Consider the following 72089-nt stretch of genomic DNA (forward strand, 5'->3'; position numbering starts at 1 on the left):
GTTTACCATGTTAAAGTTTGATACATTTGCCATGTTGAAGAAACCATAATTGCCATGTGGACTACACTTTGTTTGCCATGTTGGGTTTACTGTAATTTCCATGTTTGACATACTATAAATATGCAATGTACGCTTGCTAGTTTGACATGTGCAAAAAATGTAAGATAGCAGAATGGTTGCCATTTGAGTCAAACTTTAACTGCCCCAAAAAATAAAAATGAACTACATTTACCATGCGGAAACAACCATGTTTTCCATGTGGATACAACCATAATCGCCAAATTGGAGAATAAACCATAGTTACCATGTAGAATGTACTATGGTTGCCATGTAGAATGTACTAAACTTGCCATATAGAATGTAGGTAGTTGCCATGTGGTTTAAGTTATGTTTGCCATGTGAAAGTTGGATACAGTTGCCATGTTGAAAAAAAACCATAATTGCCCTGTAGTCTATATTTTGTTTGCCATGTTGGGTTTACTGTAATTGCCATGTTTGACATACTGCAATATGCAACGTGCACCTGCTAGTTTGACATGTGCAAAAAATGTAAGATAGCACAATGGTTGCCATGTGGAAACAACCATATTTACCATGTGTTTGACGCTTTGTTTGCTGTGTTGAATTTACTATGGTTTCCATTTGTCGCCTACTGTAGAAAACCAAAAACTGATTATCAAAAAAGAAAGGAAAAGTAATGACCACAAAACATGCAGGTTTCAGGAAGAAATAACAGTATCCTCCTTATATGATGCTTATCAGATTGATCAATGGACATACAAGGTGTGTACTCTGAGCGACATGTTTGATTCGGAACCGGATGATCCAGACAAAGGAAGAAACTACTTTGCGAGGGCCAACATAAGGGATGACGAGTACTACTGCGAATGCTGCAAGTATGAACAGGACGGGATCATGTGCTGCCACATACTCAGAGTTATGGATGTGCACCGGGTAAAACACTTTGTGACGCCCCGAGACCGATGCGCCAGGTGTCTTCCAGTTATTCGCCGTCGTTGCCATGTCATTCGCTTGTGTGTTGCATCCTGTCATGTCATCATGTGCATTGCATCATCATGTTTTCAAAACATGCATTCGTCCCAATCTCCTCGTTCTCTCCGTTATCGTTCTGAGCCCGGACACACTTGCACGCGCCCGCGGCATGTCCGAAATATTATTTTTTTAAGTGGCCGGAAAATGTTCTCAGAATGGGATGAGATTTGGCGTGCGGTCTTATTATAGTGTAGATAGGCCGCCTGCCAAGTTTCATCACATTCGGAGTCCGTTTGATGCCCCAATGGGTAACTTTAGTGGCATTATAGTCGGTCAAATCGTCGGACGTTTTCGGTCTCCGAAAACTGCTGTCGGGCCTCTCCCTCTCTTCTCTTCCGCAGCCCACGACGTTCTACACTACCCATACATTTCGAACCATCCGATCGAGATCAAATGGTCCGAAAACGGACTAGTTCCCCTAACCCTAGACCCCTCCCCCCTACCCTATTTAAGCACCACTCCCTTCCAAATTTGTGCATCCCTAGTCTTCCCCTACCCCCTAGACCCCTTCTCCTTGGATCCGCCGCCTCCAGCCATAGCCAACCCTCCTCCTCCTCAATTTTCGGCGACCTCCACCTCCATCGTGCCACTTGGCAAGCTGCCATTGGCCTGCGCCACCTGAGCAATGCCCTCCACCACTCCAAAGCCTCCACGTCGCGTCCCAGCCAGCCATCCCACCATCGTGGCCCACGGAGCTCACACCAGGCCCGCCCGGACCCTGATCTGGGCCCGGAGGACCGGATCTGTGCCGCCGCTCGCCCAAGCAGGGGCCTCGTTCTCCTCCCATTCCACCCCAAGAAGCGACAGCGCCCGAGCGCTCCTCTACCTCGCCCCAACCCCGCGGACGCCAGATCCTCGCCGCCGTCGTGCTCCGCCTTGTCACCAGTGCCCCGCAGGTTGCCATCCCATCTCCTTCCTCGTTTCTATCCTCTCTCTCTCAACGGACACCCCTTCCTCCATTGTTGACTGCAGGAACCACCACCGCCCGTGGAGCTCTCCGCCGGTCGCGTTCTTCGCCCGATCCGGTGGGGATCCGCCGGATCCGGAGCACCTCGGTCTGTTCCCGGCCTTCCTGCTTTGACCGCCGTCTGCATCGCCTCGCCTTCGTGCCCTGCTTCTCGTCCTGTCCAAGAGCGAGCGCGTTGACCGCGGCCCCCGCACCCCCTCGTTCGATCCAGCAAGGCCCAGCTGCGACCGGCCCAGCCACGCCCTTCGGCGACCCCAGTACACCACCAAGCCGGCCCAAGTGCCGTGGTGAGAAGCCCAGTCCACCTTAGATTTGGCCCGCGTAGGTTTTTTCCCGTTTGGTGTTTTTTCCTTTTTCCAGAGACCAGTTTTGCAGATTAGTCCCTAGGATCATGCATATAATAACTTTTCACCCATGCATCGGAACCCAATAAACTTTATATGTAAAATGTTTAGAATTTTGTCTAGTTTCATAATATGTCACTTTCATCCATGTTTAAAATGTTTAAAATCCTGTTTGTTTAAATTTGCTTAAATAACTTACTAAAATGCTTTATTTTCATAACTAAATAACCGTAGCTCCAAATTTAATAAACTTTATATGTAAATGGGGTAGAAAAATGCCTAGTTTAACATGGTGTACTTTTTTTGCATATTTAATAACTCTAAAATTGTGTTTAGGGCAGAACAGTACCAAACCTAAAAATATGCACATGAGGATTTTTCGGACTTGTTGTTTGTTGTTTCGGCCTCATTTAAATTTGCCTAGATAGGTAGTTTTATTATGATTCATCTCTTGCCATGTGTTAACCAACATTTAATATTGTTGAGTACCTAACCGGGAGTGAACTAAATAATTGATGTGGTGTCTTGTCAATATGCATCCCGATGCATATTGAGCTCCACTTAACTTGTAGTGTTGTTTGTGCACTTTGCCATGCCATGCATATTTAAACCGGACATGCATCATACTTGGTTGTGCATCATGCCTTGTTTATGTGATGGTTGTTTACCATGTTGTTTGCTTCTTTCCAGTGTTGCTTCTTCAGTTGGTTCCGATAACGTCGCGTTTGTGAGGATTCGTTCGACTTAGTCCGTTTGTCTTCTTCACGGACTCGTTCTTCTTTCTTGTGGGATCTCAGGCAAGATGACCATACCCTCGAAATCACTTCTATCTTTGCTTGCTAGTTGTTCGCTCTTTTGCTATGCCGCGATACCTACCACTTGCCATGTCAAGCCTCTAACCCACCTTGCCTAGCAAACCGTTGTTTGGCTATGTTACCGCTTTGCTCAGCCCCTCTTATAGCGTTGATAGTTGCAGGTGAAGATGAGAGTTTGTTCCATGTTGGAACATGGTTATTGTTTGGGATATCACAATATATCTTATTTAATTAACGCACCTATATACTTGGTAAAGGGTGGAAGGCTCGACCTTATGCCTAGTGTTTTGTTCCACTCTTGCCGCCCTAGTTTCCATCACACCGGTGTTACGTTCCTTGATTTTGCGTTCCTTACGCGGTTGGGTTATAATGGGAACCCCTTGATAGTTCGCCTTAAATAAAACTCCTCCAGCAAGGCCTAACCTTGGTTTTACCATCTGCCACCTAGCCTTTTTTTTCCTTGGGTTTCCGGAGCCCGAGGGTCATCTTTATATTAACCCCCCGTGCTAGTGCTCCTCCGAGTGTTGGTCCAAACTAGAGTCCTTTGCAGCGCCCCCTCGAGGAAACTCGAGGTTTGGTTTTAGCTGTATGGAGCACTCATCCTGTGTGCCCTGAGAACGAGATATGTGCAGCTCCTATCGGGATTTGTCGGCACAGCGGGTGGTCTCGCTGGTCTTGTTTTACCACTGTCGAAATGTCTTGTAACCGGGATTCCAAGTCTGATCGGGTCTTCCTGGGAGAAGGAATATCCTTCGTTGACCGTGAGAGCTTGTGATGGGCTAAGTTGGGACACCCCTGCAAGGTTTTGAACTTTCGAAAGTCGTGCCCGCGGTTATGGGCAGATGGGAATTTGTTAATGTCCGGTTGTAGAGAACTTGACACTTAACTTAATTAAAATGCATCAACCGCGTGTGTAGCCGTGATGGTCTCTTTCCGGCGGGGTCCGGGAAGTGAACACGGCTTTGGAGTTATGTTTGAATGTAAGTAGTTTCAGGATCACTTCTTGATCACTTCTAGTTCATGACCGTGCTTTTCTTCTCTTCTCGCTCTCATTTGCGTAAGTTAGCCACCATAAATGCTAGTGCTTGCTGCAGCTCCACCTCACTACCTTTTCCTACCCATAAGCTTAAATAGTCTTGATCGCGAGGGTGTGAGATTGCTGAGTCCCCGTGGCTCACAGTTTACTTCCAAAACCAGTTGCAGGTGCCGACGATGCCCGTGCAGATGATGCAACTGAGCTCAAGTGGGAGCTCGATGAAGATCGTGTTCGTTGTGTTGTTTCGTTTCCAGTTGATCAGTAGTGGAGCCTAGTCGGGGCGATCGGGGATCTATCATTAGGGGTGATCTTCTTTTATTTTAGTTCCGTAGTCGGACCTTGTTTGTATTCTGGATGGTGTAATGCTAAATTTATGTATTGTGTGAAGTGGCGATTGTAAGCCAACTCATTATCCCTTCTTATTCAGTACATGGGACGTGTAAAGATTACCCCTCTTGCGACATGCCTACTATGCGGTTATGCCTCTAAGTCGTGCTCCGACACGTGGGAGATATAGTCGCATCGTGGGTGTTACACATTTGCCATGCCATTTCATACAACGATGATGGACTTGGGACGCTGATGAGGCATTAGGGCCACACACATCAAACACAGTCTTGGCCATGCATGAGGACAAACCAGAGCAACCATGGAATCTGTGAGGCACACGGTCTTGATAAAGAACTATGTTGAACTAATAGACGACACATGCAAGAGCAATGAGATGGCCAGCGTAGCAGACAAACATAGGAAAGCCCTAAAAAGAGAGCTCGATGCAATCGAACAAAGGATGGCCGAGGAGGCCTTACACAGATTCCCAGGCAGTTCTAGTGCGCCTACATCCACAGGGTCTTCCTCTGAAAACTCAAAAGTAGGGTCTGGAGCATCAGACACACAAACACAAGTCAGGAACCAGCCATGCTCCATAACAAAAGGGTGTCCAAAGCAGGTCAGATACAAGTTAGGGTTAAAAATTCAAGCAAAGCACAAGAAGGCAAAGAAAGGAGGTGGGGACCCATAGAAATCAGTGGAAGCTGCTGGATTTGTGGTTAATGATAATTTTGCAAGGCAGATGGTGATGTGGTAGGCATGCCATCATTATTGGTAAAGTCTCATAGAAAATGAAAAGAAAATGTCATATATCCACTACTACAGTTGCCACAGGAGAGGTACTCTGTTTGCATTGTATGCATTCTCGGGAAAAAAATTGCCATCTAAGTACTAATGTTGTTACCATGTGAGATGTGTTGTGATCGCCATGAAAAAAAGTTGCCATCTATGAAGTACTGAAATTGCCGTGCAAAAGGTAATGCATTTGCCATGTATGAATTAATATACTTCATATGTGAAGTATGTTCGCATGTATAAAAATGCCATGTGGTCTCTATTATATTTTCCCAAGTTGGAAAACATTTTACAGTTTCCATGTGCACATTATTTATAAACTTCAACATACATAATGTTGTATCTGCCGAATGGAAGCAGTAATAGTTGTCATCTGTGTTCAACTACATTTGCCATGTGGAATGCATTGCAAATGCCATCTGAAAATGAACTACAGCTGCCATAAGGAAAAACTCTCATAATAAACTGCTAATTTTATTAGTGGAAAAGAGGACACAACTTGTCGATGAACAGAAATGAAAGCACATTTCATACCTTCAAAACAAACAATATGAGCATCCACACACTTTCAAACATTAGTACGAGCACTACATAAAAGAAACATAAGTAGCCATTGTGATCCCTAACAGATTCAGTTGCAAACATATATTACATCATCACAAAAGGCATGCAAGCCATCACTAAAAAGGTACAGTTACGTCGAACCGACATAACGTAGCACACGACATGGTTTCAAAAAAGAACAGAAAGATACCTTGCATTCATCCGGCAAGAATGTAAGGTAGACACGGGGCATCGACCACCACGTGATCAGCGATACTTCTTGTTGGCCGTTTTCACAGCTCCCTCCATGAAATCCCGTGCTCCAGGCCGCTTGTTGAATTCTAGGTTCGTCACCCGGTTCCATGTCAAGATTTTATGAAGCTCAGCGACACTTGCGTCTGTGATAACAGGAACCATTCGACCTTCCCACTTTGTAAGGTATTCCATCATGCAGTAGCCGCAGTCACACCTACAAACAAAGAAAAGCGACGCACATGGCAACAAGCAAACCTTTCAGGCAAACTAAAAAACAAATGAAGCAGAAAACCATATACGTTGGGGGACAAAGAAATGGAAATAGTCCAGTCAAGGGGGAAAAATCCTTACCCATTGCTTTGCTTGGTCGTCATGATGTACTCGGTTGGATACTGATTGATCTGGACCTTTGAGCTACCATAATGAAGCCTCCAGGTTTCTTTGAGGTTCTGGATGAAGAACTTAGCATGGGTCATGAATCTGGCATCTCCTGATTGCATAGAATCGATGACCTCAAAATGTTGGTGATTTAGGTCAATGCATATGGTGTGGTGGTGACCACACTTGTCAACTGGGTTTTCTGGTGTGAGCTCTTGGAACATGGGGAACATGATCTACACAAAAAAAGGAAGAAGTGTCATGAAAAAGCAGTTGATTAAAGTTGCCATGTAGTGTGCAGTGAACTTGCCATATGTGAGTTGCTACCATGATTTTTAACAAAAAATTGACATGGTAATGGCAGTAAAGATTGCATGTGGGAAACCATAGTTTCCATTACTGTTTCAATAAAGTTTCCATGCGTATTTCAAATGAGTTGCCATTTGTGGTTCAATGAAGTTGCCATCTACGTTTCAGTATAGTTTTCATATGTGTTTCAATGAACTTGCCATTTGTGATTCAATAAAGTTACCAATTGTGTTCAAGAGCAATTGCCATGAAAAGGGTAGTCAATGGAAAAAACATATTGGAAGAGACACTCACAAATTTTTTCAAGATCAGCTTGAAATCACCATGCATAGTAAAATATTTCCTGATGATAGAATGGTGGAAGCCACCATCAAAGATTTTTTGGGTCACGTTGTAGCTCATCATGGTCTTGTCGTCATAAATGTACACAAGCTTGTTGAAGTCGATCCCACATGCGACTACATTCTATGACATTTTATGTGTGGGCCTCACGGACTTGGCGAGATCACCAAGGTCTACATACGTCGCTTCGCACTGAATGATTTTAGTTCTGTCCACACATGAGCGGTATGAAAATGATATAACATGAAAGGAGCATATCTCTGATACGTCCATTTTGCATCATGTTTACCTACTGTTATTTATAATGTTTTTATGTATAATAATGCTTTTTGGAGTAATTGTAATGCCTTTTTTCTCATAATATGCAAGGTTCACACAAAGAGAGAGAATTCCGGCAGCTGGAAATCTGGACCTGAAAAAGCTACGTCGGGCTACCTATTCTCCACAACTCCAAATGAGCTAAAACTTCACGAGGAATTTTTATGGAATATATGAAAAATACTGGAGCAAATAACTACCGGAGGGGGGCCACTAAGGGAGTCCTGGATTAGGGGGTCCCCGGGTGTCTGGGACATGTGACGTGGGCCGAACTGCTGGGCCGTGAAGATACAAGATAGAAGACTTCCCCCATGTCCAGACAGGACTCTCCTTTGCGTGTGTGGCAATATTGATGTCCGGATGTATGGTTTCCTTCCCCTATAAACAGACCTTGTACAACTCTAGCCCCCTCCGGTGTCTATATAAACCAGAGGGTTTTAGTCCATAGGGGCAATCATAATCATACAGGCTAGACATCTAGGGTTTAGCCATTACGATCTCGTGGTAGATCAACTCTTGTAACCCCTATACTCATCAAAGTCAATCAAGCAGGACATAGGGTTTTACCTCCATCAAGAGGGACTGAACCCGGGTAAACATCGTGTCCCCTGCCTCCTGTTACCTTCGATCGTTAGACGCACAGTTTGGGACCCCCTACTCGAGATCTGCCAGTTTTTACACTGACATTGGTTCTTTCATTGAGAGTTCCTCCATGTTGTCGATACAAGGATCGATGGATCGTCTTGTCGTCAACGACAAGATCACCTCTGGAAGAGCCCTAGTTCCTAGGAAGATCCTCCAGATCAGCAATTTCACCATAGGCACCCGTCCGGCCATTAAGCCCAAGGCGGTCCCCGGGATTGCCAAAAATTATCTCCGCATCAACCTCGAAGGCATCGATAAGATGGATCCGACAGATGTTTCGTCTTTAAAAGAACTGCTAGATCGCATCGCCGCCCTTGGGGTCGCAACAGATTACGATCTAGTCGGGCTTAAACCCGATTAGAGGGAAATCAGTTCTCCACCTGTCACCCACATGGTGACTGTTGTGGAAGAACAAGTTGAGGATACCGCTCCTCCTATGCTAAAAACAAACTATGTTCAGATCTCCGAGCCCTATGAGCCGGACACTCATCTTCGAGAAGGTACTATCTATCTCCCGAACATAGAATCCGGCACTGACTCTAAAACCCCACGGGCACTCCAGACCCTGGGCCAATGATCTCGGAAAATTTTCAAAATCCGGATTTCACAATGTGTCAAGGTTCGGATTCAAGCCCACCCACCCACCACAATCAATACTCTCCAAGCAATTCCGGTCCCCCAGACATATGCGATTTAATGTATATATGACGGCAACCTCTGGAAACAATCCATCACTTTTGGACTAGATTCCTACTTGTTAAAAACAAGAACAAAGATTGCTGCGACGACGATGCGGTATCAGTCTTTTGCCGCAACTGCACGGACAAGGCCATCCTCAACGCCCTCAATCGGCGCCGCATTCTGCACTTTGCAGATTTGGCACACATAGTACAGAAGTACTACGCAATGGAAAGCGCCTGGAAAGCCCAGACAGCTCAGTGGGAGCCACCGGCCTTTAAGCCACCCATCGGCCGAACAAAAAGGATGCACCCTTACAGGGCACCTGGTCATTCTTCCACGGAAAGAACAATTCAGCCCTTACTGGGACACAGAACCGTCCTTGATGGATGGCTCGACAAGCCCTGTCAGATACACGCGATGCCAAATTCTGAGCCAACTCATAACCTTCGGGCATGTTGGATACTCCGGCAAGTGGCTAAAAGCGGGGAGGCTATCCTCACCAACACTACTCCGACAAGGCATTCCCCCGAGGATAACAACCTTGGCGTGTTTACGGTCTTTGAGACCTTTTCTTCAAACAACCGGTGCAAAAGGGTGCTCCACGACCTCGCCGAAGTCAATCACGTAGCCGCAATAAATCCTTGGAATGATATGGCGATAACCTTCAACGCCAATGACGGGCTAAGGGCCCGATCAGACCGAGCACTAGCCGCTTTGGTTCCCTAATTGTAGACGGCTTTCACCTCACTAAAGTGCTCATGGACGGTGGCAGCGGACTGGACCTCATCTATGAAGACATGCTCAATAAAATGCAGATGGACAGGAATTGCATTGAGCAAAGCAATACATCCTTTCGAGGAATCATCCCCACTCGGGAAGCAAGATGCTCAGGAAAAATTAAACTAGATGTGGTATTCGGCACGCTAGAGAATTATAGGTCCGAAGAGATAATCTTCCGGGTGGCCCCTTTCAACAGCGGATATCATGCCCTATTTGGGCGAGATGCATTCACACGCTTTCAAGCCATACCCCATTACGGGTACATGAATCTCAAAATGCACGGGCCCAACGGTGTTATCACTATCTCCGGTGATCTGGACATAGCACTCCGTGCCGAAAACAAAACCGCATCCCTGGCCCTTGAGGCACTGGGTGAAGCCCTGGCGGGCGAGGAACTCACCGCTCTGTGTTCCACGGTGGATAGAGACGATGTAATTCTTGATAAAAGGCTTAAATCCACTAATTTCAAGCCAGCAGACGAGATAGTCAAATTTCAAATTCACCCGACGGACCCCAAGAAGATAGCTTCCATTGAGGCACAGCTAGATCCGTCGGTCGACGCCGCATTGCGTGCGTTCTTGCGCGAGAACTGGGACATCTTCGCCTGGCACCCCTCAGATATGCCGGGAATCCCACGTGCGCTGGTCGAACATAGTCTCAACATACTAAAGGGATACAAGCCAGTCAAGCAAACGCTACAGTGATTTTCCGAACCCAAGCGTCAGGCTATGGGGGAGGAGCTAGCCAAGCTACTCGAAGCCGGGTTTATAAGAGAGATCAAACATCCGGATTGGCTAGCAAATCTGGTCATGGTGCTGAAGAAGGATAAATCCTGGCGCTTGTGTGTCGACTTCAAGGACCTCAATAAAGCATGCCCTAAGGATCCCTTCCCACTACCTCGCATCGACCAGATTATTGATGCCACCGCAGGTCATGAATCACTGTGCTTCCTCGACGCATACTCCAGATACCATCAAATCAAGATGAAGGAATCCGACCAAGCCGCGATGGCATTATCACCCTGGGCCCTTCTTCTTCAACACCATGCCCTTCGGGCTTAAAAACGCCAGCACCACATACCAACGCATGATTCAAACATGCCTGGAAAAGCAAATCGGCAAGACAGTCGAGGCATATGTAGATGATGTAGTCATCAAAACTAAGCATGTCGAATCATTGGTAGATGATTTATGCCTTACATTCAACAACCTCCAAAGATATGGCATACAGCTCAATCCGGAAAAGTGCGTTTTCGGCGTTCCCGCCAGAAAATTGCTTGGGTTCATCGTTTCCAATAGGGGAATCGAAGCAAACCCAGCCAAAATCTAAGCCTTGTCATAGTTGGCTACACCAACAGACCTCAAACAGGTCCAAAAACTAGCCGGATGCATAGCAGCTTTGAGCCGCTTTATCTCTAGATTAGGAGAAAAGGCGCTGCCATTGTATCGCCTGCTCCGACGCATCGACCACTTCGCGTTGACGGATGCTGCAACAGCCGAACAAGAAGAAATAAAAGCTTTGTTAGCAAGCAACCCAATCCTGGCCGCGCCAAACATTGGTGAACCCATGTTATTGTACACATCTGCAACACATCAGGTAGTGAGTGCGGTGCTCATCATCAAACGAGAGGAAGAGGGACATAAATTCCCACTTCAAAAACCCATATACTATGTGTTGACGGTACTCACACCATGCAAATCCCAATACCCGCATTATCAAAACATAGTGTATGCGGTCTTCATGGCATCCTGGAAGCTGCGGCACTACTTTCAAGAGTGTTCGATCACGGTGGCATCCAAGGTACCACTTAATGATATCATAAACAACAGAGACGCCACCGGCCGGATTGCCAAATGGGCTATTGAGCTCCTACCGTTTGAAATAACATATAAGCCACGCCGAGCCATTAAATCTCATGTGTTGGCTGACTTCGTCGCCGAATGGATGGAAGTCAAACTCCCTAAAGAGTATGGCACATACTCCAATTGGGTGATGCACTTCGACGGCTCTAAAATGCTAGCTGGACTTGGGGCTGGTGTCTTCCTGACCTCCCCCATAGGAGATACAGTCTGTTATGTTCTCCAAATATTGTATACAGACTCTAATAATGCAGCCGAATATGAGGCCTTATTGCATGGTCTTCGGATGGCTGTCTCTATAGGAATACAATGCCTCGAGATGCGGGATTCAAACCTCGCAATATCCCAAATAAATGGAGAATTTGATGCCAAAGATCCGAAGATGGCGGCTTACCGCAACACCGTACTTAAAATATCAGCTCGGTTTGAGGGGCTTGAGTTTCATCACATGGCCCAAAAGAGTAATCAAGTAGCAGATACCCTCGCTCGCATGGGCACTAAACGCGACCCCGTCCCACCCAATACTTTTGTGGAAAGGATCTTCAAGCCATCCATGGTGTGGCAAGACGAGAGCAGCAATACCAGTCCAGATCCGGTCATACCCCCTGATTCCGAACACAATTCTGATATCATCGGGGGCTTGGCCATCGAAATAACACCATCGGCCCATGTAATTGATACGTCTCCGTCGTATCTACTTTTCCAAACACTTTTGCCCTTGTTTTGGACTCTAACTTGTATGATTTGAATGGAACTAACCCGGACTGACGCTGTTTTCAGCAGAATTGCCATGGTGTTGTTTTATGTGCAGAAAACAAATATTCTCGGAATGACCTGAAACTCCACGGAACATCTTAGAAAAAAAATAAAAAATCCTTGCCAAAGATGAAGACCAGGGGGCCCACACCCTTCTCATGAGGGTGGGGGCGCCCCCCCCCCCTAGGGCGCGCCCCCTACCTCGTGGGCCCCCTGGAAACCCTCCGACGCCAACTCCAACTCTATATATTTGCTTTCGGAGAGAAAAAAATTAGAGAGAAGAAATTGTCGCGTTCTACAATACGAAGCCGCCGCCAAGCCCTAAAACCTCTCGGGAGGGCTGATCTGGAGTCCATTCAGGGCTTTGGAGAGGGGGATTCGTCGCCGTCGTCATCATCAACCATCCTCCATCACCAATTTCATGATGCTCACCGCCGTGCGTGATTAATTCCATTGTAGGCTTGCTGGACGGTGATGGGTTGGATGAGATTTATCATGTAATCGAGTTAGTTTTGTTAGGGTTTGATCCCTAGTATCCACTATGTTCTGAGATTGATGTTGCTATGACTTTGCTATGCTTAATGCTTGTCACTAAGGCCCGAGTGCCATGATTTCAGATCTGAACCTATTATGTTTTCATGAATATATGTGAGTTCTTGATCCTATCTTGCAAGTCTATAGTCACCTACTATGTGTTATGATACGACAACCCCGAAGTGACAATAATCGGGACCACTCCCGGTGATGACCATAGTTTGAGGAGTTCATGTATTCACTATGTGCTAATGCTTTGTTCCGGTTCTCTATTAAAAGGAGGCCTTAATATCCCTAAGTTTCCAATAGGACCCCGCTGCCATGGGAGGGTAGGACAAAAGATGTCATGCAAGTTCTTTTCCATAAGCACGTATGACTATATACGGAATACATGCCTACATTACATTGATGAATTGGAGCTAGTTCTGTGTCACCCTATGTTATGACTGTTACATGATGAACCACATCCGGCATAATTATCCATCACTGATCCGGTGCCTACGAGTTTTCCATATACTAGTTTACGCTTATTTGCTTTTCCGCTACTACTGTTACAATCACTACAAAATACCAAAAACATTACTTTTGTTGTCTTTACTTTTGTTGCCGCTACCACCACTATCATATTACTTTGCTACTAAACACTTTGCTGCAGATACTAAGTTTCCAGGTGTGGTTGAATTGACAACTCAGCTGCTAATACTTGAGAATATTGTTTGGCTCCCCTTGTGTCGAATCAATAAATTTGGGTTGAATACTCTACCCTCGTAAGCTGTTGTGATCCCCTATACTTGTGGGTTATCAAGACTAATTTCTGGCGCCGTTGCCGGGGAGCATAGCTCTATTCTTTGAGTCACTTGGGATTTATATCTGCTTATCATTATGAATAACTTGAGAGATCCAAAAACTAAGATCTATCCCTCAACTACGAGGGGAGGTAAGGAACTGCCATCTAGCTCTGCACTTGATTCACCTTCTATTATGAGTAAGCTAGCGACACCTACACCTGCTTCTGCTATTCGTTTTGATATGTCGCATGTTATTGATGATGCCACTTCTGCTATGCATGATACTTATGATGAAACTGCTTCTATGCCTGATACTACTGTTCCCCTTGGTGAATTTCTTGATGAACAAATTGCTAGGGCTAGAGAAAAAGAAATTATTGAATCTGAATACGATGATGAAAGTGATGATGAAAATATGCCTGTTATTCCTGAGGGTTATCTTTTTGATATGGAATCTTCTGCCGCTATTTTAGCTTGCAAAGATAGATATGAGCTTAAGAGGTTATTAATTAAATGGAACAAAGAATCACTTAGAGATAAAATGAAACCCGACCCTGCTTTTGCTACTTCACCTATTTGTGTTCCTGATAAGGATTATGAATTCTCTGTTGATCCTGATATAATTACCTTGGTTGAATCTGATCCGTTTTATGGCTATGAATCTGAAACTGTTGTGGCACATCTTACTAAGTTAAATGATATAGCTTCCCTGTTCACTAATGATGAGAGATCGCGTTACTTTTATATACTCAAAATATTTCCGTTCTCATTAAAGGGTGATGCTAAGATATGGTTTAATTCTCTTGATCCTGGTTGTGTGCGTAGTCCCCAGGATATGATTTATTACTTCTCTGCTAAATATTTCCATGCCCATAAGAAACAAGCTGCTTTGAGGGAAATATACAACTTTGTGCAAATTAAAGAAGAGAGTCTCCCACAAGCTTGGGGGAGGCTTCTCAAGTTACTTAATGCTTTGCCTGATCATCCTCTTAAGAAACCTGAAATACTTGATATCTTTTATAATGGACTAACTGATGCTTCCAGAGATTACTTGGATAGTTGTGTTGGCTCTCTTTTCAGGAAAAGAACACCGGATGAAGCTGAAATTCTATTGAATAATATGTTGACAAATGAAAATAATTGGGCACCTCCTGAGCCAACTCCTGAGCCAACTCCTGCTCCAATTACTGAGCCTATTCTTAAACCAACCCCAAAGATATGCAAGAGGCAAAGAAATCTATGAAAGAAAAAGGTATTAAAGCTGAAGACGTTAAGAATTTACCTCCTATTGAAGAAATACATGGTCTTAATATACCGCCTGTTGAAGAAACATATGATCTCAATTCTTTATTTACTGAAGAACCTCCTGACCCCGATATCCCAACATAGGTAGTAAAGGTAAATTCTCTCTATAGATATGATAAAGCTGAAGTCCGTCCTACTAAAATTGCTAGTCAGTGCTTGGATGAGTTTGATAACTTTATGTTTAAGCAAGATGACTTCAATGCTTATTTTGGTAGACAATTAAAAGAAAATGCTTACATGATTAGACGCTTGGGTGATTATATGGCTGATATTAAAGGTGAACTTAAACTTGATAGCAAGCATGCTTCTATGGTTACCACTCAAGTAGAACAAGTACTTAAGGCTCAAAAAGAAGTGCTTGATGAAATGAATAGTAAGAAAAATGATTATGCTGTTAGAGTGGCTACTAGAACTGGTAGAATGACTCGGGAACCTTTGTATCCTGAAGGCCACCCTAAGAGAATCGAGCAAGATTCTCAAAGAAATAATATTGATGTTCCTAGTTCTTCTAAAAAGAAGAAGAAAAATGATAGAACTATGCAAACTTCTAGTGAACCTATTGTTGAACCACCTGATAATCCAAATGATATATCTATGTCTGATGCTGAAACACAATCTGGTAATGAACATGAACCTAGTAAAAATATTAATGATGATGTTCATGATAATGCTCAAACTAGTAATGACAATGATGTAGAAATTGAACCTGCTGTTGATCTTTATAACCCACAATCAAAGAATCAACGTTATGATAAAAGAGACTTTGTTGCTAGGAAGCATGGTAAAGAAAGGGAACCTTGGGTTCAGAAACCCATGCCTTTTCCTTCAAAACCATCCAAGAAAAAGGATGATGAGGATTTTGAGCGCTTTGCTGAAATGATTAGGCCTATCTTTTTGCGTATGCGATTAACTGATGTGCTTAAAACAAATCCTTATGCTAAATATATGAAGGATATCATTACTAATAAAAGAAAGATACCGGAAGCTAAGATTTCCACCATGCTTGCTAATTATACTTTTAAGGGTGGAATACCAAAGAAACTTGGAGATCCTGGAGTACCTACTATACCTTTCTCCATTAAAAGAAATTATATTAAAACTGCTTTATGTGATCTTGGAGCCGGTGTTAGTGTTATGCCTCTCTCTTTATATCGTAGACTTGACTTGAATAAGCTGACACCTACTGAAATATCTTTGCAAATGGCTGATAAATCAACTGCTATACTGTCGGTATTTGTGAGGATGTGCCTGTTGTGGTTGCAAACGTTACTATCTGTAACGCCCTCGATGCGGCTATAGCTCCCACGTGTCGAGGCACGACTTAGAGACATAACCGCATTGAAAGCAATGTCACAAGTCAGGCAATCATTACAACATCCCATGTAATATATGATAAAAAGGGGGAGATACATAGTTGGCTTACACTCGCCACGTCACATCAAAGTACATAAATAACATCCATCATACAAACACTCATGGCCCGACTACGGCGCCAAAATAGAAGAAAACCCAACATGCGACAAGGCCCTAAATCAAACCCCAACTAGGCACCACTATTGATCATCGGGAAAGGAAACATAATAACGCTGAGAGTCCTCGTCGAACTCCCACTTGAGCTCGTACTCGTCACCTGGAGCGGAATCACTTGGACCTGCATCTGGAATTATAGTATCTGTGAGCCACAGGGACTCAGCAATCTCGCACCCTCGCGATCAAGACTATTTAAGCTTATAGGAATGGATAAGGCAAATATATGTGGAGCTGCAGCAAGCGACTAGCATATATGGTGGCTATCTTATTCGCAAAAGAGAGCGAGAAGAGGAGGCAAAGCATGAGAGAGAATTCTAGAAGGACAACCTGCGCAAGCATTACTCCAACACCGTGTCCACTTCCCGAACTCCGCCGAGAAGAGGCCATCACGGTAACACACTCAGTTGATTCATTTTAATTAATTAAGGTTCAAGTTATCTACAACCGGACATTAACAAATTCCCATCTGCCCATAACCGCAGGCGCGGCTTTCGAAAGTTCAATCTCTGCAGGGGGGTCCCAACTTAGCTCATGACAAGCTCTCACGGCCAACGAAGGAATAGACCTCCACCCGAGACACACCGATCAGACTCGGTATCCCGGTACAACAAGACAATTCGACAGGTTAAAACAAGACCAGCAACACCGCCCGAATGTGTCGACAAATCCCGATAGGAGCTGCACATATCTCTTTCTCAGGGCACACTCAGATAGGTCAAGCTACGAGTAAAACCAACCCTCAAGTTTCCCTGAGGTGGCCCCGCAGGCTGCCCAGTTCGGACCAACACTCAGAGGGAGCACTGGCCCGGGGGGGTAAAATAAGATGACCCTTGAGTCTGCAGAACCCAAGGGAAAGAAAAGGCTAGGTGGCGAATGGTAAAACCAAGGTTGGGCATTGCTAGACAAGCTTTAATCAACGCGAAATATCAAGGGGTTCCCATTATAACCCAACCGCGTAAGGAACGCAAAATCCGGGAACATAACACCGATATGACGGAAACTAGGACGGCAAGAGTGGAACAGAACACTAGGCGAGAGGCCGAGCCTTCCACCCTTTACCAAGTATATAGGTGCATTAAGATAACATAGCAATATAATGATATCCCAACAAGTAAATAAATGATGTTCCAACAAGGAACGGCCTCCAATCTTCACCTGCAACTAGCAACGCTATAAGAGGGGCTGAGCAAAGCGGTAACATAGCCAATCAATGGTTTGCTAGGACAAGGTGGGTTAGAGGTTGACATGGCAATTAGGAGGCTGACAAGCAAAAGGTAGGCATCGTAGCATTGGCAAAGCAAGAGCGAGCAAACTAGCATAGCAAAGATAGTAGTGATTTCGAGGGTATGATCATCTTGCCTGCACAGTTGTCAGAGTTGACTGGATCCTCACAAGCAAACTCAACGGGCTCCTCGGTAGTGAACTTGTCTCCTGGCTCTACCCAAACAAGACAAACAAGCAACAAGGATACAATCAACCACGTGCAAGACCAAGCAATATGATGAAATGAAGATATGCTATGCGGGATGCGATGCGGGATGCAAAAATGCAAGATATGACAGGAAATGCATGAACCTGGACCCAACTTGGAAAACCAAGTGTGCCACTGGATAGAGGGGATGAAATCGCTTGAAAACGATATAAAGATCATTGGAATCGGAGTTACGGTTTGGAAATGGCAAGCGTTTTAAGATATGACACCGGTCTGCGATTTACAGCAAGTAGGCATCTAAATGCAATGAAATGAACATGCTACAGCCACCAAACATGACAACAAAATACATGGAAGGGATGCACAAAAGATGCTTAACAAAATACTAGCACTGAGCCACGGCCAATTCATCCATTAAAAGGTTCAAACAAGCATGGCAAAAACGCAAATGCAAAACAGATTCCAGACTTAGTGAAATTAACACTTGTCTGAAATTTCAGATCACGAAGCCCTCTTCGGAGCAGCAAAACAACATGATACATGACCTGAACATGACAAGTAAGAACATGGCATGGAGCTGCTCAACAAGATTAACAAAAGACCCAAAGTGACCTGGGGCCAAAATGGTTCACAAAATATATTAACGGGCACACGAACATAGCTAAAACACAATCAGTTTTCAGACTTAGTGAAAACTGAGACATGCTGAAATATAACTCACGAAGGCATGTAAACGAGCTCGATGCACTCACCATGGTGCAAGTCACAGCAAGGCAAGCATATATACATTAAGAAGGCACAAAATACAAGTTAGAAATGGCAAGAACAATGGCATATCATGCACGGATCAACTACAACAACGCCGGCAAAATCGCAAACGAGTTGACGATCTGCCCAGATTCACCACGAAGCAAAAGTAGAGCTCGATTGACTCAAGCTATGGTGCTCCATAATTGCAAACAAAGACATGGATGGATATACCATAACATGATTAACAAAACTCCTTTACTGATAATCCTCAAAAGGGGCACGGATCACTAGGAAACAAGCTGAACATATGGCATCATGAACTAAAATATCCCAGACTTAGTGAAAACAACTAAGTCCCTGAAAACAGATTTACCGGGTGCCTCTCTTTGCAAGCTTGCACAAGTCATCACACACATCCTAAAAATGCATGGGTTGCACCTCTGGAAGAAGACAAAATGCTTAACAAAACATATGAAGGACTCACAGGCATAGCATGCACACAATAATCATGGCAAAAATGACAAAAGTCTAAGATGGACTAGCAGATCTGACAATTAACTCACGAAGCCTCCTTCTAACAGTATTTTGGGCATCAAGATGAACTCAAATGACAATAATGCAATGGAATGAAATGATGCACTCGTCGAGACGAACATTTTGATATACTATATGTCCAAAACAGAGCTACGGATCAGGAGATAACATCAGTCAAAGATTGCATAAAAAACTAGGGTTAGGAGGGGAAAAGTCAACCCTGAGGATTTCAGATCCAGATTTGTACGGGAACCGAGGTCGGCCGGAGAAGCTCGCCGGAGTTGTCGGGGAAGACGCCGGAGGTCGCCGGAGAGGTAGATCCGGCCAGCCCCGGCTGGATCCGGCGGCGGAGGTGGCAGCAGCGGCCGGCGGGGTTCTCGGGGCGCGGGCGCGCGGGCGAGGGACACGCGGGGCGGCGGTGGCCGGTGCGGCGGCGGGGCGCCGGCGACGCAGGCGGCGGCGAGCAGCCGGGGACGGGCGGCGGCAGCTGCGGGCGTGAGGCGGCGGGGCGATGACGCGGGCCGAGAGGGCCCCGCGTGGGCCTGCGGGCCGGCGGCCGCGGCGATGTGGTCCTGCCACGTGGCGGCTGGCGAGTGGGCGGGCTGCGGCGGCGGACGCTGTCCGGCCGGGGGCGGACATGTCCGTCGGTGGAGATCTTTTTTTTTGGAGTAGGGTTTGGACGGGGAAGACGAGATCCGAAAATGGAGGGGGCATTTATAGGCATAAGTGGAGCTAGGAGAGTCCAAATGAGGTGCGGTTTTCGGCCACGCGATCGTGATCGAACGCTCTAGGACATGGAGTAGAGTTTGGTGGGTTTTGGGCCAAATTGGAGGGGTGTTGGGCTGCAACACACACGAGGCCTTTTCGGTCCCTCGGTTAACCGTTGGAGTATCAAACGAAGTTCAAATGACACGAAACTTGACAGGCGGTCTACCGGTAGTAAACCAAGGCCGCATGGCAAGTCTCGGTCCAATCCGGAAATGTTTAATCCCCACACACGAAAGAAAGGTAGAAATGACCACCGGAGGAGAACGAAGCGCCGGAATGCAAAACGGACAACGGGGAAAATGCTCGAATGCATGAGATGAACACGTATGCAAATGCAATGCACATGATGACATGATATGAGATGCATGAAAACGAAAAACAACACACGGAGACAGAGACCCGAACCCAAGAAATAAATATAACTTAACGCCGGAAATGGCAAGAGTTGGAGTACAAATAGGGAAAGTTACATCCGGGGTGTTACACTATCTTAACGGACTTTGTTATACTTGATATTCTCGAGGATGATAGTATGTCTATTATTCCTTGAAGACCTTTTCTTAATACTGCAGGGACTGTTGTTGATTGCAACAAAGGCAATGTCACTTTTCATGTTAATGGTAATGAGCATATGGTACACTTTCCGAGGAAACAACCTCAAGTTCATAGTATCAACTCTATTGGAAAAAATCCATCGATTATATTTGGAGGTTTTGAATTTCCTCTTCCTACTGCTAAGAAGAAATATGATATACTTATTGTAGGGGATGTGCATATCCCCGTTGAGGTAACTTAGTGTTATTCAAAATTTCTCCGGTTTCATGATTATCGGAATGAGTTTGTTAACAAGACTTGATCAACCTTGTTAGTGGATTCTTTTTGATGAGCATGAGATGGATGAAACTAGAAGCACAAACTTCTGTACCCCACTTCTACTTTCTGTAATTATTATTAAATAAAGTAAAAATAGTATTTTCAGTCTGTTTCCTGGTTTATCCATGTAATATAAAAATATCCCGAAAATAAAAGTCCTTAGAATGCCATGCCAATTTAATATGATTTTTTCGGGAATATTTGAGGATTTACTGTGCAAAAATTACCGCGGGAGGAGCTGCCACCTGGCCACGAGGGTGGTGGGCGCCCCCCCCTCCCCCCCCCCCTATAGGGCGCGCCCCTGCCTCGTGGGCCCACGATGGCCCTCCTCCACTTATCCCAGCACCCATCTTCTTCCTCTGTCTCACACAAACCCAAAAAACCAACTCAAGCACGAGTTCCAACCACTTTTGCTGTGATTTTCGATCTCCTTGCTCAAAGCACCTCTCGCAAAACTGCTTGGGGAGATTGTTCCTTGGTATGTGACTCCTCCATTGGTCCAATTAGTTTTTGTTCTAGTGCTTTATTCTTTGCAAATTTGTGCTGCATAGGTGTCCATGTTCTTGAGTTTGCATGTCAAATTTATATGGTTCCAAGTAGTTCTAATGCTTGATATAGGCTCTAGGCACTTGTAGGAGTAGTTGCTATCAGTTTCATTGAGTTTGGTTTGCTTTTATTTTGAAGTTACTAAAAATTTCAGATTATTTCAGAAAAATAATGAGGAGATTTTTGAGGGGCTCATCGAGCCAAAGCTCGAAGGAAAAGGCACCGAAGCCTAAGTATAATTTTCCGCGCACCGCGGAGATTCGGGCGTGTGAATGGCCTTCTGAAGATTTCTTGAGAGCAGCTGGTATCTATGAAGATTTTCATGAATTGGCTCACAATGCATGCCTCACCGCTTTCCTCCACGACCAATGCGATCAGTATCTCTTACTCACAAATACCTTTGTGCAAAACTTTCATTTTCATTCTAGGAACTCACCACCTACGGTGGAGTTTCATTTATATGATGAGCATAAGGAGATGTCACTTTATGATTTTTGTCGGATTTGTTTAGTCCCTTTTGAGGGCAAGACAGAAGAACCACATCATGATGATGTGGCTGGGTTTATTGATACTATCACTGTAGGAGAAACTAGGAAGGTTTCCGATGCACGAATCACTAGCATACATTTTCCTGTTTTACGTTACTTTGCATTATTTGCTAGTCGTTGTTTAATTGGATGCAGAAACAGTGGAAACCTTAGCATCCCTGATATAATTATTCTGCACCACGGTTTATACAGTGATAACACTTTTAGTATGGGTGGTATTATTGCTAGATGGTTAAGTATGAACCATACTAAGGGTCCCATCTTTGGAGGCGTCTATGCCACACGCCTAGCTGCACATTTTAACATACCTATTAGGCATGCTGAGAAGGAAGAAAAGGTGCTGCCATGTGTTTATCTAGATCATAGAAGTATGGTGGCACATGATTTTATTGTTAAGAATAGGGCAGGAGAGCTTAAGTATCAATTGTTCTTTAACAAACTGTAACGTCCTCGATGCGGCTATAGCTCCCACGTGTCGAGGCACGACTTAGAGGCATAACCGCATTGAAAGCAATGTCGCAAGTTAGGCAATCTTCACAACATCCCATGTAATATAGATAATAAAAGGGGAGATACATAGTTATAGGTAGAGGGAGCTAGGAGAGTCCAAATGAGGTGTGGTTTTCGGCCACGCGATCGTGATCGAACGCTCTAGATGATGGAGAGGGTTTTGGAGGGTTTTGGGCCAAATTGGAGGGGTGTTGGGCTGCAACACACAGGAGGCCTTTTCGGTCCCTCAGTTAACCGTTGGAGTATCAAACGAAATCCAAATGGTACGAAACTTGACAGGCGGTCTACCGATAGTAAACCAAGGCCGCTTGGTAAGTCTCGGTCCAATCCGGAAATGTTTAGTCCCCACACACGAAAGAAAGGTAGAAATGACCACGGGAGGAGAACAAAGCGCCGGAATGCAAAATGGACAACGGGGAAAATGCTCGAATGCATGAGATGAACACGTATGCAAATGCAATGCACATGATGACATGATATGAGATGCATGACAATGATAACAACACACGGAGACAAAAACCCAAACCCGAGAAAATAAAATAACTTAAGGCCGGAAACGGCAAGAGTTGGATTACATATTGGGTAAATCACATCCGGGGTGTTACAACACTCCACCACTACGAAAGGATCTCGTCCCGAGATCTAGGACTGAAAGAACGCCGGGTACTCAGAACGGAGGTGATCCTCGCGTTCCCAGGTAGCTTCACGGTCGGAATGGTGTGACCACTTGACTTTGAGGAATTTGATTGACTTGTTGTGAGTCTTGCGTTCAGTCTCTTCAAGAATAGCAACTGGGTGCTCCCGATAAGAGAGATCTTCTTGGAGCTCAATATCCTCGAAGTTGACGGTGCGGTCAGGAGTCTTGAAGCACTTTCGGAGCTGAGAGACATGGAACATGTCATGAACATTTGCAAAGTTTGAAGGAAGCTCGAGTTGATAGGCGAGATCGCCTCTCTTGCTGACAATCTTGAAAGGTCCCACGTATCTAGGGGCAAGCTTCCCTTTGATACCGAAGCGACAAGTACCTTTCATAGGAGAGACGCGGAGGTAAACATGATCTCCGATCTCGAAAGCCAAATCACGATGCTTACTATCATAGTAGCTCTTCTGGCGGGATTGGGCTGCTTTGAGGTTATCTCGAATGACTTTGCACATTTCCTCTGCCTCTGTGATTAAGTCATTTCCGAGAAGCTGACGTTCACCGGTTTCAGACCAGTTGAGAGGGGTACATCACTTCCTACCATACAGAATTTCAAAAGGGGTCTTGCCCGAACTTGCTTGAAAACTGTTGTTGTAGGAGAATTCAGCATATGGAAGACAATCCTCCCACTTCATGCCGAAGGAGATCACACAATCCCTGAGCATATCTTCAAGAATCTGGTTGACACGCTCGACTTGACCGCTAGTTTGAGGATGGAAAGCTGTGCTGAAGCGGATGTTGGTGCCCATGGCCTTCTGAAAAGAATCCCAAAACTTGGAGGTAAAGATGTTGCCACGGTCTGAAGAGATCACCTATGGAATACCGTGCAGAGAGACAATCCGAGAGGTATAGAGTTCCGCCAATTGAGCTGCAGTGATTGACTCTTTGATAGGTAGAAAGTGAGCCACTTTAGTAAGTTTGTTGATGACAACGAATATAGCATCATTGCCACGCTTGGACTTTGGAAACCCAGTCACGAAGTCCATTTCAATGTGGTCAAACTTCCATTCTGGAATGGCAAGAGGTTGGAGGAGACCAGCTGGCCTTTGGTGTTCTGCCTTCACTCTTCTGCAGACATCACATTCATTCACGAATTGAGCAATCTCGTGCTTCATTCGAGTCCACCAATAAGCCTGCTTGAGGTCCTGATACATCATCGTGCTCCCAGGGTGGATGGAGAGGAGAGAATTGTGAGCCTCGTTCATGATCACTTTACAAAGTTCACCTTTGGGCACAACAATACGATCCTCGAAGAAGAGAGTATCCTTGTCATCAAGGCGGTAGCACTTGTACTTGGGTTGACTCTTGGCGATCCCAATCTTCACCTTTTTCACCATAGCATCAAGAAGCTGGGCTTGGCGAATCTGGTCTTCCAAGGTAGGATAGACTTGAAGGTTGGCGAGGAAACCTTGAGGAACAACTTGCAGATTAAGTTTGCGGAAAGCTTCACAAAGCTCGGTTGATAAGGCTTGAGAATCAGACTGTTGCAATAAGCCTTCCTGCTCAATGCGTCAGCAATCACATTGGCCTTGCCTGGAGTATACTCGATACTCAGATTATACTCTTGAATCATTTCGACCCATCGAGTTTGCCTGAGGTTGAGATTAGGCTGAGTGAAGATGTACTTGAGACTCTTGTGGTCAGTGAAGATGTCCACTTTTCTTCCCAATAAGAGATGTCTCCAAGTCAAAAGAGCATGCACAACTGCCGCCAACTCAAGATCATGAGTGGGGTAGTTCTTCTCATTGGGCTTCAACTGGCGAGAGGTATAAGCAACAACTTTCTTCTCTTGCATCAAAACTGTGCCAAGACCTTGGAGAGAGGCATCGCAAAAGACCTCGTACGGCTTGGATTCATCAGGCGGAGTCAGAACTGGAGCAGTGATCAATTTCTCTTTCAAAGTGTTGAAAGCAATGTCACACTCCGGAGACCAAACGTACTTGATGTGCTTCTGGAGAAGATTTGAGAGAGGCTTCGTGATCTTAGAAAAGTTTTCAACGGATCTTCGGCAATAGCTTGCGAGACCGAGGAAGCTACGGAGTTGCTTCACGTTCTGAGGAGGTTCCCAATTCACAATTGCAGACACCTTCTCAGGATTTACCGCAATGCCCTTGGCAGAGATGATATGACCAAGATAAAGAACCTCATCGAGCCAAAATTCGCACTTGGAGAACTTGGCGTAGAACTTGTGTTCTCTGAGCTTATCGAGTACCAAACGCAAGTGCTTGGCATGATCTTCCTTGTTCTTCGAGAAAACCAGAATGTCGTCGAGATAGACCAAAACGAAGTCATTGGTGTAGGCGTTGAAGATGAAGTTCATCATGCGAGAGAAAGTCGGAGGAGCGTTGACGAGGCCAAAAGACATGACAGTGTATTCATATGAACCATAGCTTGTCCTGAAAGCCGTCTTGGGAATATCTTGCTCACGGATTCGAATCTGATGATAACCCATACGGAGATCAAGCTTGGAGAATACTTGGGAACCTTTGAGTTGTTCGAATAGCTCGTTGATGTTGGGAAGTGGGTATTTGTTCTTGATGGTCTTCTTGTTCAATGGACGGTAATCAACACAAAGTCGGTCCGTTCCATCCTTCTTCTTCACAAAAAGAACACCACAACCCCACGGGGAAGAACTAGGCCAGATGAGACCCATTCTCTCTTGAATATCGAGTTGCTTCTTCAACTCCTTCAACTCTTCAGGTCCAAGCTTGTAAGGACGCTTGCACACAGGTTCCGTGCCAGGCTCAAGATCAATAACAAATTCGAATGGCCGGTGCGGAGGCATTCCTGGAAGCTCTTCTGGAAAGACGTCTTGATATTCGCAAACGACTGGAATTTGCGAGATAGCATCCAGTTCACCCTTCTCATTGAGAGAAAACAGACGGATGGTATCATCACGAGCAGCAAAGACAAATACCTCCTCAGACGAATGAGTCAATTGAATCTGCCTGGCTGCACAATCAAGATGCGCCTTGTGCTTAGAAAGCCAATCCATTCCGAGAATAAGATCAATATCCGAGTTACCAAGAACCACCGGAGAAGAGAGAAACTTGTAATCGCCCAATGTGATAGAGACATCCGGGACGCAATTGTTAGAGGTCATTTGCTTGCCCGGAGACACAATCTTCAACGGAACAGGAATCCTTTCGGTCACAAAATCATGCTTGGCAACAAATGGTGTTGAGATAAAAGAAAGCGATGCACCAGTGTCAAAAAGAACTTAACATCGTTAACAGGAAGGTTACCCATAATCACATCTGGCGAGTCCTCTGCCTGAGCTGCATTCAGCAAATTGACCTTGGCGTGCTTGGGGTTATGCTTGACCACAGCTGTACTTGTTGGAATAGTGACCCTTCTGTTGGCACTTGTTGCACGTGACCTCTGAAAGCAGACGGTGATACGGAGCACTTGATCTTGGAGCTTGAGACGAAGTCTTGTTCTGAAAGCCAGGGTTGGGTGGGTGGGAAGATCCACTGCCACCTTTGCTCTTCTGCTGATACGGCTGACGGAACGGAGGAGGAGGAAGCCAATACTTCTGCTGCTTGGCCACTTGAGTAGAGGAAGAAGGAGTAGCATCTCTGACTCGCTTCTTGGAAGCATCACGCCTCAGTTGAGCGGCCTCTTGCTTCAATGCCATGTTGTAGAACTCATCGTATCTCAAGGGCTCTAAGAGAACAAGAGCTAGCTGAATTTCTTCTCTGAGACCACCCCTGAACTGGTATATCATGCTCTTCTCATCAGGTACGTCCTGCTTAGCAAAGCGGGCGAGCTTCTGAAACAACTTGTTGTAGTCATAGACAGACAAAGAGCCTTGCTTCAGGTTGCGGAATTCCTCACGCTTGCTTTCAACCACGCTCTGGGGAATATGATGAGCTTTGAAGCCTTGACGGAATTCATCCCAGGTAATCACACGTCCTCCTCTGGAATCCTTGTACTGCTGGAACCATTCTGCAGCTTGATCTTTGAGTTGGAAGGAAGCGAACTTGACGAAGTCCTCAGGCCTGATGTTACTGCACTCAAAATGCTTGCACAGATCCACGAGCCAATCGTCAGCATCAGTTGCCTCAACACAATTGCTGAAAGTCTTTGGCCCGTTAGCAAGGAAGTGGTTGAGTGTAGCAAAGTGATTCTGATTGTTGCCTTGGTTCCCTTGGTTGCCTTGATTGCGCTCTTGAAGAATTTGCATGATCAACTGTGTGTTTGCATTGGTTGCGGCCATCACAGCTTGCCATGCCTCCGGAGGAGGTGGAGGTGGTGGCGGATCTTGATTCTGATTCTGATTGGTGCTCTTAGCGGGAGCCATCCTAAAGAGGTTGACCACCGTTAGCACATAGACAGATAACATGAAGCTGAATCCAACGGAATGAAAATTGCAACATAAAGTCTTCACATCCGAACAAAATGAACGAATGCATTCCTCTTGAAATGGTCACATATCCATAAATTGAGAAGCCACTTAGAATTTAGGTAGAGAAATAAATCAACAAGGTACGGATCAAGAACGAATACTCGGTAAGAAATCCCAATCTCAAACCAATTATCCGTGGAAGAAGAACTAGAGCTATAAGAATTCCCACCTATGAAACTCCCGAACCTTTCCGGTTATGCAATCAGGTGTTGGGGATACAGGGGAAGCATAATATCTCACCCAAATCTAGCAAATCCTACATCCAGCTGTATCCATCCTTCAACACATAACCGAGAAAAACTTCGGAAACCATCTACCTCAACCTTCGAAAAGCATCCGTTATACAAGTTATGGCGATACTCCCGAACTCCCGCCCCAGTACTGGGTGGCGTCGAGCTTATCTCACCAACGAACTGCATAAAAGAGATTTTCGATGTCGGCGTACTAAACTCGGGTATTCCAGAACTGCAACGATAAAATTATGACGACAACACCTCAGAGCTCAACTCCCCGGGACACTTCCACAAAACCCCTGACAGGAGGCACCAAGACAATGTTCTCGTCATAAAACCATCGGAACGATTCCAAGATACCCGCGTGATCCTAAAAAAAATTTAGTGAAATTTGAGAAGAGAAGAGTCAAAACTCTACGTCGGGATGCCTTACCAGAGCGATGAGGAGACTAGGAAGTAAAAAGAATTCCTAAACTCTCCGATATATAATTCCTAAATGACTCAAAATATTTTTCTAGACACAACTCGGCTGCTAAAACGATCAAGCAATGGGGCTCCTAAGGTCGGGGAAGGCTCTGATACCAACTTGTAACACCCTCGATGCGGCTATAGCTCCCACGTGTCGAGGCATGACTTAAAGGCGTAACCGCATTGAAAGCAATGTCGCAAGTTAGGCAATCTTCACAACATCCCACGTAATATAGATAATAAAAGGGGAGATACATAGTTATAGGTAGAGGGAGCTAGGAGAGTCCAAATGAGGTGCGGTTTTCGGCCACGCGATCGTGATCGAACGCTCTAGATGATGGAGAGGGTTTTGGGCCAAATTGGAGGGGTGTTGGGCTGCAACACACACGAGGCCTCTTCGGTCCCTCGGTTAACCGTTGGAGTATCAAACGAAGTCCAAATGGTACGAAACTTGACAGGCGGTCTACCGGTAGTAAACCAAGGCCACTTGGCAAGTCTCGGTCCAATCCGGAAATGTTTAGTCCCCACACATGAAAGAAAGGTAGAAATGACTACCGAAGGAGAACGAAGCGCCGGAATGCAAAACGGACAACGGGGAAAATGCTCGAATGCATGAGATGAACACGTATGTAAATGCAATGCACATGATGACATGATATGAGATGCATGACAACGATAACAACACACGGAGACAAAAACCCGAACCCGAGAAAATAAAATAACTTAAGGCCAGAAACGGCAAGAGTTGGATTACATATTGGGTAAATCACATCCGGGGTGTTACACAAACATCACCCTGAGACTATTATCCCGCCTGCTCCTTCTTTGTTTAATTTTGTAGGACCCTACCTCATTACATGGGCTGCCGTCCAAGCTTACAAGAATCCTGCACCAGCCCCAGAACAGGAACCACAAGATGAACCTCCACGACAATTTGTTTATTCTTGGGATCCAGAGATGACTGTCAGCCAGTGGCAGTCAGAGTCTTCTTCTTCATCACAATATGATCCCAAATATTCCTCCTCGTTACAGTACGACCCCAACAACTATTATTATGGATATCCGCCGGGCCAGCCGTGGCCATAGACCAACTTAGGCCAAAAACCTAAGCTTGGGGGAGTACTAATTTCTCACCGACATTACATTCATGTTCACACACACTCATTACTAGATGTCGGTGCTCATACTTTTTCACTGTAATATCCATGCTAGTTTATTTTCTTTTTCCTGCTTTCTTCTTGTGTGCTTGTTAAACCTTAAGAAAAACCAAAAAAATAGTAGTAGTTTATTTTTCTGCTGTAGTAGTAATAACTAAAAAGAAAACCCAAAAATATTTCCCGTTCTTCTTTTGCTTGTTGGGAGCTTTCCCGTGTAAATAGTTGTATTTCTTTTCTTTTCTTTTGGGGGTCAGTAGGAGAATACCATAATTAAGTTGTTGAAGTGGCTCTTATATGCATTATTGTTGATTTAACCAAGAGCCCATATTGCCTTGTCTTCTCCTGTTTATTGAATGCTCGCAGATTCCAGCTTAGTCCAATGCACGTACACTCTTATTATTATTCACACCATTTGGTCGTGCAAGTGAAAGGCAATTATGATGATATATGATGGACTGACTGAGATGAGAAAAGCTGGTGTGAACTCGACCTCTTTTGTTTTTGTAAATATGATGAGTCCCTCGTTCTTGATTCAACTTATTATGAATAAACATGTTTGCAATGACAATTAGAGATCATAGTTGCTTGTGCCATGCTTGATTAGCTATGAGTTATAATGGTTTACCTTGTGTGCCAACTTGCTATTGAGATGATTATGATGTGGTATGATGGGGTGGTATCCTCCTTTGAATGATTTAAGTGACTTGACTTGGCACATGTTCACGCATGTAGTTGAAACAAATCAACATAGCCTTCACGATATTTATGTTCATGGTGGATTATATCCTACTCATGCTTGCATCCAATGTTTATTAATTTTAATGCATGTACATGGCTGTTGTCGCTCTCTAGTTGGTCGCTTCCTAGTCTTTTGCTAGCCTTCACTTGTACTAAGCGGGAATACTGCTTGTGCATCCAATCCCTTAAACCCCAAAGTTATTCCAGATGAGTCCACTATACCTTCCTATATGCGGTATCTACCTGCCGTTCCAAGTAAATTTGTATGTGCCAAACTCTAAACCTTCAACTAAACATTCTGTTTTGTCTGCTCGAATAGCTCATGTATCAACCAAGGCTGCCCTTATCTTCCGTGCTAGGCGGGTTATTCTCAAGAGGAGTGGACTTGGCTCCTCACTCACGAGAAAATGGCTGGTCACCGGGATGCCCAGTCCCATGCTTTATGCAAACTAAATCAAAATTAATTGCAAACAAAACTCCCCCTGGGACCTGATGTATGTTGGAGGCACTCGTTGTTTCGAGCAAGCCATGGATTGATGCTTGTTGGTGGAGGGGGAGTATAAACTTTACCATTCTGTTTGGGAACCGCCTATAATGTGTTTAGCATGGAAGATATCGCCATCTCTTAGTTGTTACGTTGACAATGAAAGTATACCGCTCAAAATACAATTTATCTCTATTTCAAAACTGAGCTCTGGCACCTCTACAAATCCCTGCTTCCCTCCGTGAAGGGCCTATCCATTTACTTTTATGTTGAGTCATCGCCCTCTTATTAAAAAGCACTAGCTGGAGAGCACAGCTGTCATTTGCATTCGTCACTATTAATCTATGTTGGGTGTGACTATGATTGGATCTCTTTTACCATGAATTACAATGTCTAGTCAGTCCTTGATCTTTAAAGGTGCTCTGCATTTATGTTTTGCGGTCTCAGAAAGGGCTAGCGAGATACCATCCTGTCATATCATATTATGATTGTTTTGAGAAAGTGTTGTCATCCGAGATTTATTATGATTGCTCGCTAGTTGATTATGCCATTGATATGAGTAAACATGAGACCTAAATGTTACTGTGAGTATGGTTAGTTCATAATCTTTGCTGAAAACTTGAATGCTGGCTCTACATATTTACAACAACAAGAGCAAACAGAGTTTGTAAAAGTTTTTCTTTATCACTTTAAGTTTATCAACTGAATTGCTTGAGGACAAGCAAAGGTTTAAGCTTGGGGGAGTTGATACGTCTCCGTCGTATCTACTTTTCCAAACACTTTTGCCCTTGTTTTGGACTCTAACTTGCATGATTTGAATGGAACTAACCCGGACTGACGATGTTTTCAACAGAATTGCCATGGTGTTATTTTTGCATAGAAATAGAAGTTCTCGGAATGACCTGAAGATCCACGTCAGGGGGGGGCTCCACCTATCCACGAGGGTGGGGGCGCGCCCTACCCCCCTAGGCGCGCCCCTTGCCTCATGGGCCCCCTGACGCTCCATCGACCTCAACCCTGACTCCATATATTCACTCTCGGGGAGAGAAAAACCAGGGAGAAGGATTCATCGCGTTTTACGATACAGAGCCGCCGCCAAGCCCTAAACTCTCTCGGGAGGGCAGATCTGGAGTCTGTTCGGGGATCCGGAGAGGGGAATCCGTCGCCATCGTCATCATCAACCATCCTCCATCACCAATTTCATGATGCTCACCGACGTGCGTGAGTAATTCCATCATAGGCTTGCTTGACGGTGATGGGTTGGATGAGATTTATCATGTAATCGAGTTAGTTTTGTTAGGGTTTGATCCCTAGTATCCACTATGTTCTGAGATTGATGTTGCTATGACTTTGCTATGCTTAATGCTTGTCACTAAGGGCCCGAGTGCCATGATTTCAGATCTGAACCTATTATGTTTTCATCAATATATGAGAGTTCTTGATCATATCTTGCAAGTCTATAGTCACCTACTATGTGTTATGATCCGACAACCCCAAAGTGATAATAATCGGGACCACTCCCAGTGATGACCGTAGTTTGAGGAGTTCATGTATTCACTATGAGTTAATGCTTTGGTCCGGTACTCTATTAAAAGGAGGCCTTAATATCCCTTAGTTTCTAATAGGACCCCGCTGCCACAGGAGGGTAGGACAAAATATGTCATGCAAGTTCTTTCCATAAGCACGTATGACTATATTCGGAATACATGCCTACATTACATTGATGAATTGGAGCTAGTTCGGTGTCACCCTATGTTATGACTGTTACATGATGAACCGCATCCGGCATAATTCTCCATCACCGATCCATTGCCTACGAGCTTTCCATATACTGGTTTACGCTTATTTACTTTTCCGCTGCTACTGTTACAATCACTACAAAATACCAAAAACATTACTTTTGTTGTCTTTACTTTTGTTGCCGCTACCACCACTATCATATTACTTTGCTACTAAACACTTTGCTGCAGATACTAAGTTTCTAGGTGTGGTTGAATTGACAACTCAGCTGCTAATACTTGAGAATATTCTTTGGCTCCCCTTGTGTCGAATCAATAAATTTGGGTTGAATACTCTACCCTCGAAAGCTGTTGTGATCCCCTATACTTGTGGGTTATCAGTAATCATGGCAGTAATCGCCCCATGGACCGAACCCTTCATGGCCTACCTTAATAGGCGAGAACTCCCAGAAGACCAGAATGTGGCTCGATGCATTGTTTGTCGTTCGAAAGCCTACAAGGTTCATGAAGGAGAACTCTACAAGAAAAGTACTACCGGAGTCCTTAAAAGATGTATCTCGGGAGAAGAGGGACAGCAGCTCTTGGCTGAAATCCATGCTAGTCTTGGCGGTCATCACGCCGCAGCTCAGGCCCTCGTAGGTAAGGCCTTCCGTACTGGTTTTTTCTGGCCCACGGCTCGAGCAGATGCACAAGACCTCGTCCAACATTGTGTAGGATGCCAGATTTTCGCCAATCAAAGCCATATGTCACCTACCGCCCTACAAACAATCCCCATTACTTGGTGTTTCGCGGTCTAGGGGCTTGACATGGTTGGACCCCTGAAAGGGGGAAGCCATAAGAAAAAATACATGCTAGTCATGGTAGATAAATTCACTAAGTGGATAGAGGCCAAACCAGTTAAAACGGCCGAAGTTGGACCAGCGATAGACTTCATATCCAGTGTCGTACACCGTTATGGTGTCCCACACAGCATCATCATCGATAACGGCTCTAACTTTACAGCCGACGAAGTAAAAACCTGGTGGGCCAATCTGGGCATCAAGCTCGATTATGCCTCTGTCTATCACCCTCAAACTAACAGTCAAGCCGAACGGGCTAACGGCCTGATAATGAGTGGCATTAAACCCAAACTAGTGCGATCCTTAAAGGAGTCAGACAAACACTGGGTTGAGGAGCTTGACTCCGTACTTTGGGGACTGCCGACCACACCCAATCGCACAACCGGGTACACACCGTTCTTTATGGTGTATGGCGCAGAGGCTGTCTTGCCCTGCGATATTATTCACGACTCACCTCGAGTACGCATGTGCGAAGAGAGAGAGGCCGAGCTCGATCGACAAGATGACTTAGACGGACTGGAGGAGGAGCGCGATGTCGCAAAAGCTCGCTCAGCATTCTATCAACAACAAGCTCGAAGATACCAAAGTAGAGAAGTGCGGGCCAACACTTACAATGTCGGTGAACTCGTTCTATGCCTACCAGAGAAGAAAAAGGACAAGCTCAAGCCCAAATGGGAGGGTCCCTTCATTATAGATGAAGTTCTCATTGGAGGAGCCTATCACCTTCGTAATGCATCGGACAATCGCTTAGAGCTGAACCCTTGGAATGCTGCCAGACTCCAAAGATTATATGCCTAAGTCCGGACTCACAGTTTGTTACCCTTGTTCTCTTTTTTTTCTTTCTTCTTTTCATTTTTATACGATTTCTAGCCCATGTTCGGATAAACCGCACACTTAAGGGGTATACATCCTTAAATGTACATACCACCCCCCCCCAATACCTGGGGGCTTCTTGTCACAGAAGCTTATTATAATTTTTCGAGCATCAAGCTCACCGTATATATGCGTCGTCTTCTCATATATATGTCTTTTCTTCGCCATTATATGCACCTTTATGACTTAAGTTTTTGCCAAGCTGGGTTGCCTGGATCCTGTTCTTATGCCCTACATTCCCGTTTGTTCGGCTAGGGCATAAAGGGAGCACCTCTGCGATTGTTACAGCCGGGTTATCTAGACGTGTACCTCAGATGGGTGAAGCCGGAAGCTAGCGTTCTTAAGGGAATAATAGATCAGCGAACAAAAGATGAACTGCACTCGTTGCGCTGCAAGCCCCCAAAATATAAGGTACTGTGATTTTTAGCATCACAACTCAGGCGTGCACAACAACGTACGCTGGCCCAGGGAAAGGAAGCCTTAACGGAACTATTCTCTCTGGAAGATGTTTCTTACGATCAAATGTAATATAACATAACTCCCCGAATACAAATTGTCTGTTCAAGCAACTATGACCGGACTGCTTGGTTTTTGAACATACTTCAGTGTTTACCACCAGTACTGTATTCGGAAACACTCCAAACTTTGGATTTAGGAGGTTAAAGCGGAAGGTCTGCCATGACAATCGTTTTATAATTCGGCTAGAGATACATTTGTCGATAAAAGTACATTACTACTTGGACTCGAAAACTTCCTCCTCCTCTAAACCATCTAATAAGTTGTCTAGCTTACAATCCTGCTAAGAAAACTTGGCGACTATCTTTACTTGGTCATATACTAAGCTAACAGGAATTTCCTATCCATCTGGTCCCCGAGGCCCGACCTGGGCCTATGATTCGGATCAAGTCCGGTGTATCATGTTTTCACCATGGCCCAGGCCTCTCGTGCACCTTCTCGGCATGCTGATATCTTCCATAGTCCAAAGCGGCGACGAGCTCCTTTGAATAAATTCACGAGCTCCTCCATACTTCCTGGAGGAGAATCGGCTGGCCATAGAGCTTTAGCAATGTTCCTCATTGCCCTCCAGGCTCGCTCATGCACTCTGGACAGCTCTTGTAGCAGATCGCCTTGAAACCTGGACACCTCTTCTTCGGGCTGCCCAGTCAGCACACCTACAGGAAAAACTTGTTTACACCTCGCATTAGGGAACTGTACGAAAGTAAGGTTAAAGGCATATGAATATGCCGCGTTTCAGCTTTCAGTTCTCTTTCAAGGCATCCGCCAGTTGGGCCCGTACGTCCTTCAGCTCTTCGGCTTGCTTGGTGTTAGCATCATGTAGCTTGTTCTTCTCATCCCTGGTCCATGTAAGTACACGTTGACCAGCGGCATCTTGCCTTTCTGTATGCTGTTTATCCGCCTGCACAGCCCTTAGTTCCTTTTCTAACTGATTCGTCGATCCTACTGTCGTAAATGCAACGGTGCTTATGTTAAAACATCACAGGCATAGAATCGTATTTTCTGGACATTAGTTGACATTACCAGTCAGTGCCTTCTTGGATTTCTCTAGTTCGGCGGTGACTGCAGTTAGCTGGGACTGACACTTTTCAAGCTCCTGAGGTAGGAGGTTCTTCTTCTCCATGAGTACCTAAATTGGACAACCATTCTTAAATCAGTTGTGCCAACTACTTTAAGTCTCGAGGGCTACGGGTGCACAGGATTATTGAGCCTATACAAAAGTCTTACCCGCATATCCTTTGAAAGCTGGTGAGTGGCTCCAACAAGCCCATCCCGAGCAGCACGGATATATGCATCCGCTGAGCTGAAGGCATTGAATGCCTCTTCGGTGAAAGTTGCCTCGCTCATAGCTGCCCTCCTGCGCCGATGATTCATCGCACTATCCACTTCAGAGTTGGTAACGGATACATCATATGAATCCTTGGGGAGAGGACAATCCGGCTACGCACCTGTATCAACCCTAGTCCTTGGAACGGAGTCCGGGGTTGGATTGAGTGGTGTATGACCAGCGAGGCCTCCTGACACAGTCCGGCGTATGTTTTTCCTAAAAACAATATGGCACAGTGGGAAACATCACAATTAGGTATACCTGCCAAGGGCATATTAAAAACCATACCTTTTTTATGAAGGTGGGGCTCGGCTGTATCGCCGTCCGCTTTTCTTTTTGAAGATCCGCCCTGCGTAGGCGTCGCTTTCTTAAGGGACGTTTCGGACGCGGCGTGGCGAGACGAGCGCCGCCCCTTTGGAGCACGAGATAGTGCGATGGGTGAGGCGTGATGAGAAAACTCTTGTGAAGGAGACGTCTCCTGGGTACTTACGTGGGAGGAGGGGAGAATGCCGGGATAATCGGCAATGATGGCCACTTCCGTGTCGTCGTAGCTCGCCTAATAAAAAACCCTCCTTGAACTCTATGAATATATCTGGACCTATTCAAATCTGGGATCCAGGTCTCGAATTTGATCCTCCGTCTACGGAGCGGGGCTATAGATCCCTGCGACAACCTTCCTCCATTCCTGTTAAGAATGATCAGATTAAGTTCAACTAGGTGTGACTGAGGAAGAGGATTGAGTAAGTTTACAAAGCGAAAGCTCACCCAGCTAGGAGGGTTGTACATGGAAAAGCCCTCTCGGCACTTAAGGCAAGTAAAATCTTCTTTCTCCCCTTTAAAAAGATCAGCCAACATAGCAGCCAAGGCGGCAAAGGTGTCCGGACCCATGCGTCTGCAGCGTGATGCATCATCTTCCCCGTTGTAGTGCCACATGGGGAGTCCTCTGGATTGAAGTGGCTGAACACCTCGCATTATTGAAATCGCCATTACTTCAATTATGGATAGTCCGGATTGGGCGAGTGCCTTTATCCTGCTCATTAACTGCTTAACCTCTGCACTGTCCTCCTCTTTGAAACTCCAAGGACGCCAGTTGTGGCGTTTCTTTAACGGAGCATTGCCAAATTCACGAAGGCCTCACCGGATTGGGTCTGGGAGAACAACATCTTCGATATAAAACCACTATGAAGGCCACTCTTCGGATGCCTTGTTCGGAGTGTCGGACAGATATCATGTCCCGCCTATGCGCCATACTTCGGCACTGCCCACCTTGACTATAGATCCCTTCTGGGAGTGGGGGACGAGGCAGAAAAGTTTTCTCCACAATTCAAAATGGGCCTCGCAGCCTAGGAATAGCTCACAAAGAGCAACGAAGCCCGCGATGTGCAGAATGGAGCCCGGCATGAGATTGTGCAGCTGAAGGCCATAGTACTCCATGAGACATCGGAGGAAAGGGTGGATTGGGAATCCAACGCCTCTTAAAAGGAAGGAAACAAAGCACACTCGCTCCTCTTCTGAAGGATTGGGGAAATTTTCTGCCAGGGTTTCGCCATTTATGGAAGTAAATCCCACCCGGACGGGGACCAGGTCTGCGGGAGGGAGATATCCTTGCACCTAGAGCTTGGTCAGCTGGGCGTGGGAGACCGAGCATCTCTCCCAATCACCTTTTTGAGGGGCGTTAGGGTGTGAGGAAGAACTGGGAGCGCTATCCATGCCGGTGCGGTTTTTCTGTGGCCAGGTCTAAGGATTTCCTTGCTTGGTTGAGAATGGCATCTGAGATCCAGTCTCCTTAAATAGACGCCTTCCATAAGCCGTCAGGGTGTTATCTGTAAAAATGCTAGGACCCTTCATATTCGCCTGACACGTGGAAGCTGAGGCGATGGCGGCACAGAAGCTGAAGGGCACTTTGCGAAGCTGAAGGTGTAAGCCGGATACAGCGTCATCGCCGAAAAGCCGAATACAGTTCCTTTTGATCAAATTACTTTCAAAGGTTCGGAGGAGGAACCCGCCCTGCAATGTCGAAGACAATCTGCGTGCCCCACATATCATCATTGAAGCCTAGTTCAGGGGCTACTGAGGGAGTCCTGGATTAGGGGGTCCTCGGGCGTCCGGGATATGTGACGTGGGCCGGACTGCTGGGCCATGAACATACAAGATAGAAGACTTCCCCCCGTGTCCAGACAGGACTCTCCTTTGCGTGTGTGGCAAGCTTGACGTCCGGATGTATGGTTTCCTTCTGCTGTAAACCGACCATGTACAACCCTAGCCCCCTCCGGTGTCTATATAAACCGGAGGGTTTTAGTCCGTAGGGGCAATCATAGTCATACAGGCTAGACATCTAGGGTTTAGCCATTACGATCTCGTGGTAGATCAACTCTTGTAACCCCTATACTCATCAAAGTCAATCAAGCAGGACATAGGGTTTTACCTCCATCAAGAGGGCATGAACCTGGGTAAACATCGTGTCCCCTGCCGCATGTTACCTTCAATCCTTAGACGCACAGTTCGGGACCCCCTACCCGAGATCTGTCGGTTTTGACACCGACAGCCACCTGGTGAGCACAAGGCACCAGGGGCGCCAGGGCCCCTAGGTGCGCCCTGGTGGGTTGTGATCAGCCTAGCCCACCTCCGGTGCCCATCTTCTGGTATATAAGTCATTTTGACCTAGAAAAATCATGGGAGGAATTTCAGGATGAAGTGTTGCCGTCTCGAGGCAGAACTTGGGCAGGAGCACTTTTGCCCCCCAACAGAGCGATTCCACCAGGGGAACTTCCCTCCCGGAGGGGGAAATCATCGTCATCATCATCACCAACAACTCTCCCATCCTGGGGAGGGAAATATCCATTAACAACTTCAACGTCACCATCTCCTCTCAAACCCTAGTTCCTCTCTTGTGTTCAATCTTTGTACCGGAACTATAGATTGCTACTTGTGGGTGACAAGTAGTGTTGATTACATCTTGTAGTTGATTACTATATGGTTTATTTGGTGGAAGATTATATGTTCAGATCCAATATGCTATTTAATAACCCTCTGATCATGAGCATGATTATCATTTGTGAGTAGTTACTTTTGTTCTTGAGGTCACGGGAGAAATCTCGTTGCATGTAATCATGTGAATTTTATATGGGTTCGATATTTTGATGGTAGGTATGTTGTGATTCCCTTAGTGGTGTCATGTGAATGTCAACTACATGACACTTCACCATATTTGGGCCTAAGGCAATGCATTGTGGAGTAGTTATTAGATGATGGGTTGTGGGAGTTACAGAAGCTTAAACCCTAGTTAATGTGCTATTCCATAAGGGACCGATTGGATCCAAAAGTTTAATGCTATGGTTAGAATTTATTCTTAATACTTTTCTCGTAGTTGCGGATGCTTGCGAGGGGGTTAATCATAAGTAGGAGGTTTGTTCAAGTAAGAACAACACCTAAGCACCGATCCACCCACATATCAAATTATCAAAGTAGCGCACACAAATCAAACCAACATGATGAAAGTGACTGGATGAAATTCCCGTGTACCCTCAAGAACACATTGCTTATCATAAGAGACCGTTTTGGCATGTCCTTTGCCTCAAAAGGATTGGGCTACCTTGCTACACTTTTGTTACTATTATCGTTACTTGCTCGTTACAAATTATCTTGCTATCAAACTACTCGTTACTTATAATTTCAGTGCTTGCAGACATTACCTTACTGAAAACCACTTGTCATTTCCTTCTTCTCCTCGTTGGGTTCGACACTCTTACTTATCGAAAGGACTACGATTGACCCCCTATACTTGTGGGTCATCAAGGCTCTTTTCTGGTGCTGTAGCCGGGGAGTGAAGCTCTCTTGGTAAGTAGAAATTGGTAAGGAAAAATTATTACTACGTGCTGAAATCTATAGTTACTTGTTACTATGGTAAACAATCCTTTGAGGGGTTTGTTCGGGGTATCTTCACCTCGACCGGAACCATATTTAGTCATCCATCAACCTGCTGGACCTACTGAAAATATTGAATATGAAATTTCTTCGGGTATGATAGAACAACTGCTAGCTAATCCTTATGGAGGAGATGGAACCGAACATCCTGGTATGCACTTGATATATGTGGAAGAAATTTGTGGATTATTTAAGCTTGCAGGTTTACCTGGAGATGAAGCTAAGAATAAGGTTTTCCCTTTATCATTAAAGGGAAAAGCATTGGCATGGTATAGGCTATGTGATGATATTGGATCTTGAAATTGGAGTTTCACCAAAAAATTATCCTATGCATCTAGTTCATCATGATCGGAATTATATATATAATTTTTAGCCTCGTGAATGAGAAAGTATCGCTCGAGCTTGGGGAGGCTAAAGTCAATGTTATATTCATGCCCCAATCATGAGCTCTCAATAGAAATTATCATTCGGAATTTTTATGATTGGCTTTCTCATGATGATCGATCCATGCTTGATGCTTCTTGTATTGGTTCCTTCATGAAGAAGATTATTGAATTCCGGTGGGATCTTCTAGAAAGAATTAAATGCAACTCTGAAGATTCGGAACTCGACGAAGGTAAAGAGTCAGGTATTAAGCTTAAGTTTGATTGTGTTAAATCTTTTATGAATACCGATGCTTTCCAAAAGTTTAGCACTAAATATAGAATTGACTCTGAGATACTAGCCTCTTTCTGTGAATCTTTTGCTACTCATGTTGATCTCCCTAAAGAGAAGTGGTTTAAATATCACCCACCTATTAAAGAAGAAATTAAAGAACCAGTAGTAGCTAAAGATGAAACTATTATCTATAATGTTGATCCGGTTGTTCCTACTGCTTATATTGAAAAACCACATTTCCCTGTTAGAATGAAGGAACATGCTAAAGTTTCAATTGTGGTCAATAAAAGTTATATTAGAACACCTAAACCAGCTGAACAAATCAAGGTAGAACCTAGTGTTGCTATGGTTAAGGATCTCCTTGTTGAAAATATAGGTGGGCATGTTATTTACTTCTGTGATGAAGCTGCTAGAATTGTCAAACTCGATGAAAAAGATAAACATAGACCTGTTGTTGGCATGCATGTTGTCTCAGTTAAAATAGGAGATCACTGTTATCATGGTTTATGTGACATAGGTGCTAGTGTGAGTGCTATTCGTTTTACCTTATATCAAGAATTTATGAATGACATAGCACCCACTGAATTAGAAGACATAGATGTTACTATTAAACTTGCTAATAGAGACACCATTACACCACTTGGCATTGTTAGAGATCTTGAAGTCTTGTGTGGGGAAATAAAATACCCTACTGATTTTCTTGTTCTTGGTTCCCCACAAGATGACTTTTGACCATTTATCTTTGGTAGACCTTTCTTCAACACCGTTAATGCTCAAATAGATTGTGAGAAACAAACTGTCGGTGTTAGCTTTGGTGATGAGTCTCATGAGTTTAATTTTTCCAAGTTTAGTAGAAAACATCATAAGAAAGAGTTGCCTAGTAAGGATGAAATTATTGCTCTTGCTTCTATTGTTGTACCTCCTACTAATCCTTTGGAGCAATATTTGCTAGACCATGAAAATGATATGCATATGCATGAAAGAAATGAAATAGATAAGATTTTCTTTGAATAATGTCCTCTACTTAAACACAATTTGCCTATGGAAACTCTAGGAGGTCCTCCTCCACCTAAAGGTGATCCTGTGTTTGAATTAGAACAATTGCCTGACACTTTGAAATATCTTATCTCGATGAGAAAAAGATTTATCCTGTTATTATTAGTGCTAACCTTTCAGAACATGAAGAAGAAAGATTATTGGAAGTTCTAAGGAAGCACTGAGCTGCTATTGGATATACTCTTGATGACCCTAAGAGCATCAGTCCCACTCTATGTCAGCACAAGATGAATATGGAACCTGATGCTAAACCCGTTGTTGATCACCAACGTCGGTTAAATCCAAAGATGAAGGAAGTGGTAAGAACGGAAATATTAAAACTTCTAGAAGCAGGTATAATCTATCCTATAGCTGATAGTAGATGGATAAGTCATGTTCATTGTGTCCCTAAGGAAGGAGGTATCATTTTTCTTCCTAATGATAAAAATGAACTTATTCCACAAAGAATTGTTACAGGCTACAGAATGGTAATTGATTTTAGAAAATTAACAAAGCAACTAGAAAAGATCACTACCCTCTGCCTTTTATTGATCAAATGCTAGAAAGATTATCTAAGCACATACATTTTTTCTTCCTTGATGGATATTCTGGTTTTTCACAAATACCTGTTTCTCAACCTGATCAAGAAAAGACCACATTTACTTGTCCTTTTGGAACTTGTGCTTATAGACATATGCCCTTCGGTTTATGCAATGCACCTGCTACCTTTCAAAGATGTATGACTGATGTATTCTCTGACTTTTGTGAAAAGATTGTTGAGGTTTTCATTTATGACTTTTTGATTTATGGGAAGTCTTTTGATGATTGTTTAAGAAATCTTGATCGAGTTTTGTAGAGATGTGAGCTAGCAAATCTTGTCTTGAATTTGGAGAAGCGCCACTTTATGGTAACGACGGTATTGTTTTGGGCCATAAAATTTCTGAAAGAGGTATTGAGGTGGACAAAGCTAAGGTTGATGTGATGTAGAAAATGCCATGTCCTAAAGATATCAAAGGTATTCGTAGTTTCCTATGTCATGTTGGTTTCTATAGGAGATTTATCAAAGACTTTTCTAAAATCTCTAGGCCTCTTACAAATCTATTGCAAAAGGATATTCCTTTTGTTTTTGATGATGATTGTTTAGAAGCCTTTGAAACACTCGAGAAAGCCTTAATTTCTGCACCTATTGTTCAACCACCTGATTGGAACTTGCCTTTGGAAATTATGTGTGATGCTAGTGATTATGTTGTTGGTGCTGTTCTAGGACAAAGATTTGATAAGAAACTAAATGTTATTCATTATGGTAGTAAAATTCTGGACAGTGCTCAATGAAATTATGCTACTACTGAAAAAGAATTCTTAGCAGTGGTGTTTGCTTGTGATAAATTCAGATCTTACATTGTTGATTCTAAAGTTATTGTTCACACCGACCATGCTGCTATAAATATCTTATGGAAAAGAAAGATGCTAAACCTAGACTCATTAGGTGGGTTCTCTTGCTATAAGAATTTGACTTACATATCACTAATAGAAAGGGTGCTGAGAACCCCGTGGCTGGTAACTTGTCTAGGCTTGAAAATATTCTTGATGACCAACAACCTATTAATGATAGCTTTCCTGATGAGCAATTAGCTGCAATAAATGTTTCTCATAACACTCCTTGGTATGCTGACTTTGCTAATTACATTGTTGCCAAATATATACCACCTAGCTTCACATACCAACAAAAGAAAAAATTCTTCTATGATTTAAGACATTAATTTTGGGATGGCCCACATCTTTATAAAGGAGTAGATGGTATTATTAGACATTGTGTACCTGGGCATGAACAGGAACAAATCCTACAGAAATGTCACTCCGATGCTTATGGAGGACATCATGTGGGAGATAGAACTGCTCACAAGGTATTACAATCTGGGTTTTATTGGCCTACTCTCTTCAAGGATGCCCGTAAATTTGTCTTATCTTGTGATGAATGTCAAAGAATAGGTAATATCAGTAAGCGTCAAGAAATGCGTATGAATTATTCACTTGTTGTAGAACCATTTGATGTTTGGGGATTTGATTACATGGGACCTTTTCCTTCCTCTAATGGGTATACTCATATTTTGGTTGTTGTTGATTATGTTACTAAGTGGGTAGAAGCTATTCCAACTAATAGTGTTGATCACAACACCTCTATTAAAATGCTAAGGAAGTTATTTTCCCAAGGTTTGGAGTCCCTAGATATTTAATGACTGATGGTGGTTCACACTTTATTCATGGTGCTTTCCGTAAAATGCTTGCTAAGTATGATGTTAACCATAGAATTGCATCACCCTATCATCCTAAGTCTAGTGGTAAAGTTGAACTTAGCGATAGAGAAATAAAATTAATTTTACAAAAGACTGACAATAGGTTCCGGAAGAATTGGTCTAAGAAATTAGATGATGCACTTTGGGCCTATAGAACAACATATAAAAATCCTATGGGTATGCCTCCTTATAAAATGGTTTATGGAAAAGCTTGCCATTTACCTCTTGAGTTAGAACATAAAGCTTATTGGGCAATTAAAGAACTCAACTATGATTTCAAACTTGCTGGTGAGAAGAGGTTATTTGATATTAGCTCATTAGATGAATGGAGAACCCAAGGTTATGAAAATGCCAAGTTATTCAAAGAAAAAGTTAAAAGTTAGCATGATAAAAGAATCCAAAAGCGTGAGTTCAAGGTTGGAGAATATGTTATTTTGTACAACTCACATTTCAGATTCTTTGCAGGAAAACTCCTCTCCAAAGGGGAAGGACCCTATGTTATCGAGGAGGTTTATCGATCTAGAGCTATCAAAATAAATAATGCTAAAGGTACTAACCCGAAGGTTGTTAATGGGCAATGAATAAAACATTATATCTCCGGTACGCCTATTAATGTTGGAAGCAATATTATCCAAACTATGACACCGGAAGAACACATAAAAGAAACCTTCTGAAACACTCCAGAATCATGAAAAAGAGGAGGTACGTGATACGGTGAGTAAACGGACTCCAAAAAATCCACAAAAATATTTTTTGTCAGTTTTGGAATATTTGAAAAATTGGGAAAATAAGAAACTACCAGGAAGGTGACCCTGGTGGGCACAAGACACCAAGGCGCGCCTGATGTCGCTTGAAGCTACGTCGGTATTTCCCCAAAGAGGAAGGGATGATGCAGCACAGCGGCAGTAGGTATTTCCCTCAGATATGAAACCAAGATTATCAAACCAGTAGGAGAACCAAGCAACACAACGTAAACAGCCCCTGCACACAAATAACAACCACTCGCAACCTGACGTGTTAAAGGGGTTGACAATCCCTTTCGGGTAACGGCGCCAGAAATGGCACGTGGATGGAAGACAGTTCTAAATATTGATAGATCGAGCGCCAAATAAAATAAATTGCAGCAAGGTATTTTTGGGTTTTTGGTTTAATAGATGTAACGCCCGGATAATTAAGCTACAGTGATTCCCCGCTAATGATGCCACGTCACCACGGTTACTGTGGTAAACTCTCGATAGTTCAGAACCGAAACAAGTTCAAAATTTAAATAAAAGAAAACAATAAAAGTTTTCAAAAATTAAAACAAAAATGTTCGGTGGTTGCCAAATATTACCAAGACAATTATGGTGTAAGGTTCACAATTTTATAAAATGCCTAAGTGTTTATAAATAAATAAAAACAGAAAAGAAAATAAATAAAAAGAAAACAGAAAACAATACAAAAAAAGGAAGAGAAACCCCCCCTGGACCCTGGCCCAACTGGGCCGACCCCAGGCCCAGTCGGCCACCCCCATAACCCCCCACGCCCCGAAACCCTAACCCCCAGATCCCCCACTACCCACTCCCCCGATTCCCCACATTCTCCCTCGTCTCTCCCTCTCGCCCGATCCAATCGGGATCGAGCGCCCATCGCTGCCGCCTGGAGCACCCCGCCCCCCTGACGACGCCCGCCGCTGCCGGACCTCCACCCAGTCGGACGCCGCCCCCTGCCTCCTCCCAGGCGCCCCCACTCGACTGGATCGGGGAGGTCCCGCGCCGCCCCGACGCGCCTCGACTGCGGCGCCCATCCCCTGCGCCTTCGCCCGTCGTCGCCGGCCCGCTTCCTCTCCGCGCTCGTCCCCGTCGCCCCCCTCGACCACCGCTGCCCCGTGCCCTACGCTCCCTCGGTGAGGACACCGGTCCTCCTTCTCCCCGTCCCCTCTCGCCGACGCTCGCCTCGCCCGTGCTGCGTTCGGCCGGCGTGCCCCGCGTCGACCAAGCCCTGCTTTGCCCTTCACCGCACGCGCTGGCTGCGTCCCGCGCGACGCGCGCGCTCGCGTTGGCTGCTCCGCTGCTCCCCGCGTCACGAGCTCCCGCCCCTACCCTTCCTGTCCGCCACCGCCGACGCTGGCCCCCCTGGCCTCGCCTCCGGTCGCCCCCGCGCTCTCCTGGCCTCGCCCGTGCCTCGCCGCGCGAGCACGCGCTTGGCCGCCCGCGACCCCCCCTGGTGCTGCGTCCCCGCCCGGTGCCGCGCCGGATCTGGCCGCCCCTGGGCGTGCGCCCGTTCGGGCTGGGCGCCAGCGCCCGCACGCCCGCGCGCCCGTTATGCCCCCTGGGTCACTAACCGGGTGGCCCCACGGCCCAAAACGTTTTATTTAAAAAAAGGAATTAGGAATTAAAAAAATATATAGATAAATAATAAAAATAATAATAATAAATTAAAAAAATAATAATAAAATTAATTAATTAATTAACTAAATAATTAACTTAATTAATTCTGATTAAATTAACTAATTAAGGTTAATTAACCTAATGACTAATTAACCTAATTAACTATTGTTAATTAACTAACAGAGTATGACAAGTGGGACCCACGTGTAAGTTTGACTTAGTCAATCCCTGTGACTGCTGATGTCAGCATGACATCATGCTGATGTCATTAATTCATTTTCGAATTAATTTAAATAATTAATTAAATATCAGAAATTAATAAAATCTTTAGAAAATCATATAAAATAAACCGTAATTCGGATGAAAATACTTTATACATGAAAGTTGCTCAGAACGACGAGACGAATTTGAATACGCAGCCCGTTTATCCGCCACGCATCCCTAGCATAGCGAACACGTAACTTTTCCCCTCCGGCTCCTCTGCCCGAAAACGCGAAACACCGGGGATACTTTCCCGGATGTTTTCCCCCTTCACCGGTACCACCTCGTACCGCGCTAGGGCACACCTAGCACCACGCTTTGTCATGTCATGCATCGCTATGCATCTATTTGCTTAAATATTTATTGTTTCTCCCCCCTCTTCTCTCGCTAGACACCGGGACCGACGCCGCTGCTACCCAGTACGACTACGGAGTTGACGACCCTTCTCTCTTGCCAGAGCAACCAGGCAAGCCCCCCCTTTGATCACCAGATATCGCCTACTCTTCTCTATACTGCTTGCATTAGAGTAGTGTAGCATGTTACTGCTTCCCGTTAATCCTATACTGTTGCATAGCCTGTCCTTGCTACTACTGTTGTTACCTTACCTGCAATCCTAATGCTTAGTATAGGGTGCTAGTTTTTCATCAGTGGCCCTACATCCTTGTCCGTCTGCCATGCTATACTATCGGGCCGTGATCACTCGGGAGTTGATCACGGGTATATACTATATACTTTATACATGATACATGTGGTGACTAAAGACGGGTCGGCTTGAGGAGCACCCGCGAGTGGAGTTTTGAGGCGGAGCGACAGGGCAGGTTCCGACCACCTAGGAGAGAGGTGGGCCTGGCCCTGGTCGACGTTCGCGGATACTTAACACGCTTAACGAGATCTGGGTATTTGATCTGAGTCTGGCCATTTGGTCTATACGCACTAACCATCTACGCGGGAGTAGTTATGGGTATCCCGGCGTTGTGGTATCAGCCGAAGCCTTCGTGACGTCAGCGACTGAGTGGCGCGCGCCGGATTGGAACGTAAGCCTGCTCTTGTATTAAGGGGGCTAGTTCTGCTTCCGGCCGCGTACGCAACGTGCAGGTGTGCTAAGGGCGATGGGCCCAGACCCCTGTGCGCTTAGGTTTAGACCGGCGTGCTGACCTCTCTGTTGTGCCTAGGTGGGGCTGCGACGTGTTGATCTTCCGAGGCCGGGCATGACCCAGGAAAGTGTGTCCGGCCAAATGGGATCGAGCGTGTTGGGGTATGTGGTGCACCCCTGCAGGGAAGTTAATCTATTCGAATAGCCGTGATCTTCGGTAACAGGACGACTTGGAGTTGTACCTTGACCTTATGACAACTAGAACCGGATACTTAATAAAACACACCCTTCCAAGTGCCAGATACAACCGGTGATCGCTCTCTCATAGGGCGACGAGGGGAGGATCATCGGTTAGGATTATGCTATGCGATGATACTTGGAGGACTTCAGTCTACTCCCTTCTACATGCTGCAAGACGGAGGCTACCAGAAGCGTAGTCTTCGAAAGGATTAGCTATCCCCCTCTTATTCTGGCTTTCTGCAGTTCAGTCCACCGATATGGCCCTTTACACATTTACCCATGCATATGTAGTGTAGCTTCTTGCTTGCGAGTACTTTGGATGAGTACTCACGGTTGCTTTCTCCCTCTTTTCCCCCTATCCCTTCTACCTGATTGTCGCAACCAGATGTTGGAGCCCAGGAGCCAGACGCCACCGTCGACGACGACTCCTACTACACCGGAGGTGCCTACTACTACGTGATGCCCGCTGACGACGACCAGGAGTAGTTAGGAGGATCCCAGGCAGGAGGCCTGCGCCTCTTTCGATCTGTATCCCAGTTTGTGCTAGCCTTCTTAAGGCAAACTTGTTTAACTTATGTCTATACTCAGATATTGTTGCTTCCGCTGACTCGTCTATGATCGAGCTCTTGTATTCGAGCCTTCGAGGCCCCTGGCTTGTAATATGATGCTTGTATGACTTATTTTATTTGTAGAGTTGTGTTGTGATATCTTCCCGTGAGTCCCTGATCTTGATCGTACACGTTTGCGTGTATGATTAGTGTACGATTAAATCGGGGGCATCACAAGTTGGTATCAGAGCCGACTGCCTGTAGGAATTCCCCTTCCACACTCCTTGGCCGAAGTCGAGTCTAGACATTGCAAAAACTTTTACTAACCTGGCTGTGTGCCTTATGGGCCCACGTCGCCATCTAGGTGGTATTAGGATCTTTTACTCCTCGATCCTTACTCTGGGACACTGAACCCTCTTCTACTCGGGTTAAACGATTTTACTAACTCTAACACTAGGATCCCGTGACCACGCTCACCCCAAAGTTGGATAAGCCCTAGTTATTCTTTAGAGTAGTACTTGAACATTATCCACATTGTCATTTGACTCCTGTGAAAACATCTTTGTTTTCAGATGGAACCCACGAGGCAGGTCGTGCGCCACACGACGGCCATTGGTGCCTCAGGATCACCTGCTGTGTTGGTTGAGATGATGACCTATCTGGGTTATCGCTGGCACCCTGAGTACACCGTCTATGAGGAGTATCAGGACTTCAACCAGGAGCAGTACCGTGCCATCGTCCACCTCTACTCTCGGGAGTATGACTCCACTACCGTGCTGCACACTGCTCATGGTGTTGGAGTGACTATCGATATGGCGGTCCACGATGCTGCTTATGCTGCTCTGACACGTCTCCGTGGAGAGTATCAGGAGTTGGATACCTCCCCCTTCAGGCACATTGCTATCGCATCCGATGTTGGTGCGGAGGGTTACTACACTGCTGCCTACTCCACTGTCACCCGAGAGCCCTTCTACCATCAGAACCTGGTTCTGCATGCTGATGGGCTGGATCGAGCTAACCGAGCTCTTCGCCACGAGTTGTACACCACTCGTCAGCACCTCTACCGTGCTCTGACGATGTTGCACCCCTTCGTCGGATCTGGGGAGCTGTCGCGTTCTGCTATCTACCCAGCCAGGACCGTGATGCCCCAGGGTGTCGGTTGGCCAGAGGTGGGAGGCTACTCTCCCGCACTTGGTCCTCTTCTGCCACTTGAGCGTCAGGTTCTGCACCAGAGTACCCGCGGACCCCAGGTTGCCGACGTGGTGTACCCGATGCCACACTACCAGCTTTCAGGCTACAGCTACCTCCGCAGTACCGCGTGGGACTGATGTAGACTTGCTTGTTAGTGTTAGATGCATTCGCCGCGAGCCTGCGTGCCGCCTGTGATGTCTTAGTCTATGTACCAGACTCTGTGTAACGAACTCCATGCATGATCTCTTTTGTAAGATATGCCGACTACTATGTAGTATCTATCGTGCTGCTTTCGTTGTGCATGTTTCATCATGAATGATTCTCGTCTTTGCACATTTCTCAATACTGAACTACCCCTGTTATATATTAGCAGGATGGTTAGACCAGGTGGTCGTGGTCGTGGTCGTGGTGGCAATGCCCCACCACCACCTGAGTACATGGCTGGGATGATGCAACAGTTTGAGCTGAATCGTCAGTTCATGGAGAATATTATGGCTCAGTTTCCTCGCCCCAATATGAACCAGCAGCCAGCCCCAGTAACTCTGCAGGATTTCATGCGCCTGAACCCAACTGTGTACCGTAGCTCAACTCAGCCTCTGGATGCTGATGACTGGCTCCGAGACATCACCTATGAGATGGAGTCTGCTGATGTAGCCCCTGCCAGCTATGTCACCTTTGCTTCCTTCTTCCTGAAGGGACCCGCAGCTCAATGGTGGGATAGCCACAGGCGTACTCTGCCAGCTGGAACAATCATCACCTGGCCAGACTTCCAAGCTGCCTTCCGTGCTCGCTTCATTCCTCAGGGAGTTATGGACCGGAAGAAGCGTGAGTTCCGCAACCTCACCCAAGGCAATAAAACTGTGGAAGCTTACCAGCGGGAGTTTCTTGACTTGTCCCGCTATGCTGAAGAAGACATCGCAACTGATGCACGCAGACAGGAGAAGTTTCGTGATGGCCTTCAAGCTGACATCAAGCTCGCACTTCTAGTGCACGACTTTGCTGATTTCGCCACTCTGGTGAACAAAGCCATCAACGTCGAAACTGGTCTGCAGGAATACCAGAGCTCTCACAAGCGCAGCCGTGACACGAGCTCATCTTCGGGCCCATCCTCGCAGAAGCGCAAGATATGGATCCCCAACAGCATGTACCAGCCGGATGCACCTGCCCCAAGGCAGTCCTATGCTGCACCTCGTCTGCCTGCTCCTCCAACTAGGCAGACAAGACTTCCAGCTCCACCACCACAAGCTCCTGTTCCCACTCCCAATAATGGCCTCTGCTACAAGTGTGGTCAGCCAGGTCACCGTGCTAGGGATTGCAATCAAAACCAGAATCAACTGGCCCTCCCAGCAACTAGCCGTGGAAGCAACCAGCCTCGCAACAACAGTGCCAAGTCCTATGGTCGTGTTCATGCCAACCATGTTGATCTCAATGAAGTTCTAGACCAGCCTGCTACCGTGATGGGTACACTCCTCGTAAACTCAGTACCTGCATCTGTTTTATTCGATTCAGGGGCATCGCATTCATTCATGTCAGAAGATTTTGCATACAAGCATGACGTTAAATGTGAGGAGATGAACGCTTCGGTATTGGTAAAAACCCCCGTGGGACAATGTCAAACCTCACTGGTTGGCATCGATGTCCCCGTGGAAATCGAAGGGCTGGAATTCTATGCCTCTCCCATTATCCTGAAGTCGTCTAACATCGACCTCATTCTGGGAATGGATTGGTTGAAAGCGCATACTGCTTCTATAGTTTGCGCCACTAAGGTCGTCCATCTGCTACACCCTTCTGACGAAATAATAGCTTACCAAGCTCATCTAGTTCAGAACGCCGAGGCACGTCTTTATGCCTTGAATGCGTTGAACGCTGCACCACTCGAGGGCATTGAAAACATTCCCGTCGTTCGTGAATTCCAAGATGTCTTCCCAGAAGAACTTCCAGGGATTCCTCCTGTTAGAGCTGTCGAATTCATCATCGACTTGAAACCCGGCACTACCCCTATAGCTAAACGACCCTACAAGATGTCGCCGCATGAACTCATTGAGCTTAAGGAGGAAATCGACAAATCTCTTGTCAAAGGTTTCATTCGCCCAAGTTGCTCTCCTTGGGGAGCACCTTCTCTCTTTGTTAAGAAGAAGGATGGGACAAACCGATTAGTCCAAGACTACCGTCCTATAAACCAAGCTACCATTCAGAATAAATATCCTCTTCCTCGGATCAATGATCTTTATGATCAACTGGCTGGCTCATCAGTGTTCTCCAAACTCGACTTGAGGTTGGGTTACCACCAGATCCGTGTTCGTGAAGAGGACATCCCAAAAACTGCCTTCGTGACTCGGTATGGATCATACGAGTACACCGTCATGTCATTCGGTTTAACGAATGCTCCAGCCACCTTCTCTCGTCTGATGAATTATATATTCATGGATTACCTCGACAAGTTCGTCGTGGTTTATTTGGACGATATCCTTGTATTTTCCAAGAACAAGGAGGAACATGCTGAACATCTTCGTCTTGTGCTGGGAAAACTTCGAGAGCATCAACTGTATGCTAAGTATTCCAAGTGTGAATTCTGGCTCCCCGAAGTAACCTATCTTGGGCATGTCATCTCCAAGAATGGTATTGCCGTCAACCCTGAACGAGTTCAGGCTATTCTCGATTGGACTCCTCCGAAGAATGTGAAGCAAGTCCGAAGTTTTCTCGGTCTCGCCAGCTATTGCCGTCGATTCGTCGAGAACTTCTCCAAGATTGCCAGGCCTCTGACTAATTTGTTGCATAAGGGTGTCAAGTTCGACTGGACAGACAAGTGTCAGGAAAGTTTCCAGGCGCTCAAAGACAAGTTGACTTCTGCCCCCCTACTTGCTCCACCTGATACTAAGAAGGACTTCGTCATTTACTGCGACGCTTCCCGTCAAGGATTAGGCTGTGTCCTAATGCAAGAGCGCAGAGTGATTGCTTATGCCTCTCGTCAACTGCGCCCTCACGAAGAAAACTACCCGGTTCATGACCTCGAGCTTGCTGCTGTCATTCATGCACTGAAGCAGTGGCGACATTACCTTCTCGGTAATCGTTGCGAGATCTTCACCGACCATCAAAGTCTGAAGTATCTGTTTACTCAGCCAGACCTGAACCTCCGTCAGCAAAGATGGATGGAGACTGTTGCGGACTTTGACGTGGATATATCATATACCCCCGGCAAGGCTAATGTAATGGCTGATGCCCTGAGCCGCAAGTCTTACTGCAACCACCTCCAGGTCCACAAAGTTCAGCCCTCGCTTACCGAAGAATTTAGAAGGCTGAACCTCCATATTGTTCCCCCGGGATCACTCGCTCCCCCTCCCGAAGGTTTTCCCAAACGGAACCTCCATGTTGTTTCCAAGGGTTCTCTCAATACCCTGGTTGCGAAACCAGATCTTGTGGACACCATCAAATGGATACAGAAATGTGACGATGAAGTCCTCAAGATTAAGCGCGACCTCAAAAGAGGAAAGCCCTCATTCTTCACGATCGCCGACGATGGCACCTTGTATTTCAAAGGCCGCCTAGTGGTACCATGTTCGAAGAAAAACCTGGATAAGACTAAAAGGGTTATGCAAGAAGCCCATGATACGCCTCTGTCCATCCATCCTGGTAGTACAAAGATGTACCAGGATATTCGTCAAAGATTCTGGTGGTCTAATATGAAGCAGGACATTGCTCGTTATGTTGCTGAGTGTGACGTTTGTCGCCGAATCAAAGCAGAGCATCAAAGGCCTGCTGGAACTCTGCAACCTATCTCTATTCCTGAATGGAAATGGGACCATGTTGAAATGGACTTCGTCACTGGATTTCCCAAATCGCAGAAAGGTAATGATGCTATTCTTGTCGTCATTGACCGGCTTTCCAAAGTTGCCCATTTCCTGGCGGTCAAAGAGACAATCACTGCTAGTCAGCTTGCTACTCTCTACATGGCTAGAATTGTTTCACTTCACGGTATCCCACTGGTTATCAGTTCAGACCGTGGCAGCTTATTCACTTCAAGGTTTTGGGCGAGTTTCCAAGAAGCTATGGGGACTCATCTGTCATTCAGTACTGCGTTCCATCCTCAGTCGCAAGGACAGGTTGAACGTGTCAACCAAGTTCTCGAAGACATGCTTCGAGCTTGTGTAATCTCATTCGGCAAGAAATGGGAGGAATCTCTTCCATATGCCGAGTTCTCTTATAATAATAGCTATCAAGCTAGTCTAAAGATGTCCCCCTTCGAAGTGCTATATGGACGAAAGTGTCGAACCCCTCTGAACTGGTCAGAAACTGGGGAGCGTCCACTCTTCGGTCCGGATATTATCCAACAGGCCGAAGAACAAGTTCGCATTATTCGCGAGAATCTCAAGACTGCTCAGTCACGTCAGAAAAGTCAGTATGACCGTCATCACCAAGACATGGTCTATCAACCTGGCGAAAAGGCTTATCTTCGAGTTACACCAATGAAGGGTGCTCACCGCTTCGGGATCAAGGGAAAGCTAGCTCCCCGCTATATTGGTCCTTTCACTATTCTCGAAAGGCGTGGTAAAGTGGCATATCAACTGGAGCTTCCGCCGAACCTTTCTCAGGTTCACGATGTGTTCCATGCGTCACAACTCCGACGCTGCTTCAAGGACCCAATTCGAGCAGTGGATCATGAAGTGCTTGAATTGCAACAAGACCTCTCCTATAAAGAGCATCCGGTCCGCATTCTCGACCAAGCTGAACGCCGCACACGTCAGAAGGTGATCAAATTCCTCAAAGTCCAGTGGTCGAATCACTCTGAAGACGAAGCCACTTGGGAACGCGAGGATCGCCTGCGTGATGAATACCCCGCGTTGTTTCCTTCTACCTCCTAAATCTCGGGACGAGATTTCTTGTAGTGGAGGAGTTTTGTAACGCCCAGATAATTAAGCTACAGTGATTCCCCGCTAATGATGCCACGTCACCACGGTTACTGTGGTAAACTCTCGATAGTTCAGAACCGAAACAAGTTCAAAATTTAAATAAAAGAAAACAATAAAAGTTTTCAAAAATTAAAACAAAAATGTTCGGTGGTTGCCAAATATTACCAAGATAATTATGGTGTAAGGTTCACAATTTTATAAAATGCCTAAGTGTTTATAAATAAATAAAAACAGAAAAGAAAATAAATAAAAAGAAAACAGAAAACAATACAAAAAAAGGAAGAGAAACCCCCCCTGGACCCTGGCCCAACTGGGCCGACCCCAGGCCCAGTCGGCCACCCCCATAACCCCCCACGCCCCCAAACCCTAACCCCCAGATCCCCCACTACCCACTCCCCCGATTCCCCACATTCTCCCTCGTCTCTCCCTCTCGCCCGATCCAATCGGGATCGAGCGCCCATCGCTGCCGCCTGGAGCACCCCGCCCCCCTGACGACGCCCGCCGCCGCCGGACCTCCACCCAGTCGGACGCCGCCCCCTGCCTCCTCCCAGGCGCCCCCACTCGACTGGATCGGGGAGGTCCCGCGCCGCCCCGACGCGCCTCGACTGCGGCGCCCATCCCCTGCGCCTTCGCCCGTCGTCGCCGGCCCGCTTCCTCTCCGCGCTCGTCCCCGTCGCCCCCCTCGACCACCGCTGCCCCGTGCCCTACGCTCCCTCGGTGAGGACACCGGTCCTCCTTCTCCCCGTCCCCTCTCGCCGGCGCTCGCCTCGCCCGTGCTGCGTTCGGCCGGCGTGCCCCGCGTCGACCAAGCCCTGCTTTGCCCTTCACCGCACGCGCTGGCTGCGTCCCGCGCGACGCCCGCGCTCGCGTTGGCCGCTCCCCTGCTCCCCGCGTCACGAGCTCCCGCCCCTGCCCTTGCTGTCCGCCACCGCCGACGCTGGCCCCCCTGGCCTCGCCTCCGGTCGCCCCCGCGCTCTCCTGGCCTCGCCCGTGCCTCGCCGCGCGAGCACGCGCTTGGCCGCCCGCGACCCCCCTGGTGCTGCGTCCCCGCCCGGTGCCGCGCCGGATCTGGCCGCCCCTGGGCGTGCGCCCGTTCGGGCTGGGCGCCAGCGCCCGCACGCCCGCGCGCCCGTTATGCCCCCTGGGTCACTAACCGGGTGGCCCCACGGCCCAAAACGTTTTATTTAAAAAAAGGAATTAGGAATTAAAAAAATATATAGATAAATAATAAAAATAATAATAATAAATTAAAAAATAATAATAAAATTAATTAATTAAATAACTAAATAATTAACTTAATTAATTCTGATTAAATTAACTAATTAAGGTTAATTAACCTAATGACTAATTAACCTAATTAACTATTGTTAATTAACTAACAGAGTATGACAAGTGGGACCCACGTGTAAGTTTGACTTAGTCAATCCCTGTGACTGCTGATGTCAGCATGACATCATGCTGATGTCATTAATTCATTTTCGAATTAATTTAAATAATTAATTAAATATCAGAAATTAATAAAATCTTTAGAAAATCATATAAAATAAACCGTAATTCGGATGAAAATACTTTATACATGAAAGTTGCTCAGAACGACGAGACGAATTTGAATACGCAGCCCGTTTATCCGCCACGCATCCCTAGCATAGCGAACACGTAACTTTTCCCCTCCGGCTCCTCTGCCCGAAAACGCGAAACACCGGGGATACTTTCCCGGATGTTTTCCCCCTTCACCGGTACCACCTCGTACCGCGCTAGGGCACACCTAGCACCACGCTTTGTCATGTCATGCATCGCTATGCATCTATTTGCTTAAATATTTATTGTTTCTCCCCCCTCTTCTCTCGCTAGACACCGGGACCGACGCCGCTGCTACCCAGTACGACTACGGAGTTGACGACCCTTCTCTCTTGCCAGAGCAACCAGGCAAGCCCCCCCTTTGATCACCAGATATCGCCTACTCTTCTCTATACTGCTTGCATTAGAGTAGTGTAGCATGTTACTGCTTCCCGTTAATCCTATACTGTTGCATAGCCTGTCCTTGCTACTACTGTTGTTACCTTACCTGCAATCCTAATGCTTAGTATAGGGTGCTAGTTTTTCATCAGTGGCCCTACATCCTTGTCCGTCTGCCATGCTATACTATCGGGCCGTGATCACTCGGGAGTTGATCACGGGTATATACTATATACTTTATACATGATACATGTGGTGACTAAAGACGGGTCGGCTTGAGGAGCACCCGCGAGTGGAGTTTTGAGGCGGAGCGACAGGGCAGGTTCCGACCACCTAGGAGAGAGGTGGGCCTGGCCCTGGTCGACGTTCGCGGATACTTAACACGCTTAACGAGATCTGGGTATTTGATCTGAGTCTGGCCATTTGGTCTATACGCACTAACCATCTACGCGGGAGTAGTTATGGGTATCCCGGCGTTGTGGTATCAGCCGAAGCCTTCGTGACGTCAGCGACTGAGTGGCGCGCGCCGGATTGGAACGTAAGCCTGCTCTTGTATTAAGGGGGCTAGTTCTGCTTCCGGCCGCGTACGCAACGTGCAGGTGTGCTAAGGGCGATGGGCCCAGACCCCTGTGCGCTTAGGTTTAGACCGGCGTGCTGACCTCTCTGTTGTGCCTAGGTGGGGCTGCGACGTGTTGATCTTCCGAGGCCGGGCATGACCCAGGAAAGTGTGTCCGGCCAAATGGGATCGAGCGTGTTGGGGTATGTGGTGCACCCCTGCAGGGAAGTTAATCTATTCGAATAGCCGTGATCTTCGGTAACAGGACGACTTGGAGTTGTACCTTGACCTTATGACAACTAGAACCGGATACTTAATAAAACACACCCTTCCAAGTGCCAGATACAACCGGTGATCGCTCTCTCACAGGGCGACGAGGGGAGGATCATCGGTTAGGATTATGCTATGCGATGATACTTGGAGGACTTCAGTCTACTCCCTTCTACATGCTGCAAGACGGAGGCTACCAGAAGCGTAGTCTTCGAAAGGATTAGCTATCCCCCTCTTATTCTGGCTTTCTGCAGTTCAGTCCACCGATATGGCCCTTTACACATTTACCCATGCATATGTAGTGTAGCTTCTTGCTTGCGAGTACTTTGGATGAGTACTCACGGTTGCTTTCTCCCTCTTTTCCCCCTATCCCTTCTACCTGATTGTCGCAACCAGATGTTGGAGCCCAGGAGCCAGACGCCACCGTCGACGACGACTCCTACTACACCGGAGGTGCCTACTACTACGTGATGCCCGCTGACGACGACCATGAGTAGTTAGGAGGATCCCAGGCAGGAGGCCTGCGCCTCTTTCGATCTGTATCCCAGTTTGTGCTAGCCTTCTTAAGGCAAACTTGTTTAACTTATGTCTGTACTCAGATATTGTTGCTTCCGCTGACTCGTCTATGATCGAGCTCTTGTATTCGAGCCTTCGAGGCCCCTGGCTTGTAATATGATGCTTGTATGACTTATTTTATTTGTAGAGTTGTGTTGTGATATCTTCCCGTGAGTCCCTGATCTTGATCGTACACGTTTGCGTGTATGATTAGTGTACGATTAAATCGGGGGCGTCACAATAGATCTGAAAATAAAAGCAAATAAAAATAGATCGCAAAGGCAAATAATATGAGAAAGAGACCCAGGGGGCGTAGGTTTCACTAGTGGCTTCTCTCGAGAAAAATACCAAAGCGACGGGTGAACAAATTACTATTGGGCAATTGATGGAACTTCAAATAATTATGACGATATCCGGGCGATGATCATTATATAGGCATCACGTCCAAGATTAGTAGACCGACTCCTGCCTGCATCTACTACTATTACTCCATGCATCGACCGCTTTCCAGCATGCATCTAGTGTATTAAGTTCATGGAGAAACGGAGTAATGCAATAAGAACAATGACATGATGTAGACAAGATCTATCTATGTAGAGATAGACCCCATCGTTTTATCCTTAGTAGCAACGATACATACGTGTCGGTTCCCCTTCTGCACTTGGATCAAGCACCGTAAGATCGAACCCACTACAAAGCACCTCTTCCCGTTGCAAGATAAATAGACCAAGTTGGCCAAACAAAACCCAAATATCGGAGAAGCAATACGAGGCTATAAGGAATCATGCATAAAAGAGATCAAAGAAACACAAATACTTTCATGGATATAAAGAGATAGATCTGATCATAAACTCGAAGTTCATCGGATCCCAACAAACACACCACAAAAGAGTTACATCATATGGATCTCCAAGAGACCATTGTATTGAGAATCAAGAGAGATAGCTGAAGCCATCTAGCTACTAACTACATACCCGAAGGTCTACAAAGAACTACTCACGCACCATCGGAGAGGCACCAATGGAGGTGGTGAACCCCATCTGAGATGGTGTCTAGATTGGATCTGGTGGTTCTGGACTCTGCGGTGGCTAGATGAATATTTCGTCGACCCCCCTAGGGTTCTGGGATTTTTGGGGTATTTATAGAGCAAAGAGGCGGTCCGGGGGGCACCCGAGGTGGGCACAACCCACCAGGGCACGCCTGGGCCTCCTGGCGCGCCCTGGTGGGTTGTCCCCTCCTCGAGACTCCCCCCAGGTGGAACCAGGGCCCAACATGTTCCTTCTGGTCCATAAAAATCTATGTAAAGTTTCGTGGCATTTGGACTCCGTCTGATATTGATTTTCTGCGATGTAAAAAACACGAAAAAACAAGAATTGGCACTTGGCACTATGTCAATAGGTTAGTACCAAAAATGATATAAAATGATTATAAAACATTCAATATTGATAAAATAACAGCATGGAACAATCAAAAATTATAGATACGTTGGAGACGTATCAGCATCCCCAAGCTTAACTCCTACTCATCCTCGAGTAGGTAAGTGATAAAAACAGAATTTTTGATGTGGAATGCTGCCTATCATGTCATATCATATTTCTTTCTTTATAGCATGGAAAGTTGGAATTTTATATTGTTCAAAGCAATAGTCTAGTTTTGACATGATAATTTACATACTCAAGCATATCAACAAGCAACCATGTCTTTCAAAATATCAACGCTAAAATAAGTTATCCCTAGCCCATCATGCTCAAACATGATCCATTCATGAAACACACTCGAATATTAGATACACCCAATACTTAAGTATGATCATATTGCCTCCGAGTTGGTGCTTTTATAAGAGAAGATGGAGACTCAAATTCAAAAATAAAAATTGCATAAAGTAAAAGAAAGGCCCTTCGTAGAGGGAAGTAGGGATTTGTAGAGGTGCCGGAGCTCAAAGCAAAAAACTTAGAGATAAAAACATTTTGAAAGGTGTATCCATCCCACCAATGAAAGCGACTTAGAGTTCCCTGTACTTTCCATGCATAGATATATCATAGGTGGTTCCCAAACAGAAAATAAAGTTTATTCCTTTTTCCACCATAACTTTCACTTTCCATGGCTAACCGTATCCATGGGTGCCTCCATACCAACACTTTCCAAGGAATTTATTATTTGACAACATAAAGTAAATTCTTTTTTTTGCATTTCGGGACTAGGCATCCCTAATACCTTTGCCTTACTCTCGTGCAATGACAAGTGAATAAACACTCATCTTGAGAATAACACATCTACCATGGAAAATATTAGCCACCCCTCACCGCTCCGCGACTGAAACAAACACACAAAAGAGAAGTTTATTTTGAAAATTAGAGATGGCACATGCAAATTTGCTTAGAATAGCAAAAGAATCCCGCATTTAGGTAGATATAGTGGACTCATGTGACAAAAGTGGGTTAAAGGGTTTTGGATGAGCAAGTAGTGATCAACATAGTGCAAAATGAAGGCTAGCAAAAGATTGGGAAGCGACCAACTAAGAAACGAATAATCTCATAAGCAAGCATTAAGCATAAATAACACCGAATAATGCACCACAAGTAGGATATAATTTCATTGCATGACTATTGACTTTCGTACTTGCATAGGGAATCACAAACCCTAACACCAATATTGTTACTAAAGCATAATTACTCATCAAGATGACTCACATATCACATCATCATATCTCAAAACTATTACTAAGAATCAAGTTTATTTTGTCCAATGATCTTCATGAAATTTTTTGTTATATCCTTCTTGGATATCTATCACTTTGGGACTAATTTCCATGTGTTGCTTTTGACAAGCTGAAACTAATATAAGTGAAGATCATGAGCATAATATATTTTCTTTCTCTCAAATTAATTTAAGTGAAGAAAGAGAGAATTTCTTGGAAATTTTACTAACTCTCAAATAAATATAAGTGAAGCAAGAGAGAATTTCTTCAAAAATACTAAAGCACACTGTGCTAAAAAAGATATAAGTGAAGCACTAGAGCAAGTCCATTGCTCATAAAAATTGAAGTGAAGCATAGAGAGCAATTCCAGAAAGTCATGACATAATTTTGGCTTCCTCAAATAGGTGTGTCCAGCAAGGATTGATGACTTAAAACACAAAATAAAACAAGCAAAGACTCATATCATACAAGACGCTCCAAGCAAAACACATATCATGTGATGAATAAAAATATAGTTTCAAGTAAAATACGGATGATCGTTGGAAGAAAGCGGGGATGCCACTCGGGGGCATCCTCAAGCTTAGTCGGTTTCTCATTTTTGGATAACAGCTTGGGATGCCGGGGCATCCCCAAGCTTAGGCTATTCCATCATCCATCGTAAGATAACCCAAAACTTGAAAACTTCAATCACACAAAACTCAACAAAACCTTCGTGAGATCCGTTAGTATAAGAATAATACACTACTATAAGTGTTGTATCAAACCAATTCATATTTTGTTTTTCTATTATATCTAATGTATTCCAAATTTTCTATGGAAAAAACTCATCAAAGAAAACCATAGAGCCATCAAAATACACACAACACAAAGAAAACAGAATCTGTCAAAACAGAACAGTCTGTAGCAATCTGACTATTTCGAATACTTATGTAACTCCAAAAATTCTGAAAATTTAGGATGACCTGAGAAATTTATATACAGATCCACTTCAAGTGGAATGGGTATTTTATCGCTCTCTGCTAAAAACCGAGAATTAATTTCGTGAGCGTAAAAGTTTCTGTTTTTCAGCAATATCAAACAACTATCACCTAAGAAGATCCTAAAGGCTTTACTTGGCACAAACACTAATTAAAACATAAAAAACACAATCATAACAGTAGCATAATTGTGTTAATACACAAAAATAGGAAGCAAAAAAGCAAAAACATAATTTATTCATTGGGTTGCCTCCCAACAAGCGCTATAGTTTTATGCCCTTAGCTAGCACTACTAGGAAAAGGCCTACTAATGGCGCACCAGTTTTGCCTACTAATGGCGCATCACTGGTGCGCCATTAGTATCACGCCACTAGTATTTATTACTAATGGCGCACCACTGGTGTGCCATTAGTATCTGGTATACTAATGGCGCACCACCCATTGCGCCATTAGTATATAACACCATGCGCCATTAGTATGCCTCCCAGGGGCCATATTTAACCATGTGCTTTGGCACACTAATGGCGCACTGCGGATGGATGCGCCATTAGTATACTTGGCATACTAATGGCGCACTGTTTGGTGATGCGCCATTAGTATACTTTGGCATACTAATGGCGCACTCTGTAGTGATGCGCCATTAGTATGAATATTAGGTTTTACTATTTTTTACTTTTCTGATTTTTTCACAGGTTACAAAATATATTATTTGACAGAATATAGACAGTAGCACACATCAACAACACATTCATCGAATACAATAGAAGATTAGTCTCCGAATACAATTCATCATATTAGTCTCCGAATTCAAAAGACCGAACAAAGATAAAACATTACAAGTCTCGAGACCGCGAGTATCGAGTTTGTCTTCACATTACAAGTTGATATCGATCATCTAAACTACCATCACATAGAAGAGAGCTGCGGTCATCATGATGAGCATCATCGCGATGAAACTAGTCTTCATCCGGTTCCTCCAACGCTCCCTCCTCTCTCCCGCTAGATAGCGGGCGTATCTAGATTCCGCCTCCGCCCTAGTGGTGTACCCTTTGTAACTGTTACTACTGAAATGGTGAACCTGTCTCCGACACTCCTCCCAGTCATCGTAGACTCCTGGAACCTTACCCTTGTACACGACATACGACAGCATCTCTATGCACACGCCAAACAACAGACAATACATACATAAGCAATATATAAGTATGCAACAAAAGGATCAGAAGAGAAAAGCAAGACATGACATTAATAGCACGATTCATGGTCCTACTAATAAATAGCATCAATTACATCTAAGTTGAACGACTGTCCAAACCAAAGAGACATACAAGTTCATCAAAGTTTAATTACAACATGAGCCAATCAATGTTTTAGAACTACACATAGCATCACTACTGTCGACTCGACTCATGGGACCGGAGCGTGGATGAAGCTACCGTCTGTCGTGATGGTCATGAAATCGCGGGCGTTTTCAGCCTGCATTTGTAGCGTTCCGTCTATCTCCCTGTTGGACGGTTGATATCTGAGGTAGAATTGCCCCGAGGTATGAAGGACATCTTGATGGATGATGTCAGCAAACTCCGACTGGATGCGAAAGAATTCTTGTCTGATGTCCACGTCCTGGATTGCCGACAAGCTCGCGGCCCAATCTTTGAGATTATTTGGTAGCAGAAGGTGATGATGGTCCCTTACGATCGCCCGCATGTGATGGAGGGCGTAGTAGGCATCCTTCTGACCGCCAGGCGGCTGGTTGACGCAGCAGAACGTCGTATTGTGCGCGAACACGTGCTTGCCGTACTTACGAACTGCCCTGGTGAAGGTGCCTCCAGATTTGGCGTAGCCGGGGAGAACATCATCAAGAACTTTCTTGATATTTGTGTAGTCTATCTTGGAGTTACGGTTCGGGTCGAAATACGTGCCATGGAATATTTCGGGCTTAAGAGGATGAGTGTGCAATGTGTGTCACTGCACAGAACACGGAATGTTAGAAAAAAAAGAACGATCGAAATCTAAGAAATCATATGTTACGGGGCGGTTAAGGGATGACTTTCTCGAGAAAGTAAGCCACAAGGAAGTTATCCTTATCTGGGTTTGCCAGAATGACGTCTTCGAGGTGTGAACTCGCGACTTGGCGGTCCCCAGCGCTGCTCAAGAGCTTGGCACGCATGTAGAAGGGGTCGATGATCATGATGTCCGGGGTCTTGTCTCTAATGATCCGCATCTCCATACTCAGCGAAAACAGCCGAACGAAGGTGTAGTGCAGCGGATGAAGGTTAAACATAGCAAAGATGTCATGAAACCGCAGGACGATCGTACCCCCGATGTCGCCATCCACAAAGCCCTTGCCCTCTGGCACCTTGGCCACGAAAACCGGGTATGCCACATCATTCTCTCTTAGACACCGCTTCTCCAAAGAAAGAACACTGTCGTGCAGACTACGCATAGCACCGGTTGCAGCATTGAGCATATTTGTCGGTAGCATCGCCCTACCCACCACATGCACCCTCCTCGAGATATCCTTAGGTGAAGGTGGCCCGTCCTGAGCACGGATCGTACTCGGTGCCGGCTGGCTCGCACCGGCGCCCTTTTTAGTCTGCCGTTTCCGGCTCTTCTTCTTGATTTCTTGTAATGGGACCGAGTTCTTCTCAAAGACCGCCTTCTTGAGCGTGTTGGGGCTGATAATATTTTGCACCTCAACTATCTGAGGCTCGGTGAAGGCGGCAGCTGGAGGCGTCTCCTGAGAACTGAACGCCAGACGACGCCTGTTGCAACAGGGTTTCTCCGACGTACCAGCTAGATCGCGGTCGTCTTGGTTGGGTTCTTGAGAAGTGTAACACCCCGGATGTATCTTTCCCTATTTGTACTCCAACTCTTGCCATTTCCGGCGTTAAGTTATTTTATTTTCTCGGGTTCGGGTTTTTGTCTCCGTGTGTTGTTGTCGTTGTCATGCATCTCATATTATGTCTTCATGTGCATTGCATTTGCATACGTGTTCGTCTCATGCATTCGAGCATTTTCCCCGTTGTCCGTTTTGCATTCCGGCGCTTCGTTCTCCTCCAGTGGTCATTTCTAGCTTTCTTTTGTGTGTGGGGATTAAACATTTCCGGATTGGACCGAGACTTGCCAAGCGGCCTTGGTTTACTACCGGTAGACCGCCTGTCAAGTTTCGTATCATTTGGACTTCGTTTGATATTCCAACGGTTAACCGAGGGACCGAAAAGGCCTCGTGTGTGTTGCAGCCCAACACCCCTCCAATTTGTCCCAAAACCCACCAAAACCCTCTCCATCATCTAGAGCGTTCGATCACGATCGCGTGGCCGAAAACCGCACCTCATTTGGACTCTCCTAGCTCCCTCTATGCCTATAAATAGGTCCTCCTCGAAAATCCCGGGTCTCTCCTCCCCCAAACCCTAGATCCGCTCCTCCTCGCGCCGCCGGACAACGTCCGTGCCGAGTCGGACGTGTCCGACCTGCACGCCGCCGCCCGCAGCCACTCCGGGCGTGCCACGTAGCGCCCGCCGCTCGCCGCCGCCGCAGGCCGGGAAGCCCAGATCCGGCCCCCGAGCCCGTTCCCCGCGCCGCAGCCCTTCGCCTCCTCGCGCCCGAGGCGCCGCCCGACACCGCCCGGCCGGAGCGCGCCACCGCCTCCAGCCGCCTCCGCCTGGCGCCGCCCCGCCGCCCGGTGACCGCCGCCGTCCGGCGACCTCTCCGGCCGCCCGCCGCCCTCCTCCTCGCCCTGGTCCGCCGTCGCCTTCGTCAAGTCCGGCAAGGACTCCGGCGACTCCTCCATCGAACCTCGATCCGCGTGCGATCCAGATCTGAAAATATCTCCTCGGGTTGACTTTTTCTCTCGAAACCCTAATCCATATGCCCATGTTCATAGCATCGTATCTTTGCATCCGTAGCTCCGATTTGGGCACATAGCATATCAAAATGTTCATCTCAGAGAGTACATCATTTCATTCCATTGCATCATTTTCATTTGAGATCATCTTGATGCCCGAAATGCTGTTAGAAGAGAGCTACTTGAGATAATTGTCAGATCTGCTACTCCATTTGCATATTTGTCATTTTTTCCATGATTATTGTGTGCATGATATGCCCTTGAGCTCTACATATGTTTTGTTAAGGGTTTTGTCATCTTTCCATAGGTGCACCCCATGTATTTTTGTGATGTGTGTGGTGACTAGTGCAAGCTTGCGAAGTGAGGCACTTGGTAGTGCTGATTTCAGGGACTTAGTTTTCACCAAGTCCTTCATCTGTTTATTTTATATGGCCATATGTTCATGTTGTTTCCGAGTGATCCGTGCCTCTTTTGAGGATGATCAGTAAGGATGTTTTGTTAATCTTGTAGTGCTCCATCCATCCATGTCTTTGTTTGCAATTATGGAGCACCCTAGCTTGAGTCAATCGAGCTCTACTTTTGCTACTTTGTGAATCTGGGCAGATTGTCAACTTGTTTGCAATTTTGCCGAGGATGTTGTAGTTGATCCGTGCATGCTATGCTATTGTTCTTGCCATGTCTAGCTTGCATTTTGTGTATTCTTGATGGGTGTATGCTTAGCTTGTCATGACTTGCTCCGTAGCGAGTGCATCGAGCTCGTAAACATGCCTACTTGATATCTGTTTTCAGCATGCTCCAGTTTTCACTAAGTCTGTGAACTGATTATGTTTTTGCCATGTTCACATGCTTGCAATTGTATTTTCTGATCCCTTTTGGCTCAAGGTCACTAAGGGACTTTTGTTAAGCTCTTTGAGTAGCTCCATGCCATGCTTTACGTTGCCATGTTCAGGTCCTGTAGCATGTAGTTTTGTTGCTCCGAAGAGAGCTACCTGATCTGAAATTCCAGACAAGTGTTAATTTCACTAAGTCTGAGATCTGTTTGCCATATGCATTTTTGCCATGCTTGTTTGAACCTGTTAATGGATGAATTGGCCGTAGCTCAGTGCTAGAATTTTGTTAAGCATCTTGAATGCATCCCTGCCATGTATTTTGTTGTCATGTTTGGGTGCTGTAGCATGTTCATCTCAATGCATTTAGATGGCTACTTGCTGTAAATCGCAGACCGGTGTCATATTTGTTTTGCTTGCCATTTCCAAACCGTAACTCCGATTCCAACGTTCTTTATATCATTTTCAAGCGATTTCATCTTATCTTTCCAGTGGAACACTTGGATTTCCAAGTTGAGGCCAGGTTCATGCATCCCTTGTCAATTCTCGCATATGCATCCCGCATCGCATCCCGCATAGCATACCATCCTTGCATCATATTGTTTGATCCTTGCACGTGGTTGATTGTGTCCTTGTTGATTGTTTGTCTTGTTTGGGTAGAGCCGGGAGACGAGTTCGCTAACGAGGAGCCCGTTGAGTTTGCTTTCGAGGATCCAGTCAACTCTGACAACTTTGCAGGCAAGATGATCATACCCTCGAAATCACTACTATCTTTGCTTTGCTAGATTGCTCGCTCTTTTGCTATGCCAATGATAAGATGCCTACCACTTGCTTTCAAGACTCCCAAATTGCCATGTCAAACCTCTAACCCACCATGTCCTATGCAAACCATTGATTGGCTATGTTACCGCTTTGCTCAGCCCCTCTTATAGTGTTGCTAGTTGCAGGTGAAGATTGGAGGCCGTTCCTTGTTGGTACATTTATTTACTTGTTGGGATATCATTATATTATCTTGTTATCTTAATGCATCTATATACTTGGTAAAGGGTGGAAGGCTCGGCCACTCGCCTAGTGTTTTGTTCCACTCTTGCCGCCCTGGTTTCCGTCATGTCGGTGTTATGTTCCCGGATTTTGCGTTCCTTACGCGGTTGGGTTATAATGGGAACCCCTTGATAGTTCGCCTTGATTAAAGCTTTTCCAGCAATGCCCAACCTTGGTTTTACCATTTGCCACCTAGCCTCTTTTCCCTTGGGTTTCCGGGGCCCGAGGGTCATCTTATTTAGCCCCCCGGGGCCAGTGCTCCTCTGAGTGTTGGTCCAACCGAGCGATGTCCGGGGCTACCAGGGGCAACTCTGGGCTGGCCTACCCGACATCTGGCTCATATGAGTGTGCCCTGAGAAAGAGATATGTGCAGCTCCTATCGGGATTTGTCGGCACATTCGGGCGGTGTTGCTGGTCTTGTTTTAACCTGTCGAAGTGTCTTGAAGAACGGAGATACCGAGTCTGATCGGAACGTCTTGGGAGGAGGTCTATTCCTTTGTTGACCATGAGAGCTTGTCATGGGCTAAGTTGGGACTCCCTGCAGGGATTTGAACTTTCGAAAGCCGTGCCCGCGGTTATGGGCAGATGGGAATTTGTTAATGTCCGGTTGTAGATAACTTGAACCTTAACTTAATTAAAATGAATCAACTGAGTGTGTTACCGTGATGGCCTCTTCTCGGCGAAGTCTGGGAAGTGGACACGGTGTTGGAGTAATGCTTGCGCAGGTTGTCCTCTAGTTTCTCGCTCGCGCTTTGCCTCCTCTTCTCGCTCTCTTTTGCGAACAGGATAGCCACCATATATGCTAGTCGCTTGCTGCAGCTCCACTTATATTTACCTTGCCTTACCTATAAGCTTAAATAGTCTTGATCGCGAGGGTGCGAGATTGCTGAGTCCCTGTGGCTCACAGATTACTATTACACCAGATGCATGGGCCTGATGATTCCGCTCCAGGTGACGCGCTCGAGCTCAAGTGGGAGTTCGACGAGGACTCTCAACGTTATTATGTTTCCTTTCCTGATGATCAGTAGTGGTGCCCAGTTGGGGGTGATCGGGACCGTGTCGCATGTTGGGTTATCTTTTATTTTGGCGCCGTAGTCGGGCCATGAGTGTTTGGTTGATGTAATGGTATTTATGTACCTTGATTGATGTGGCGAGTGTAAGCCAACTATGTTATATCCCCTTTATTATTATATTACATGGGATGTTGTGAAGATTACCTTACTTGCGACATATGCCTTCAATGCGATTATGTATCTAAGTCGTGCCTCGACACATGGGAGCTATAGTCGCATCGAGGGTGTTACAAGAAGGAGGCCCGCAGAACTCGTCATCGTACCCATGTTCGGCAAAGTACTTATCAACATTGGTAAATGTACCATTGTCGTCGTTGTCCGGATCTTGTGCCATATGCATGTCCGGATCCTGTGCTATAGGGATGTCCGGCATGTCCAGTAGCGTTGTGGCATTCTTGCCATGGCTTGGCGCCGGCACGACTGGCAGTCTTGTCTGTGGGGTGGTGTCCCCCGCCCCCAAACGAATCTGGCTCTTCGGCCAAAGCAGGGGCCAACTTACGCAGGCGCTGAGGGTCATCTCATCTTCTTCGTCGGCCCCAGCGGGTCGGATCGGAGGTAACAGCTTGTCGCAGCCTGGCAGCACCCGAACCACTTCAACCCTAAACATTGTGGGTGGCATCGGATTACCATGGAACACGGGGTTGCCCGGTTGAACGATTCTGCCCTTGGCGACATCGACCAACTCGCCGCCCACGAAGTGCAAGAGAGTGCAAGGAACGTCGGCGGCGCCCTGCGAAAACATGTAGGGCGTCAGGGATGCCCAGTCAAAGGCAAGGAGATGAAGTCCTCGGCCGAGAGGCTTAGTTACCGTGATGCCGTCGAGCTCGGCTAATGTCGAGGCACCGCCAACGGCGGGCGTGCAACTGACGGAGGGGCTGCTTGCTGGCGAGGTGCCAGCCGGCGTACACCCGGGTGCATTAAGCTCCAATGCCGGTGTCGGAGACACCAATACCGCCGCCGCCGGAGACACCAATGGCGCCGCCACTGTAGACACCAATACCGCCGCCGCCGGAGACGCCAATGGTGCCGCCTGCGCGTTGTGCGAGTTGCTGGCCGTGAAGCTGGGAATCGGGGGCGGCCCCTGTTGGCCACCCGCAATCCACATCGTTATCCCATGAATCAAGGTAGGCATAATGCCGGTGAGCGTCGATCCCAGTTGTTGTTGCACTTGCTCTTGGACCATCTCCAGAATCCGCGCCACTTGCGCCTTGAGTGCTTCAACCTCGCACGACTGGCTTTCCGAGCTGGTCTTTTTCTCCTTTCGCCCACCAGCGGTATTGTATGACGACCATTTTGTGGACAAGCCTTTGCCGGCCACACGACCAGCTGACGTTGGCTTACTGAGCTTATCCCTATTTTTCATTACGTTCAACGCCCTATTCAAAGGGGTGTCGAAATGGGAGCTCTGAGACGACCCCGCGTTACTGCTTTCTTTGTCCTGTGGAAGGAACGTGAACCATTTAGAAATATTGGGGATTAATTAGAATGCAACCATATGGAGCTAATTACGCAGGGGTGTATTCCTTACCAGAACAAGCTCAAGCGCCTTGGTCTTCGGATCCGTGGTAAGCTCCTTTGTTACCGGGTCCTCCTTGTACCGGGCCTTGAGAAAGTTCCTGGTCTGCTTGTCAAGGTATTTCTCGAAGCGGGGCGGTAGGCCTTGCTCGACATGCTCCGCGTCCTCCTTGTCCCATATAGGCTCCACCACTCTGTAACTGCCGGGACCGAGTTGGTGGACCCCTAAGTTCAGCTGCCGCATTTCTTTCCCCCACTGACTTGATTCGGAGGTTGCGGGGCTCTTGCACTTGATCTTGAACTCCTTGTAGTCATCTTCGCTAATCAAAGGATATTTCGCCTTGATCTTCTCATAACTATCACCTTTGTCAATCATTGCCTTCACCGTGCTTTTCCAAGTAGACAGGGCCGTGCTCATCCTCGTGAGGGCGGCACCGTTCACTTTATTCCCCGAGAGGCGTGTGTTTGCGAACTCAGCGGGGAACTTGTATCGTTCGTGCAGCTTCATGAAGAGGAGGCTACGCAAATTCCCTCGGTCCTTATGCCTTAGGTTCTCGGTGTTGATCGAGGTGGTGCTCCGGAGAATGCACCCGAGCTGAACCGAGTACCCCTTGACTACGTGTTTGGGCGTCGTCGGATGCCCGTCGGAGTTCACTTCAGTAAATTCCTCCCTGACGGTGCCGAGCACGTTCGGGCGCCGGTCCTTCCGTTGCCTCTTCGGTTGGTTGCCATCTGTGCGTGCGCCGCCATCATCAGTGGTGGCATCCGCGGCGCCATCATCAGTGGTGTCATCCCCGACGCCAGTAGTGGTTGTGTAGTCAGGATCGGTGTCTTCCGCAGCGTCCTCATAGCGGTGAGGTTCTTCCTCCAACTCCTGGGACAGCTCCCAGAATTGCTTGCCGCCCGAACCGCCGGCCTCATCATTGTGGGCCATGTTTTGCTCTAAATAGGAAAAAAGTTTGGTCAAAAAGTTGGTTATTGTCAAGGAACAAGATCATGGTCTCATCATTTAGGGTTTGTCAAGGAACAAGATCAAGATCATGGCTTGCCGCCCGAACCGCCAGCCTCATCATTCTTCCTACACTTGCCACTAATTACTTGGCTCTATTGCCACCTATGTTGGGTTTATCATCTAGGGTTTATCGATGCTAAGGAGAATTCTAAGTTGGGCCTAATCACCATGGCCCATGCATTAGTCGCAAGTACCCCATATGTCCTATTTTTAGCAAAGTCATGCTAAAATTCACGGAAAATTTCAGCATGACCTTTGCTGAAAATAGGACATATGGAGTACCCGAATTTGCCGGAACAGAAGTTAATCGACATTTCGGCAAACTCAAGGGCCTCTCGGGGTACCTGCAAATTCATCACGACACAATGGTCGGAGACAAAACCCAGCAAACTAGCAAGATGATCATCATCTTTGCAAGTCATTACTTGTCAAATTCAGAAGAAGGAACAATTTATTTGTGACATAGTTGGCCCATACAGAAGAAGCAACACCCTACACTAGCCTAAAAACAAGTGAAGTTTCACCCATATAAGAACAACTTTATAAAATCAGAGAAGTTGCTAAATTTTTTGTATCCTTCATACACACTGGAGTACAATGCTTTATAATGTTCCATCATCATTACAGAAATCCAAGAAACACATGGTCTTGAGGATATTCTTTATGACTGATTATTTCAGTTTTACATGCAGATTTTGACCAAAAAAACACATGGTCTTTTTAACAGTTTTCAGTTTGGACAAAAATACTGGAAACTACAGTTTGGACAGAATTCCTAACACTTTGGTCTTCTAGTTATAAAACAAAACTGACATAATTCTAGATGCCATAACTGAATTTTTTGACAGTAGCTCCTAACTGTACCATAAAGAATACCATAAAAAATCCAGGATCAATTTTCCTAGAGAAAAGCATCATTATAAGGGGGGTTTCTTACTCTACCAGATCTACTAGGGGGCAAAGTAGAACTGATATTCTTTTGCTGACTTCTAGTACAAGGTATAGAAGAGGAGGGAAATACAGTAGACATGTAATTGCAGTGTATTAACAGTATAATTTCAATAGATTTATAGTGCAAATTTATAGTAGAATTACAAATACAGTGTGAGCCAGAACCATACTCCAAATGTACTGAAAGACACATTTACAGTAATGATTTTTGACACTGACAACACATATATGAAGTGAACATGTAGTACAAGAGCATAAGTTCTGAACATACTAGGTTCACAAATTTACCAATCTTATGATCAGCACAATGATCATAAACAAAACATAGCCATTACAAGCTTTGCATCTTATCGTACAGTAAGTAGAAACACAAAAGTCATGAAGATCTTCCCCCCATTCCCCATGTAGAAAAGGATCTAGCTCCCCCTACACATGTATAGATCAATCAGTTCAGTTCTAATGTTACTAGACTTCTGTACCTACACTTCTGTA

At 45.8% G+C, this 72089-nt stretch overlaps 1 protein-coding gene and 1 long non-coding RNA gene across 3 annotated transcripts; one reads left to right on the plus strand and one right to left on the minus strand.

Annotated features, from left to right (window-relative positions):
• The first annotated feature begins 1548 nt into the window (after positions 1-1548).
• LOC147975700 (uncharacterized) lies at positions 1549-4624 on the plus strand. Of its 2 annotated transcripts, none has more exons than XR_015602062.1 (4): positions 1549-1949; positions 2026-2341; positions 3055-3161; positions 4377-4624. It is a non-coding gene; the product is annotated as an uncharacterized LOC147975700 (long non-coding RNA). The 2 variants fall into 2 exon arrangements; XR_015602063.1 differs by having other exon boundaries at positions 2026-2307.
• A 1526-nt stretch (positions 4625-6150) lies between these two features.
• LOC147975701 (uncharacterized) lies at positions 6151-35826 on the minus strand. Its single transcript, XM_087520545.1, has 5 exons — positions 35707-35826; positions 35503-35608; positions 35261-35421; positions 6490-6752; positions 6151-6352 (listed from the first exon to the last, which is right to left on the minus strand). The coding sequence occupies exons 1-5, from the start codon at positions 35824-35826 to the stop codon at positions 6151-6153; spliced, it is 852 nt and encodes a 283-aa protein (XP_087376671.1).
• Positions 35827-72089: the final 36263 nt, after the last annotated feature.

The sequence above is a fragment of the Triticum urartu genome, chromosome 4A (assembly GCF_056163025.1).
Source record: "Triticum urartu cultivar PI428250 chromosome 4A, HENAU_Tu73, whole genome shotgun sequence".
Taxonomy (NCBI): Eukaryota; Viridiplantae; Streptophyta; class Magnoliopsida; order Poales; family Poaceae; genus Triticum; species Triticum urartu.

Bases quoted from the DNA above. Each gene is read 5' to 3' on its own strand.
- LOC147975701 (XM_087520545.1), bottom strand. From the start codon at position 35,826: ATGAGCGAGGCAACTTTCACCGAAGAGGCATTCAATGCCTTCAGCTCA. The intron at 35,609-35,706 runs GTAAGACTTTTG...TGTCCAATTTAG, and splicing joins AGCTTTCAAAGGATATGCGG to GTACTCATGGAGAAGAAGAA. The intron at 6,753-35,260 runs GTACGGGCCCAA...TTTTTTGTGTAG, and splicing joins AAGCCGAAGAGCTGAAGGAC to ATCATGTTCCCCATGTTCCA.